This window comes from Mercurialis annua, linkage group LG2 (genome assembly GCF_937616625.2).
Source record: "Mercurialis annua linkage group LG2, ddMerAnnu1.2, whole genome shotgun sequence".
Classification (NCBI taxonomy): Eukaryota; Viridiplantae; Streptophyta; class Magnoliopsida; order Malpighiales; family Euphorbiaceae; genus Mercurialis; species Mercurialis annua.
In genome coordinates, this window is record NC_065571.1 from 41,395,895 (window position 1) to 41,467,983 (window position 72,089).

Genomic DNA, 72,089 nt, shown 5'->3' on the forward strand with positions numbered 1-72,089 from the left:
ATGGGTGGTATGGATTTTTCGCCTTATTTGATAAGTATATCAATTTGTTGATGTTTTGGATTTTAAATTATGTTTCTCCTTGAATAAAAATTTGGAAATTTTATATTAGGTGGTTTAGATGCCAATTATACCTTGGGGATATTAGAGGATTTGGTTATAATGAATTGCTATAAAGAATGTGGTTTTAACAAGTCGAATTCACTGTTTTTGAATTATTTTAAGTGGTTGGAAATGTTTCCATAGAATCGTTTTAAAGAGCTAAAACAAGTACTTTGGGTATTAAATTTTGTGGTAATCTATTCGATGACTATGAGTGTTTTACCTTAGCTATATGGCATGCTTAGGGTGATTTAATTAAATCACTTAGGGCTGGAAAATATTTTAGTAAATACAAGGATGTTAGTTTACCTTGGGTTATTTGGATAACAAGTTGTTGTTATGGCATTTAAGATAGCAATATTTTACAATGGTTTTAAAGGCTATCTAAATGTATACTTCAGATCTGAGTTCATTGTTTTAATGTGTTTTTGAATCATGTTTATCTACACTTAAAGTGTTTTATTTGATGAGTATGAACTCCGGGTGGAATTGTCAAGTGTTGACAATTTATTGACTTATTGTTGTTGTTTATGGTTTTGACTTGCTTTGGATTAAGCTTGTAGTGAGTTCTTTGTTTCAAATACATTGGTTTGGTTTTTAAGGATTTAACTTTGGATTTTACTCTGGTTGGGTCGGGTTAGACATGTGTCGCCCGGCATGTTGTGTCGAGCATATAGTTGATATATGGCTAACACATTACTCTGGGATTTCTTGAGTTTCGAAAGATGTTGTTTGAATTATATTACTCTGGATTGTTTTTAAAACGAGAACTCACGTAAGCTTAGCTAGCTATTATATTGGTTGGATGCAAGTACACTGGCTTTGAGATTACTGTGTTTTGAATGTTGATCTTTGGTGGTGTTAAGATGCTAGTCCTAAATGATGTCTAGTAATCTTAGAGTTAGGGGTTGTTCAGATTTTAACTTATATATTGTTTTAGACCCGTCGGCTGCTCGTGCTTTGGAGTCTACGCAGGGTTGGCTGTTTGCCAAGATTCACGTGGATAAGCAAGCAGTGAGTTTATATCGCTATTTACCGCTTTATTAAGTAAATTGTATTTTGTATATATGTATATATTGTATAAACAGATTTCGAACTGTTTTCGGCATTATGGATCTGAATTGGAACGGGCTACTCGATGGGCATCATCGAGACTGTGTGCGCACCGGTATGATCATATATGATAATTGAGGTAGGTTAGAGATACGTCTCACCTAGTGAGGGCGCCGGTGGAAGATACGTCTCCTGGGACTCATATGTTTTATTCGAGTGACAGTCGGGGATCGGTTATTGAGATACGTCTCACCGACACGACAATGGATTTAGTATATTGTGGTTTAGGGTTTCAATGCTTATCCATAATGATAAATTTCTTTACAAATGTTTTAAAAGTGTTTTAAAGGTTTTCACTTAATAAATGTAAATAGTTATATGAACTCATCTCAGTATATCTGACCCCGTTGTTTTCCCAATTTTTTTCCAGGGTTATGATTTTGAGCGAGTCAGCTGGTCTCCGATTCTTTATTTCCTCGGAGGTCTTATTTTTATTAAAGTTATTAAATTGATTTCATTCTTAGACCGCAGTAGTAATTAGAAGTCTTATTTGACTAATACTTGTCATACAATTATTCAATTGATTTATATATTATTTAACATTCTTATATTAACTTGGGTCAATATGTATTTATGCCATGTTGGAGACTCGCAGTTGTTCGAGCACTTAATATATAAATGTGATTATTATAAACTTCTAGAATTAGGCTGAAGTCTCGGTTTCCCCCGAGCATTGGTTTCTTGCAGGTTTATGTACTTATATGGTTATCCGCAAGGCTTGCTACGGGTTTTGGTACAACCATACCCATACCCTAGCGCCGGTCTCGATCCATGAAATTGGGTCGTGACAAAGTTGGTATCAGAGCTTTGGTTTCAAACCAAGGCCTTATGCATGTTAATTGTTATTTGTTTTTGGCATGATAAGTTAATGTCGTGTCTTAGGAACTACTGCGGAATTAGGATTCGTGTCTTGTCTTTTAAAACGTCATCAGTTGTTTTCAAACCTTCAGCCTACATCCTATAGGTGATGTCTGTCAGTCCTTAATTGGTATTGATGTTTTGATTGACAATTTATTTCCCTTGGATGTTAATTGCTGTGTTTTATCATGTTGAGATTATTTCACTTGAGTAATTATAATTTCTTTCGATTTCTCGGGAAATCATAGGTTGGATTTTTTTTTTCCTTTTTTTCTAAACTCATACTTGGGTATGGTGTTGTGTGATAAATTTGGCGACTATGCCTGATACACTTTAGAATATGTGGAATGGTTACGTTTATTTTACATAATGCGTTGAACTGCTTTTGCCTTGTTAATAAAGTACATCTTGGCTTTGGTCTCGATTGTGGATTTTAAATGTGATCGAATGTTGGGCGTTAGCCTTATTTTTCAATTAAAGAGATTTTGGGTTAAACCATAAAACGTGTTTTGATGGTCATGCATTGTTTGACCACATGTTGATTTAAAGATTTTCATTGGGAATATTTTTTTTTATCTGAATTGTGTTTCGACACAAAATCATAAGAGAAGTTTGATTTTAAATTCTTAAAGGTTTGATTTTTGGTTGAGTTACCAGTTAAAAAAAAAGAGATATTCTTGCGTTTTGATATATTATGTTTGGTCTGGTGTTAACAAGCGATGATTTTAAAATGATATTTTATGAGATGAACCATTGTTTTAAGAATTTAACGTTGAAGTTATTTTATCATGTTGTAGTATGCCTGCATTTTAAATTTTTGGGATTTACAGAATAGATGTTTGAAATCAAAGATTTCTCACTTGAGTTTTAAATTACCGTTTAGTGGTTGATTTAAATTGAGCTCCCAAGATTTGAAAGAATGGAAATTTTATTAAAATACTTTTCCGGATTTACAAATATTTTAAATACGTTTCATAAATGATTGTTTTGGGTTCGACTTGGGTCACCAAAATTTAGGAGTTGAGCTTGGTAGTCGTAATGACTCGGCTAGCTCGATGATTTTATGGTTTGGGATACTTGGGTATCCGTTTTAAAGAAATTGATAAATAGAGAGGCTTTTACAGATAGTGATTTTGTTTTAACAATGGGGCTCAACTAAATTCTTGGAAGTTCTCGTACTTGACTTTAAGATTTCAAAATAAAATTTTGAAGCGTACTATTAAAGGGTGATATAATTACATGGTGATTTGTAATGAGATTTCAAAAATATTGCGGCACCTTCTGAATTTGTTTTTAGGTATGCTTGGGAAAGTTTTTGCTTAATGGCAACACTTATGTGGTTTATGATTTGTAGCAATCATAATATTTTGGTTTTGACTTGCGTGGTATTATTCGCTTACATGTTGGATTAAGTAAATTGTTTTGTGTCATCGATTCGTGCGAAGTAGCACGTGGGATGATTATTTCATGCGGTTATAGTAAATACCTGATTTTAGTTTGATTCTGAGTCTAACTTTGTTCAAACCCCGTTTTGATATAGTATCAACTAGGGATAAATTGGGTTTGCTATTTTTTTCTTTTGGATCGAAATCTTTGGGTTTTGATATCGAGGTAGACGAGGAAAATATTTCCTTGTTTGGGTGATGATTTCTAATTATCCTAGAACGGATATTGGAAATTATGAACCAAGAAGATAGATCGGTATATTAATACACTGATGTTTCCATCAAGTCTGGTGATGCGATACGGGAGCTGACGGTAAATTTTATAAGAACATATTTTATGTGCTATTTTCTTTGGTTATATGCTCAGTCTAAGTTGAGGTTAGTTAGATTTTTTTTATAATAGAGTTGTAATGAAGTTATGAGGAGTTGTTGTTTAGCATCGAATGTTGCTAAGTGCAAGTAAGGAATTTTGAGAAATATTTTGAGGTCATCGAGTGCACATCTCACAGAGTGTAATGTCTAGCAAATGTTTATTGAGAAATGGATTTCAAAGATTGATTTGCTGAAATATTTGAAATATTTTCAACACGTAATTGTGCCCAGACATATCATGAATATGCATTTTGAATGTCACATATAGGTTTGCATTGAACACAGAGTATGTTCACTAAATGTAAGATAAATTAATAATTGATACATGCATAATAGTACATGCATCACGTGCATAGAGATTATTAGGGTTGGATGCAACTCTTTGGAGATGATAGATGTCATCACCCTGGCGCACAATTATGTAAAATGGATTTTATCGATAAAGTGTTTTGAGAAAGATGTTTTGAAACAAACTCGCGAGTTTCTTTGGGGTAAATGTATTTATAAAGTTGTGAAATTTTAAATGATTTTGAAACTGTTACCGAAAGATAGCTAGACAAATACTCTGTGATGATGGTGATGGATATTGGACGTTTATATTGTGAGATATTGATCTGTAGAATTAGAATCTCGTGGTTATGAGTAAAAATGATTTTCAGATTGCGCTCGAAATATAGTTGTGCTAAGTGCGGTATAGTGTATTTTAGAATAGAAAGCTTCATGATAATTAAGGATTTGTAGATTAAGAATGTTGGTTATGCTTCATGTGTGCTTATACACTATATATTTTTTTTAACGAAACTTTATTTTTCCAGATTTGAAACTGTCCAAAGAATTTTGGGTGTATTAATATAAGGAATGTTTATAAACAAGAAATTTACATTACTGATTTTATCTTTCTGAGGAAATGGAGAATTTTTGGTCAAAATTAATTCAAAAGGGATAGTAAATTTTTCGCTTGAGCGATTTCTTCAATTTTGTTTTTGTTTGAGAAAATTTAGAAGCGACTTAAAATTTTGGAATGCTTGAAACATCAATGTGTATTTTGAATACGGAAAATTCTGCCACAGTTGCCTTTTAAAGTACAAATTATTAAAAAGTGTATTAACAAGTTTGAATTAAAAAGAACTTAAATTTTTGTTAATTGAACTGTTTTATAGATTTACAAACTTATTTGAAAGTAAGGTGTAACTGCGAAATCAAAATACGAATGTTTTGAAAATGTTAATGTGTTTACAAAGCTGGAAGTTTTCCAATGGTCAGAGCATTTATGTTTTTGTATGTAAAGAGAGGAATAAGATGCTAACGTCTTTAAAAAAATGGAAAATATTAATTCAATGTTTTAGATTTGGAAAATTTTATTTCTTATAAGTTTGATTTTAAGCATAACCAATGAGCCGGTTAGTGTTGAATATGTTCTAAGTGATTTCTTGTTGAATATGAGGTTAGAGTTATATTGATGGAATATTTTTAGAAATTTTAGTTTGGTTTGGATATATGAGTTAGCTGGTTCGAGGATCGAGGAACGTGATTAGTAGGTTTAACAATAAGGGTGGTTAGTCGATACTTTTAATTGAGAATTTAATTGTTAAAAGTTTGGATGTCATTTTGTTCGATTGTGGAATTTTCGTTTTCCTTGTGTGGCCTAAGCTTGGTTTGTGAATCATGGTTGCGATGAATGTTGATGTTTAGTTACCATAGGTAATTACGGGCCGTATTCTTCTTATGGAATGATTAGAGAAGTCTTTGGGGACAAAATTGTTGGCTAAAAATTTGGAGATTTGGTTTCATGGGTTAAGTTTGTATACTCTGTGGAGTGTCAGTCTATCAGTTTCGTGATTCATGGTTTGCGAAGTTTGATGGTATCTTCGAGTTCGGTCCTAGTTGTTTGGACCGGGCGATTCTTGCTGTCTTTAGATTTTGGCTGATGTATTTGTGAGGGTGAATGTAATCGAGATGATTTATTGGATTGATTTATTCGATGTTAGACCAGATTTTATTGAGGGATATTCATAAGGGTTACTTGGTTTTGAGACCAATATAAGTCAAATAGTGCATGAGTGGTAATGAATGTTGAGTTTACTTCGGTCTCCAGATTTCAGTATTTTCGATACTAAGGCATTAGACTTGGGTAAAGTAAGAACGACGATTTGAGCCATAGGCTTGTTCCACACCTTATTAAGATTGTTTTAGAATTCGGTTACACTCGAGTTGTTTTCTGCTTCACCTGATTATATGATGTTTTATATCCTATGGTTATGGTATTTTGAGTTTTAAAAATATTGTTTGATCGAGTGAAATTTTGCGCATATGTGTGTCGTGACCAATTGAGTTGTTAATTTATATGAGTGGTGGTTTGAGTTATTATTTGAGGTGCAACTTGTCGAGTTGTGGTTACACAAGTGCGTAGATTGATGTTGAGATATGCCTATGGGTTCAATTCTTTTTCGGTTATAGTTGGGGAGTATACTTGGGAGACGGAGTCTGATATGCGGAACCGTTACCCTTTCCTCTTTCCTTGAGGTACGTTGGGTTTGTTATTGCTTTTAAGCTATGTTAGTACATTGGATTATATGATTGATTTGTTTGTACGTTTTGAGATTCGTACCTTGGGATTGTGTTATGTGTTTTACGTGGGATGTTTTGTGCGTTTATATGTGTTTTTGTGTTTAGTTTTATTGTTTTAAAATCGAGGACGATTTTGTTTTTAAGTTGGGTAGAATGTAACACCCCGTATTTTTCCGGCTTGTTCCGAAGAACTTTCCGACGTGATATGTTTAGTTTTGTGTGCCTTATGGTTCATACATCATGTTTGTGTATGTTTGTTACCTTGTTGCTTCAAGCCTTAGAGATAAGAGCTTCTTTTAACTCTTGTCTCGATCGAGACAAGGTTGTCTCGATCGAGACAAGAGTAGTTTTTGAGGCAGAGAGTTTCTTTTTACTCTTGTCTCGATCGAGACAAGTCTGTCTCGATCGAGACAAGGCTTTTTCAGCTTTTCTGCAGCTCGTCGTTTTTGCTATTTAAACCCCCTAAACTCGACCTAAACTGATTTTACTCTTTTTCTAAAACCCTAAAACGGCACATACTATCTGAATATCACCTCCTATTGATTCCTAAGCCTATTTTGATCATTGGTAAGTATTTTCCATCAATCTCTTATGGTTTAATCATAGTTTAATTGTTTCTAGTTGTTCTTATTCCTTTAGCTATCGTTTTGATTGATTGTAGGCTGATTTTGGTTATAAAATTTCTGGGTTTTCGTTATTGAACCGTTCTTAATCCGTTCCAAGAGGTTAGTGGTTCTAATCTATCGAATTTATGTGTAGAGATTGTTAGGTTATGATTTGATTATATACCTTGGGTGCTTTGGCTTGTGTTTTTTGTGTTGGTTTGAAGTTAAATCTGGAAATTTATTAAATCAATGTTAATTGATCTCTAAACGTTGTTTATACAATGGGTGGTATGGATTTTTCGCCTTATTTGATAAGTATATCAATTTGTTGATGTTTTGGATTTTAAATTATGTTTCTCCTTGAATAAAAATTTGGAAATTTTATATTAGGTGGTTTAGATGCCAATTATACCTTGGGGATATTAGAGGATTTGGTTATAATGAATTGCTATAAAGAATGTGGTTTTAACAAGTCGAATTCACTGTTTTTGAATTATTTTAAGTGGTTGGAAATGTTTCCATAGAATCGTTTTAAAGAGCTAAAACAAGTACTTTGGGTATTAAATTTTGTGGTAATCTATTCGATGACTATGAGTGTTTTACCTTAGCTATATGGCATGCTTAGGGTGATTTAATTAAATCACTTAGGGCTGGAAAATATTTTAGTAAATACAAGGATGTTAGTTTACCTTGGGTTATTTGGATAACAAGTTGTTGTTATGGCATTTAAGATAGCAATATTTTACAATGGTTTTAAAGGCTATCTAAATGTATACTTCAGATCTGAGTTCATTGTTTTAATGTGTTTTTGAATCATGTTTATCTACACTTAAAGTGTTTTATTTGATGAGTATGAACTCCGGGTGGAATTGTCAAGTGTTGACAATTTATTGACTTATTGTTGTTGTTTATGGTTTTGACTTGCTTTGGATTAAGCTTATAGTGAGTTCTTTGTTTCAAATACATTGGTTTGGTTTTTAAGGATTTAACTTTGGATTTTACTCTGGTTGGGTCGGGTTAGACATGTGTCGCCCGGCATGTTGTGTCGAGCATATAGTTGATATATGGCTAACACATTACTCTGGGATTTCTTGAGTTTCGAAAGATGTTGTTTGAATTATATTACTCTGGATTGTTTTTAAAACGAGAACTCACGTAAGCTTAGCTAGCTATTATATTGGTTGGATGCAAGTACACTGGCTTTGAGATTACTGTGTTTTGAATGTTGATCTTTGGTGGTGTTAAGATGCTAGTCCTAAATGATGTCTAGTAATCTTAGAGTTAGGGGTTGTTCAGATTTTAACTTATATATTGTTTTAGACCCGTCGGCTGCTCGTGCTTTGGAGTCTACGCAGGGTTGGCTGTTTGCCAAGATTCACGTGGATAAGCAAGCAGTGAGTTTATATCGCTATTTACCGCTTTATTAAGTAAATTGTATTTTGTATATATGTATATATTGTATAAACAGATTTCGAACTGTTTTCGGCATTATGGATCTGAATTGGAACGGGCTACTCGATGGGCATCATCGAGACTGTGTGCGCACCGGTATGATCATATATGATAATTGAGGTAGGTTAGAGATACGTCTCACCTAGTGAGGGCGCCGGTGGAAGATACGTCTCCTGGGACTCATATGTTTTATTCGAGTGACAGTCGGGGATCGGTTATTGAGATACGTCTCACCGACACGACAATGGATTTAGTATATTGTGGTTTAGGGTTTCAATGCTTATCCATAATGATAAATTTCTTTACAAATGTTTTAAAAGTGTTTTAAAGGTTTTCACTTAATAAATGTAAATAGTTATATGAACTCATCTCAGTATATCTGACCCCGTTGTTTTCCCAATTTTTTTCCAGGGTTATGATTTCGAGCGAGTCAGCTGGTCTCCGATTCTTTATTTCCTCGGAGGTCTTATTTTTATTAAAGTTATTAAATTGATTTCATTCTTAGACCGCAGTAGTAATTAGAAGTCTTATTTGACTAATACTTGTCATACAATTATTCAATTGATTTATATATTATTTAACATTCTTATATTAACTTGGGTCAATATGTATTTATGCCATGTTGGAGACTCGCAGTTGTTCGAGCACTTAATATATAAATGTGATTATTATAAACTTCTAGAATTAGGCTGAAGTCTCGGTTTCCCCCGAGCATTGGTTTCTTGCAGGTTTATGTACTTATATGGTTATCCGCAAGGCTTGCTACGGGTTTTGGTACACCCATACCCATACCCTAGCGCCGGTCTCGATCCATGAAATTGGGTCGTGACAAGGGTACACGATATAAGCGCAGAAAACATAATATATACATATGTTTAAAACATCAGAGTTATATTTACAGAAAAACTGTTTGATACAAAATAAAACACAAACACCTATCTAATACAGCTCTAGAAGTAACGTATTATATCTTTACATACTTCCAGAAATATCAGACTTCTGGAACAAGGATAGAAGTCTGCTGCTTCAAAAACTTCTTTCACCTGAGAGGGAAAACTGTGAGGGGTCAATATACGAGAATATACTGAGTGAGTTAATATATTTACTAATAAGTATTCGTATAAAACATAAAACAATGCAATAGCGTTTAAATCGCGTGTAGCCAAGTACAGGATCCGATTGAAACCCTAATCCTCAAACATGTAAAACATATATAATCAAATCAAACTGATCCAAATGGTTCGGCCCCGGGATAACTCAACCGCGTCAGCCGCGACCAACCTCTTAATCCCAAGTTGTGGGTCCCGGGATAACTCAACCAAGTTCAACCCACTAGATACGGGTCTCGGGATAACTCAATCGAGTTTAACCTCGTATCTATATTTCATATATCCAACTTTCATATTCGTATTCATAATCAAGTTCATATTTGTAATAAATCGTAAATGGTGATCACGCAGTCCTATTGATGCCCAATAGGTAGCACGTTCCATCGGATCAATTTGGTGCTCAGAAACGTCAAGCTTCCCGATGTAATACCCCAAAATATCTAATTATCTAATTGGACCACGTGTTCGGTTTAGATTCGCCAGAGTGGCGAAATCGGAAAGATTTTGATAAAATTCAGATAAATAAATTTCAAGTAAGTTGGTTTCAAGAAATAAATTATGAGAAAATTTAAGGTTATATTTCGATTCTAAAATTAGAATTGAAATTAGAAGGAAAAATGTTAAGAAAAGTCCAAAATAAAGTACAAGGACCAAAGTGGTAATTTAGCCACCTTGTGTCGAAAATAGAAATATTGGATTTTGACGGTAAAGTGCTAATATCGAGCTTTGTATTATTTATCGGATATAAATAATACGTATAAGTCGTAATAAAAGAGTTTAACGATATAGGGGTAATTGATTCTAGGGGTCACTGTACTTTTCAAGAATTACAAAATGGTGACCGAACTTCAAAACGTCACAAAATGGTTACTAAACTTGTAAATATGTGATTTTTAGAGGTTTTTAAGTGTTTTACGGTCAAATTATACATATGTAGTAATCAAAATTTGATTATTTATGACAAACAATACCTTATATTTTATATACACATACAATCAACAAAAAATCGACTCGAAATATTTTTCTTCAGTGACCAAAAATCCTTCTATCATAACATAACCAAATAGTATAGTAACTAAAATGTTACATTTTGAAGTTCAGTCACCATTTTGCAATTTTTGAAAAGTATAGTGACCTTCAAAATCAATTACCCACGATATAGCTATGGATTAAATCGTAGGACAGAAAAGTTTGAAAGATAAATTGTAACAAGGAAACCATTTGAATGAAGGAAGCTGAGAGAAGGGTCGAGAGAAACAGTAAGAAATCCACTGATCGATCGTTTCGCCGCCGTTTCTCCGTTCGACGTCCGATTCGCGTGATTTTTGCGGCAATCTCTTCAGAATCGAGAGCTCTATCGATCTTAAGCTTCGTTTCAAGGTAAATCTTCAAAAATTTTGGTTAAAAATCAATAATACGGGGCTGTTTTGAGGTTTATGGTGTATTTGATGATTTTAGTTTGATTTTGGCATTTTTGAAGAAACGAGAGTGCGGGTTTTGTTGAAAACGATGTTGTATACGTGTGTAGTAGGTCGGGGTGCGGTGGAACGGCCCGGAAACGACGTTTCCGGGGCCGTGCATAGCTCGGCTATGCGCCCGCATAGCCAAGCAAGGCTATGCGAGCGCATAGCCAAGCTATGCGCCCGCATAGCCCAGTCTATGCGCGCGCATAGCCGAGCCGTGCACCGCTCGCACGACGGTTTCCGTAAAGGACTGAAATGGACTTTTAGCCAAGGGGCTAAAATGGACTTTTAGCCGAGGGACCAAAGTGGGCTTTTAGCCAAAAGGAAACGAGATTTTGATATTTTGAATATTAAACCCTAATATTCAATTAAAGGTCCCGATAACTTAAAAAAATGAAATTTAGCTCGATGTTTTACATGTGCTATGTTTATGAAAAACGTTAAGGGAATTAGGTAATTTTCGAATACAAGGAATAGTATTCGATAAGTCGTGGATACGACTAAGAATTTCTGATTACTAAGAATGAAACCAATACTTATATTATGAAAGTATTATACTTATAAACATATGAATTACGTCTAACTATTAAACGTTAATTAATATGTATCAGACGTACAATCAGGCAGTGAGGGCACTAGAGGTGTACTAGTACGGGCATATTACCACATCGATCTTGTTGTAGAGTGGATAGCGGTCACTGTGAGTTGCACTTTACTTTCGTGTATTATAATTAATGTTATTTTATATAGATATATATATACTGTTTACACGCATCGCAATATATATATAATTGATTGAAATGTTATATGTTTATTTAATTTCTATATATTAGAACTAGTATGCGATCCGAAGAAACTAGCTACCTATTGGGTGTCAATAGGCTGTGTGATCACCAGTATCGAGTCAGTCTAGTATATTTGCATTTGAGAAATGACTTGACACAGCTGGGAGCTGTTGATGATTATAAAATTTACGTGGCTGGGCCACCAGCGAGTTAGACTCGCGATTGATATATATACGATTGGGTTTTTGATACAAGTGAGTACTCGGCTACGGTGTAGTCTGGAGTCCCCGTATCTAGTGGCTGGGCCACCAGCGAGTTAGACTCGCGATTGATATTTATGATTGGGTTGAATGATAATGATTATTCGAGAAATGTGACGCATGCTAGGATATTAGTTTCGTACGGATCAAATACATGTTTATATGTTTTATATTATTGTTTCTTGAAATGCGATGCTATGTTTTTATGATAATACCGTTAGTAAATGCACACTCACTCAGTATTTCCCCAAATACTGACCCCTCACCTTTGATGTCTTTCAGGTGCTTAGTTTGTGGACCTAGCTAGAGACCAATTTTGAAGTCCAGAAGTCAGCTGCATATGTTAGTTTCTGACTTCTGTGAATGCTGCAGTCAGTGTTTTAAAAACCGGACCGGACCGGCCGGTCGGACCGGTTGAACCGCGAACCGGCCAGTGGTCCGGTCTGAAACTGCCAAAAACCGGATCTTTTGGTTGGACCGGTTGAACCGGTAAAAAACCGGATGTTGAACCGGATCGGACCGGATTGAACCGGTAAAAAACCGGTGAATTAGAAATTTTTTTAAATTTATCAAACCGGTTGAACCGGTCATTAAACTGGTTCAACCGGTTGAACCGGAAACCGGTGGCCTCACCGGTTCGGCCACCGGTTCGGATTTTAAAACACTGGCTGCAGTAGTGGTCCTTTGTCGATGTATAGTAGCCTAGACAGCAGTTCATTTTGATTGTATATATTAATTGCTGTCATTGTTTTATATGCATTTTGATAGGCTACGTGTTTGGTATATGATCCACGGCCCCAGATGCCGGTGTGATGTTTTGAGACACTAACTGATGTATATAGTACCGCGAGGCCAGTTCGTATAGGGTACGGTAACTAGAGCCCGCGAGGTTAACAGAACAGTTAGTGTAAATGTTTATATATGTTTTATATTTGCTTCTGTTGTGTTATGCTGTTTGTTTATATTATTTGCGAAAAATTATTTTTGATTTTAGGCTTGCTACGGGTTCCGGAGCTACCACTCCCGTTCCCTAGCGCCGGTTGCGGCTCAATATTTTGGGTCGTGACAATGTTGGTATCAGAGCAGTTGGTCCAATTACCACTGCAAGTTTATTTCAATGTTTGTTTGAGAGCAGTTTGGTCCAGTTACCACTGCTAGATTTGTCTGATTGTCTGTTTGACTGAAAATATTTTGTCAGTAAGTATACCTAGGAACTACTGCAGCAATGAGTCGGACCCTAGTTGTCTGCATTTGATTGATATGTGTATTGTTAATAAGCTTTATAACGCGCGCGAACCAGGATTATTAAGTTAGTAAGTGAATAGTATCTGTTTATACGGACGATTAAGGCAACTAAGTATTTGTTACTTACGCTAAGAGATAGAAAGTGGTTATATGTTTGCAAATACGAACGATTGAGGTAATTAAGTGATTATTACTGGCGCTGAGGTTATTAAATGGTTATCTGCTTGCGAATTACGTGCGGCTGGATTAAATGCTAGATGTTTACAGCATTCTATAAATTGATGATTGGAATTTGCGTGTGAAATGGGCTCAGATGGTCGCTTACGTTTGAAATTGTTTCTTTTCAGCATGTCTGGGCAAAACGGAGCTCAGTCGCATGCTGTGGAAGAACGGGAGGAAGCGCCTCCTATATTTCAAAACGGGTTTCATAATGAAGTGGGCGAACCATCTGGGGTCCATCAGAATGGATTCCATGCAAATAATGGAGCATCGCCAGAAATATATCAAAATGGCTATATGTCTGTGTCGGAGATAGGTAGTTCTTCTAGAAGCAGAGTTAGAGTGCATTCACCGGAAATAGAGTACAGCGAAGAAGAGGAAGAGGAACCAGAGGAAGATCCGGAAGAGGATCCTGAAGAAGATCCTGAGGAAGACCCTGAGGAGGATCCAGAAGAAGAATTAGAAGAAGAAGAGTTAGATTAATTAGATGTTGAAGAGTACAGATGTGACTATTTCTGGTCTGGTGTGCGGAGATACCGCAATTTGAGGGAAGATGCAGACGTAGCCAACGGTCAGGCGCAGATAGCCCTAAATCAGGTTAGGAGGCAGATGCGTTCTTTTTCTAGAGGGATGTTAACTGTAGGAGCGTACTCTACTGATTTTCTGTGGATGGCTGAAGGAGTCCCTAATCTGAACGAAGACAATAGGACCATTTATCGTAGGTATGTCAGGGGTTTAGGACCTCAGTTTGATGAGCTGTATGAGTACGTGGACGAACATTTTAGTACGCTTACTACAATGGCCCGTAGGATTGAAACAGAGCATGAGTGGGCGGGTGATCCGGTACGACCCTATTACTTTAGACGTGAGTATCACCCAGATTACGTCAGTACGTCCTCCAGAATCACAACAAACCCCTATTTCGTACAAAGAGGTGGAAGAAACTCTGGTAGAACAGTTAGGGGCCGACATACAGGCGTAGTTATTAGGGAACCTAACGTTCCGCATCAGGCACCTCCAGGTATTAGTAATTTACGTACTTTAAGTAATTGTGCTTATGTGTTTGCATTATTGTGTTTATATAATTGCTGCATTGCATAATAGAATATCGGTAATAGGTTATGCCTATAGGATAAAGCCTTGGAAAGCGAGAACCTATAGGAAGCGTTGTAGTTAGACACGCGCCTAATAAAAGAACAGATAAACATAACTCACAAAAATAATAATATATTATATACTACATAATACATTTGTAGTGAACGTAATTCCTATATTACGTTCTAGAAGCTGTAAAGGGAAACATGGATTATTACAAAGAGAAATCGATGTGGAACATCGACACCTGTATTTGTATCTGACGTGGTACAGAGTATTGCAGAAGTGGATATGGTGATTACAGCAGTAGAAAATTTTGAATTTAATTGAGTTGTCGGAGATAATATAGAGAGAAGAATTGTGACAGAAGAACAGTTTGTAAATGACAGAAAAATGACAGCAATACAAAAATTTGACAGCAGTACAAAAATTTGAAATAAACCCAATAAGTATAAAGAAAGCTGTTAATAGTCGCAGAGCGTATAATCTAGAGTAAGACTTACGATTTTATGAAGATTTTAAAAGTTTTTATGATTTTTCAATACAATTGTGCTCAGGCATCGCATGTGATATTGCATAATCACGATAGGAATGCATAAGAAACTGATTTTCAAAATGTAGATCATGCATCATGTCTTTATAATGACAAAGAAAATGCAATTTCGAGCAACTCCTTGGTGATGAGAGGTGTCATCACTCTGAGCAACAATTGTACTAATGATTTTAAATGATTTATGAAAAGTAGTTTAGAAAGAGCTGCGCAGCCAAAAGAAGTTTTAAAATCGTTTTGTTCAGTAAGTAAACTCGGATGTAAAGCCCTGCGACAAATAGTAAAAGATTCTTAATAACTAAAAAAATGTAAAAGAAACTCCAATAACAGAATAAAGCCGTATTAATAATTATTTGCAACGAAGCTAGTGAAGCTAAAGAAGAATGGGAATAAGGAATTATCGCCGGAAAGCATACGCGGATAAGCTGCGATGCACTGGCAATATTTAAGGATATAGTATTTATCCTTATGCAAAAGTAAAGGGTGAAACGACAGGGAGTCGTACTAGACGAAAGAAACGTAACAAGAACATGAGGACGATATATGATTATTCTTAAGTGGAAATAGATGAAGTGGCAATCCGAAGTCATAATTGGAGGAGAGAGATTAACAGTAAGAAGAAAGGGAAGAAATATGAAACGACGAAGCAGACGATTTTGCAAAACGTGAAGGTTTAAGGTTTGATAGATTAAGAGAGATGATGATGCTATATGACTGATATTAAGTAAAGTTACTAATATCAGCATGAAGAATTATAAGTTGCGTTAACAAAAAGGGAGAAAGGTTAAGTGTAAAATTCTAACATAAGGAAAAGACACACGTATAGGCGTACGTATCAGTAAATGTAAGAATGGTGAAAGATATGAAAGAAAGTATAATGAGGAAACTCATATACCCTCAAAATTTTACAAGATGATTAGAGATATGAAAAGTTTTAGAGATATGCGAGAAGGATTATCGAAAGAGAGCAGCAATACCAGAGCTGTTATAGGTAGAAGAAAGGCGTAATGAATACAGTAAGCAAAGAATAAAGTGATACTTCATTGTTATTGGATAGATAGGAGTGAACTGTATCTAAGGAGCCACGATGACATACGAACGAGAGGTGGTGTTAGTATAAAGAAATTAAGTTATTAAGGATCAATTGAGTATGTTAAGGATGAAAGTTAAAGATGAAGTTAGTTAAAGATTAAAGATAAGGAAGAAATTCAATGAAGGTTAATTAATGAGAAAGATTCTCAAAACAGCTAAGCGTTAAAGAAACATATAAGATTCTTATGAGGAATTATGATATAAAGGAAAGACAGTTTTGACTGATAAGTCAATAGAAGATTCGAGACGAACCTCAAAGGAGCAACTAAAGAGAAGAGAACAGAATAAGAATATGAGTTGTACTAAAAGGCAACTGTACAAGTCATACGACCAAAAGTAACATGAAATGAAACATTTAAGACAATGGTAAGGGATGAAGAATCATGACCGACAGAACGACGTGAAGTTCATAATAGATTAGAAGAGCAAAGGAAAGAGAAATGGAAGATAGTGATAAATGTATCAAGTTTAGCTACGTTAAGAGAAAGTGAAAGTACTTAAAATAATGCAAGTTGAGAAAGATTAATTAATGCGAAATGAGGTGTCAGATAATGATAGAAAGGAGTAAGAAATGACAAGAACCAGTAAGAAAGGACGATGATTATTACAGACGATAATAAAGATCATAACTGCAGGTTGTGATTGCGAGACAAGATATTCATAGTAATATGAACAAAGTAAGTATGTCAGTAAGGATGAAAATGGCGCGTCGTGACCATTTACGTAAAAAGAAGACTAGTAGCAACATATAGCTACTAAGAATGGAATGAGGAAATGAGAAAACATTAGATTATGATTAGTGCCAACTAGGTAGCAATGATGCAAGGACTACAATATCAAGAATACGTCCAAGGATCATACTGTTTTGGAAAAGATAATAGATAAGACGAAGATACCAGTAAGAGAATTTTCAACGATGTGATAGCAAACAGCTATACAAGACAGGATGCTATAAGAAGAAAGCTGAAAATTAAAGTACAAGAAAAGATACAACTAATATGTGTTAATGGACGCTAAGGAGGCAATAAGGATAAGTTAAGATCCCAACAAGACTTATGAAAATTCGAGGACGAATTTTTATAAGGGGGGAAGAATGTAATACCCCAAAATATCTAATTATCTAATTGGACCACGTGTTCGGTTTAGATTCGCCAGAGTGGCGAAATCGGAAAGATTTTGATAAAATTCAGATAAATAAATTTCAAGTAAGTTGGTTTCAAGAAATAAATTATGAGAAAATTTAAGGTTATATTTCGATTCTAAAATTAGAATTGAAATTAGAAGGAAAAATGTTAAGAAAAGTCCAAAATAAAGTACAGGGACCAAAGTGGTAATTTAGCCACCTTGTGTCGAAAATAGAAATATTGGATTTTGACGGAAAAGTGCTAATATCGAGCTTTGTATTATTTATCGGATATAAATAATACGTATAAGTCGTAATAAAAGAGTTTAACGATTTAGCTATAGACTAAATCGTAGGGCGGAAAAGTTTGAAAGATAAATTGTAACAAGGAAAGAAAGAAAGGACCAAAACAGACTTTTAGCCATTCAATATAAGAGGAAACCATTTGAATGAAGGAAGCTGAGAGAAGGGTCGAGAGAAACAGTAAGAAATCCACCGATCGATCGTTTCGCCGCCATTTCTCCGTTCGACGTCCGATTCGCGTGATTTTCGCGGCAATCTCTTCAGAATCGAGAGCTCTATCGATCTTAAGCTTCGTTTCAAGGTAAATCTTCGAAAATTTTGGTTAAAAATCAATAATACGGGGCTGTTTTGAGGTTTATGGTGTATTTGATGATTTTAGTTTGATTTTGGCATTTTTGAAGAAACGAGAGTGCGGGTTTTGTTGAAAACGATGTTGTATACGTGTGTAGTAGGTCGGGGTGCGACGGAACGGCCCGGAAACGACGTTTCCGGGGCCGTGCATAGCGGCAGCTATGCGCCCGCATAGCTGAGGCTATGCGCCCGCATAGCCAGGCTATGCGCCCGCATAGCAAGGCTATGCGCCCGCATAGCAAGGCTATGCGCCCGCATAGCCCAGTCTATGCGCGCGCATAGCCAAGCCGTGCACCGCTCGCACGACGGTTTCCGTAAAGGACTGAAATGGACTTTTAGCCAAGGGGCTAAAATGGACTTTTAGCCGAGGGACCAAAGTGGGCTTTTAGCCAAAAGGAAACGAGATTTTGATATTTTGAATATTAAACCCTAATATTCAATTAAAGGTCCCGATAACTTAAAAAAATGAAATTTAGCTCGATGTTTTACATGCGCTATGCTTATGAAAAACGTTAAGGGAATTAGGTAATTTTCGAATACAAGGAATAGTATTCGATAAGTCGTGGATACGACTAAGAATTTCTGATTACTAAGAATGAAACCAATACTTATATTATGAAAGTATTATACTTATAAACATATGAATTACGTCTAACTATTAAACGTTAATTAATATGTATCAGACGTACAATCAGGCAGTGAGGGCACTAGAGGTGTACTAGTACGGGCATATTACCACATCGATCTTGTTGTAGAGTGGATAGCGGTCACTGTGAGTTGCACTTTACTTTTGTGTATTATAATTAATGTTATTTTATATAGATATATATATACTGTTTACACGCATCGCAATATATATAATTGATTGAAATGTTATATGTTTATTTAATTTCTATATATTAGAACTAGTATGCGATCCGAAGAAACTAGCTACCCATTGGGTGTCAATAGGCTGTGTGATCACCAGTATCGAGTCAGTCTAGTATATTTGCATTTGAGAAATGACTTGACACAGCTGGGAGCTGTTGATGATTATAAAATTTACGTGGCTGGGCCACCAGCGAGTTAGACTCGCGATTGATATATATACGATTGGGTTTTTGATACGAGTGAGTACTCGGCTACGGTGTAGTCTGGTGTCCCCGTATCTAGTGGCTGGGCCACCAGCGAGTTAGACTCGCGATTGATATTTATGATTGGGTTGAATGATAATGATTATTCGAGAAATGTGACGCATGCTAGGATATTAGTTTCGTACGGATCAAATACATGTTTATATGTTTTATATTATTGTTTCTTGAAATGCGATGCTATGTTTTTATGATAATACCGTTAGTAAATGCACACTCACTCAGTATTTCCCCAAATACTGACCCCTCACCTTTGATTTCTTTCAGGTGCTTAGTTTGTGGACCTAGCTAGAGACCAATTTTGAAGTCCAAAAGTCAGCTGCATATGTTAGTTTCTGACTTCTGTGAATGCTGCAGTAGTGGTCCTTTGTCGATAGTATAGTAGCCTAGACAGCAGTTCATTTTGATTGTATATATTAACTGCTGTCATTGTTTTATATGCATTTTGATAGGCTACGTGTTTGGTATATGATCCACGGCCCCAGATGCCGGTGTGATGTTTTGAGACACTAACTGATGTATATAGTACCGCGAGGCCAGTTCGTACAGGGTACGGTAACTAGAGCCCGAGAGGTTAACAGAATAATTAGTGTAAATGTTTATATATGTTTTATATTTGCTTCTGTTGTGTTACGCTGTTTGTTTATATTATTTGCGAAAAATTATTTGTGATTTTAGGCTTGCTACGGGTTCTGGAGCTACCACTCCCGTTCCCTAGCGCCGGTTGCGGCTCAATATTTTGGGTCGTGACACCCGAGCTCCTGGTCCAGGTGCTTCTTGCCTCGCCGTCTAAAACGATTTCAAAACATTTGACTCACATCATAATCCTAATCTAGGATTGATACTAGACTCGAGACACGACACGCTAAACTTTTCGACTATCGTGCTTTTCACGTGTTTAATCCCGATAAACGGTTTTTTTAACTCGATTAATCTCGCTAGGTCAAATAACTCAAATTAATCGATAACTGATCTATTCCGATAACACTACGCAAAAACGGGGCGAGATTCAAACATAAAACGATCGGCGAAACGCTGTGCGAGCGCACGTCTCACTGTGTGTTCGCACAGTGGATTGTGCGACGCATAACCGAAGGTTTTCACCCTGGCTCTATTTTCGACTTGCTTTCGCTAAATTTCTCGCATACCCAATACTTAATTAACGTTCAGGAACGTTTATAACACAAAATCCAAACTCAAAACGCTACGAATAGATCCTAAATCGATAAAACGATACAACCGCTCGAAACCCTAACTTTAACTCGATATATCATCAAATCCATCCATTCAAACGATAAAACGTCATGCTTACCATGATTCGCCACTGAAATACGATCGATTCGAGCTATAGAACGTCGAAAAAGGTAATGAACACTCAAACCATGATTCTAAGAAACCAGACCAACTAATATGAACCCAAAGCACATCGAAAAGTTCATCATAACAAGCCAATGCAAGCACAAAGATTGGATTGAAGATTAATTACCTTGATGTTGTTTTGAGTTAATCTGAAATGGAAAAATAAAAAGATAGCTTGAGCAAACAATTATAAACAGATATGAAATCATAAAGTAATTATAATAGCAGAGTTTCTAACAAGGGCCTTGCTTGAATTACCTGAAGAGATGAGTGAAACAGAATTCCTAGAAAAACCCTTTGATTGCTTTAGAAAGGAACAAATGAAAATGATGATTAGTTGGTTATACATAAAATAGACTATAGGCTAATATTTGTTTAATTCTTTTACAATACAAGAAAAAAGAATGCCTTAATACGGTATTTAATCCAAAAATACCATTTTATTCCACCATATTTGTAAATTTTTTGGCCAAATAACTAGAAAATGCCAAACTTTTAATGAAAGTTTTATAAAAGTCCAAACTTTTCAATTTTATCCAATTTGTTCAGAAACACATGATTTTATCTCAATTATGTCAAACTGCACAATTTTGCTTATGTGGCCCTGATGTGTGGCGATGCCACGTAGGCGCCACATGAGCAAAATCACGGAGTTGGACATTATTGAAACGAAATCATTCGTTTCAGGAAAAATTGGAAAAAATTGAAAGGTTTGCACTTTTGTGAAATCTTCTTCAAAGATTTGGCATTTTTTGGTCATTTAGCCTTTTTTTTAACTTTTCATTTTTTTTATTTAACCCTTTAATTTTTACCTTTTTAAACGATCTCACTTCTTTTTATCTAGACCGACAAAACATATTATTCAAACCAGTGTTTAAAAACCGGACCGGGTGATCGAATTGATTAAACCAGGAAAAAGTCAGTGGTGTGGTCTAAAACTGTAAAAGTCAAAATTTACTGTTGACTCGGATCAGATCAGATCGAACTGAATCAAACCAAAAAAAATCCAAAAATTGTATTAATGAACCGGGTTAGACCGAATCAAATCAAATAAAAAACCGGAAATTGAACTAGTGAACGTAATTTTTTGAAATTTATTAAACCAGTCATTGAATCGGTTGAACCAAAAACGGGTGGCCTCACCGGTTTGGTCACCTGTTCGGTTCTAAACACTGATTCAAACGCTTTGAAACGCGTGAATGATAATTAACATGCATAATTATCTGTTAAATTATACTATTTTATTTTACTTAATACCCGAACTATTTGTTTTTCCATTTCATATTTAAATTTTTAACTTTTTTTATTCTTTTAACCTCATGAAAATGCAATTATTTAATCTTCAAAAATATTATGTCTAACATGGACGTTTCGAAACATGTAAAATAAATTTGTGTGTCCTAACAGCATCATAAAAAAGCCATGCACTCCTTATGCAATCCTAACTCTAGCCACAAAACGTCGATCACTGACAACCCTACCCTTCGCCTTAGCCACCAAATGCGGATCAACTGCAACCCTACCTATCGTCCTCAGCTCCAACCTGAATATTTCCATCATTCACGTCATGCCTCAATTGTTTATTTCGAGAATTATCCGGATCATTGGTTTTATTCAGACCTTCAACATGCTTTCGAGAGGTTTGGAGTACAAAGGAAGGTGATTATCACAAGAAGGAAGGACAAGAATAATAGGTGATTTGGATATAACAACCAGCCAATTGTTGAAGCTGTTAAACGAATGAATACAATCACAATTGGCTATCACAAGATTAGGGCATATGTTTCAAAATACCCTAAACCCTTTTATCCTATGAAATTTGATGATTTATCGAGACCACATAATTATGCCTCAAATTTTTAAAACGAAACACACCACTCAAAATAGAAAAACAAATACACATATGTCACAAAAACTCTTGCTCGCAACCTCGGTGGCTTAACACAAACCTCGGTAATCTAAGTAATCCGAAAGAAATTAACACGTACAAATTACGTAGGGTAATTGAACCACTATTTTGAACTTTCCTATAAAGCTCTGAAACGCAAACAAGATAACTTTTAGCAATATCTTAAAGAATCACAAGTTCAATTTTAAAGGAGTTTGGCCTTGAATACTTCACGAAAGTTTTACTATTTCAAACAAATTTATAATTTTTTTCTATTTTTTAATAACACACCCTCTATTTCTAGATATAAGTTGTTTTAAAACATCTAACATATTGCTAAATGTATCACGTTTGAATAGTTAATCCTTTTTTCTCCTAAAGTAACCTCATTCACTTTAAAAAAATAACTCTTCTCCTTTGCCTTTATCACAACTCACGAGAATAAGTAAAAAAAACAACAAATTAATTGATCTCCTTCATCTTTACTTTTCACCGGCTCAATATCTTTTGCTGGGTACAAAGTATTGAGCCATATGTATTTCTACAGAAAAGGCTTTTTCTGTTTCTCTATTTGACAACCAAAAGGTAAAACTAATTTTCATTAAAGACTAAGAATCCAACCAGAGGGACAATTTTGCTTCTGCGCCGGCGCCAGCCCAGGACGCTGACCCATTTGCCCTTAAAAAAATATAAAAAGGTTAAAAAAAAGAATTATATCGAAAAATTCGGATACGCTCGTTTCGAATTGTTGATATTCATTTTCCAACGGATCACAATAGTTATTCGTCATTCTAATCAATGCATTCGATTAACATTCAGAGAATATATTTTTTTAGTTAAAGGGTAAAATGATAATTTTGGGGCGGCGAATAATAAAACCCTAAAAAAATATGAAAATAAAAAGGAAAAGCAATTATAGAAGGTCAAAACAGTCATTACATCCAAAACATGAAATGCAAAACGAGCAGCCTGCAGAGAAAACCCTAGCCCAATCACCACTATAAATACTCCCAACACGTTACTAGGTTTATCACACCCTTTGCTCAGCAGGCTGCTTAGGGTTTTCATCGCTCTCTTATCAGGTAACATTTCTTCACTTCAATCTTCATAGTTTAATCAAATTTCAATCTTTAAATCACATTAGATTCATTTCCTAACTACACTTCGCAGATTTATTTCAGATCTATTGTCAAAACCATGGGTAAAGAAAAGATTCACATCAGCATCGTGGTCATCGGCCATGTCGATTCCGGCAAGTCGACCACCACCGGACATCTGATCTACAAGCTTGGAGGTATCGACAAGCGTGTGATCGAAAGATTCGAGAAGGAAGCAGCTGAAATGAACAAGAGGTCGTTCAAATACGCATGGGTGCTCGACAAGCTTAAAGCCGAGCGTGAGCGTGGTATTACCATCGATATCGCCTTGTGGAAATTCGAGACCACCAAATACTACTGCACTGTCATTGATGCTCCTGGACATCGTGACTTTATTAAGAACATGATTACAGGTACCTCGCAGGCTGACTGTGCTGTTTTGATCATTGATTCGACCACTGGTGGGTTCGAAGCTGGTATTTCTAAGGATGGGCAGACTCGTGAGCATGCTCTTCTTGCTTTTACCCTTGGTGTCAAGCAAATGATCTGCTGCTGCAACAAGGTAATATTCTATCTGCGGTTAGTCTGGAGACAACATTGATACTTTTTTCCGCTATATAGTTAGTTAAACTTGTTATATTTTGTACATAAACTGCGAATGATATTATATGGTACATAGATAATTATGGTTAGTAATCAATTAAAACATCATATAATAAATTTATTTGTCATTATACATATCACATATATAACATAAAATTTACTCTGCTCATGTGTTGTCTCAGTTTTTAGAAATTGCTGTGTTGGTGTTGCAATGTTGTATCGTATCCTGTCTGGGCCTCATAGCATTGTTTTCGCTTGTTGTGCTGTTTTGTTGAAGAGTGTCAATCTTGTATTGTACCCTTTGGAACTATTCGCTCATATTGTGATGCAGTATTGATGACCTGTCCTAATTTGTATCTGATAACTGGTTTATTTATTTAAATTTAATTCTTAATAAAGGTCACCCTCATTGCTCATTTTTTTTTCATATTGAAAAAGTAATAAGAATGAGGGGTGTTAAGCTTTTTATCATCCTGGCGTCGAGCTATTTTTCCGCTGAATGCTAAGTGGTACATGTGTATGGCATTCATGGACAATGTCTGGTAAGCAATGTTGGTTGTTTACTTTATTTGGAATGGTTACTCTCCTCATCTTTGAGAGATGGTCTGCTGGTCCAAAAGTTCCTTTCAATGGAACTAATGCCGTGTGTATCTGATTTTAAATAATTTTGTTAATTGTGTTTCTTCATTCTTATTGAGCCCAGGGACATAGTTGATGTTGTAAAATTAATTTCATTTGCCAATCTAAATGCATGATCTTAGACTTCCTGATTCTCGCACTTGTTGATATGTCTGTTCTCTCTTTTAAATTTATTCACATTAAATATTTTGGTTCAAATGAGAGCCACTCATTTAGCTTGTTATTTATGTGCTATTTTAAAAAAAATTCATTCGACTGCTAGCCTAATTTGTGCCGTTTTTCTGCTTTGCCTACAGATGGATGCTACTACTCCTAAGTACTCTAAGGGTAGGTATGAGGAAATTGTCAAGGAGGTTTCCTCATACCTCAAGAAGGTTGGATACAACCCCGACAAAATTCCATTTGTCCCCATTTCTGGATTTGAAGGTGACAATATGATTGAGAGGTCAACTAACCTTGATTGGTACAAGGGTCCAACCCTACTTGATGCTCTTGACATGATCAATGAGCCAAAGAGGCCCTCAGACAAGCCTCTCCGTCTCCCACTTCAGGATGTTTACAAGATTGGTGGTATTGGAACTGTGCCTGTGGGTCGTGTTGAGACTGGTGTCATCAAGCCTGGTGTGGTTGTCACTTTTGGTCCCACTGGATTGACAACTGAAGTCAAGTCAGTTGAGATGCATCACGAGTCTCTACTTGAGGCCCTCCCCGGTGACAATGTCGGTTTCAATGTTAAGAATGTGGCCGTCAAGGATCTTAAGAGAGGTTTCGTTGCATCAAACTCCAAGGATGACCCTGCCAAGGAGGCTGCCAACTTCACATCTCAGGTCATTATCATGAACCACCCTGGTCAGATCGGAAACGGATATGCTCCAGTTTTGGATTGCCACACCTCCCACATTGCTGTCAAGTTCTCTGAGATTTTGACCAAGATCGATCGCCGTTCGGGTAAGGAGATTGAGAAGGAGCCTAAGTTTTTGAAGAATGGAGATGCTGGTATGGTTAAGATGATTCCCACCAAGCCCATGGTTGTGGAGACCTTCGCTGAGTACCCACCATTGGGTCGTTTTGCTGTTAGGGATATGCGACAGACTGTTGCAGTTGGTGTTATCAAGAGTGTTGAGAAGAAGGATCCAAGTGGTGCCAAGGTCACCAAGTCTGCAGCCAAGAAGAAGTGAGACCTTTGTCTATCTTTTATAATGTTCAGTTATTAGCTTTACTTGTTTATGTATACATTCTCTAGTTGCTGCCCATGTCTGGTTTTGTGGGTTTTTGTTGGTATGTTTTTTTAAAACATGCTTTAAGACGGTTTTTGATTAGGTTCTCGTATATTTGAGGTTTACTTTGTTTTCCTGTCCGTCTCGTTTCTTATAGATCTATCATTCAACTCCTTTTCACAATATTCTGTTTTCAGTTTACTGGTCTCTTTACTGCTTTAAAATTAGGGACCTTAAGGCCTTGCTGCTAAAGAAAAATTACGGGGTCATTGGTATTGTCATGGATTTCGGTTATCTGATATATGACCCGGTTATTTTAAGCTTATTGGTTATTTTCACTATATTTCATTTTCTATTATTATATTTAATTAATGAAATCTTTTTCAGTTTTTGACTTGTAAACTTCATTTTTTGTTTTATTTTAATTCACAATATAATTTTTCTTTATTGTCATGAATGTCTTTTTTACTACCTCGTGATTTATTGTTCCTCCTGAGAAGATGATGAGCCCCATCCTTTTCACATTCACCGTCGATTTTCTCTCCTCTTTCGTTCAGTTTTGGGAAAAACTGATCTACAAAAATAAAATGAAACTGTAATTGCACAAAATTCAACAAAATTCATTATTCATGTAAGAAAGAAAAAGTTGGAAATGATAATTTCGATTGAATAACAAAATTAAGAGAACGATGGACATTTGAGGAAAACTAGAAGAAAATTACAGAATAAGAAAAAACTATTTAGATTTGTATAAAATAATTAGATTTTAACATAATAAAAATAAATTTTAAAGTGAAAGCATAAAGGCTTAAAAACTAAGAGTATTCATTTAACTTTTTGAGTGTGAAATATGTTTTGCAAATAATTTTAAAAAGGATTAATTTGAAATTAATATATGAAATTTATCCTAATTTACAATTATAACATGAACTTTAAAATCTGGCAATAAAAACACCAACTTTCATTTTTTGGTAAATTGGTACACAGAACTAGAAAAACACTAACATATACATTGTAATATACAACCACTTGTTGTATAATTGGTTGGTGTACTAATTTGCCAAAGAAAAAAAATGAAAGTTGGTGTGGTAATTGTCAAATTGCAAAGTTCGTATTGTAATTGCAAATTAAGATAAAGTTTATGTATTAATTTGCAATTAACCCTTCAAAAATAATATTTTTTATATAAATTTTGAAAAATTAGATGCGTCTCAATCTGAAAAAATATATTAACTTTCATTCCCACCATAAAATTGAATAATGGTGTCTTTAAACAACTTTTTTTATAGAAAAAACGTTAATTTTAAGCAGTTACGAATGTAAAAATTTAAATACTATATAAAATTATTATCAATTGTATATTATTTGCATATCTCCTTACATAATTAAATATTCTATTATAATAAAAATTTATTGTAACTTCATAATAAAAGACCAATTATCCTTGATAAAAAAAAACAATAATTAAATCAAAAATAAAAAAGAACGATAACTAATAAAATAAATGTTCAAAAAATAAAATTGCTATAGTTAAGACAATCTTATTTTTATTGTTGAAAGGTCTTGATGTATTTTTTTATTATTCATTTATTCTTAATTTATTTTTATCTTTTTTACTTTAATGGATTAAAATTCATTGACTAAACATAAATCAAATTTAATTTCTTAGCAAATAAAACTATTATAATACCTACACAATTTCATCTTTTTCCTTGAAGAACTTAAACATTTATATTGACCTAAGTCCATATTCATCAAAAACATAAGGCAGAGTTGTCAAAAAGAATTGATCTCCTGCATAATAATGGTGTATAACATAATACCTACAACGGTGGCCACCGCCGGTCGAGCACCCAATTATGGGTACTGCAACTAGACAGTGGATATAGAGAACTCACAACAGAAGTTGTGCTCAAACATCTTGAAAAACTAAGATAAATTTTCCAAAGAAAACTATTCATTTGCCTCCCTTCTTAGCAGCAGACTTGGTCACCTTAGCTCCACTTGGATCCTTCTTCTCAACACTCTTAATAACACCAACAGCAACAGTCTGCCGCATGTCCCTAACAGCAAAACGACCCAATGGAGGGTACTCCGCGAAAGACTCCACAACCATAGGCTTGGTGGCAATCATCTTAACGAACCCGGCATCACCATTCTTCAAAAACTTGGGCTCTTTCTCAAGCTCCTTACCAGAACGACGATCAATCTTGGTCAAAATCTCAGCAAACTTGACTGCAATATGGGAGGTGTGGCAATCCAAAACTGGAGCATATCCGTTTCCGATCTGCCCAGGGTGGTTCATGATAATGACTTGGGATGTGAAGTTGGCAGCTTCCCTGGCAGGATCATCCTTGGAGTTTGATGCAACAAATCCTCTCTTAAGATCCTTGACAGCCACATTCTTAACATTGAAACCGACATTGTCACCGGGGAGAGCTTCTTGAAGAGATTCATGATGCATCTCGACTGACTTGACTTCAGTTGTCAATCCAGTGGGACCAAAAGTAACAACCATACCAGGCTTGAGGATACCAGTCTCCACACGACCCACTGGCACAGTTCCAATACCACCAATCTTGTAAACGTCTTGAAGTGGGAGTCGAAGAGGTTTGTCTGTGGGCCTCTTTGGTTCATTGATCATGTCGAGAGCATCAAGTAGAGTTGGGCCCTTGTACCAATCAAGGTTGGTTGATCTCTCAATCATGTTGTCACCTTCAAAACCAGAAATGGGAACAAATGGGATCTTATCGGGGTTGTATCCAACCTTCTTGAGGTATGAAGAAACTTCCTTCACAATTTCATCATACCTACCCTTAGAGTACTTGGGAGTAGTAGCATCCATCTGAAGAAGAAAAGGCAGAAAAAAGCACACATATTAGGCCAACAATCCGACGAACATATAATAATAATAATAATTTCTTAGTGGAAATTACAATGTCAGATGGAGTAATTCAAAATATTTGGCACATAAATAACGAGCATAAAGATTAGCTCCTCCAGTTGTGCAATATAATATTAAATGGGAATAAATTTATAGAAAAAGAACAGTCGTATCGCCGAATGCGAGAAGGAGGAAGCCTGGCAACACGCAATAAGATTGGCAAAGAAACTCGTTTTACAATGTCAGTTCTGTCCTTATGCGCAATACGAATGCAGAAACACATTTTACAGTATAATTGAAAATCAGATCTAAATGACATAAAGAAACTGAATTTATGTACAATATGATACCATTCGCAGTGTATGTACAGAAAATAACATATTTAACCAGCTGTATCGCGATAAATATGTATCAATGTTGTCTTTCAACCAACCGCAGATAGATTATTACCTTGTTGCAGCAGCAGATCATTTGTTTGACACCAAGGGTGAAAGCGAGAAGAGCATGCTCACGAGTCTGACCATCCTTAGAAATACCCGCTTCAAACCCACCAGTAGTCGAATCAATGATCAAAACCGCACAGTCCGCCTGCGAGGTTCCAGTAATCATGTTCTTGATAAAATCACGATGTCCAGGAGCATCAATGACAGTGCAGTAGTACTTAGTGGTCTCGAATTTCCACAAGGCGATATCAATTGTGATACCACGCTCGCGCTCAGCTTTAAGCTTGTCGAGCACCCAGGCGTATTTGAATGATCTTTTGTTCATTTCAGCTGCTTCCTTTTCGAACCTTTCGATCACACGCTTGTCGATACCTCCAAGCTTGTAGATCAGATGTCCGGTGGTGGTCGACTTGCCAGAATCGACATGTCCGATGACCACTATGTTGATGTGAACCTTTTCTTTACCCATGGTTTTCTAAATAATATCTGAAACAAATCTATATAATTCAGTTAACAATTGAAAATAAATCCAATTCGAAGACAGAAACTTAATTAAGTAATAATCTTAAAATGCAAGCATAAACATTGGATTGAAGAGTACTTACCTAAGAACCTTGCTGCTGCTTTGAGTTAATCTGAAATGCAAAACAAAAAGATTTCTCAAGCACATAGTTATAAACAGATATAAAATCATAAATTAATTATAAATAACAATTCAATTGAAGAATTTCTAACAAGGGCCTTACTTGAATTACCTGAAGATACGAGTGAAACAGAAACCCTAGAGAAACCCTTTCTGAAAGAAATAAATGAAAAGGATGATTAGTTGGTTATACATAAAATAGTTTGCTTCAAAATAATTTTAGTAAAAAAAAAAAAAGCTTGCAACTTGGTGCTTCTCCAAAATGTAGTAGTTGATATTTTTTGAAGAAATTAGATTTGGATATAGGATCACTCTAAGTGCGCACAAAAAATTAAAAAAGTCATTTTTAAATAAACCGTATAATTTCAAGGGATTATTTTAAACCTAATTACTTAAAAACCTCTCATCTTATAACTTTTTTGTGTTTATATCCTGACTTAGGTTTTTTTTTTTTGACAATCAAATAATCTTTCATTAATAATAAAGAGCAGTTACAGGTGAATAGAAAGGGTATAACCGTTTCTAATGATCTGACATGGAACAAGATATAAACCTTGATTCGCAGATCGCCTTATAAAATAAAATTAAAATTACATAACTGATCTAACACAATAAGATCAAATCCTTTTCTGTCTAACAGAAGACTCACAAATTCTTCATAAAAAAACAACAGATCTTTCATATAGAAAGAACAACAAAACTTTCAAAAAAAAAGACAATCGCGATAAATAGTTATAAAAAAAACTAATATAACCTATTATGATTTCATCTTCAATCTTGAAAGGTCTTGATCCATCTCTGATTTTTTATTTGTATATAAATTGAAATTGATGCGCCTCGTTGATAGATTTACCAATTAAAATGAAAAAGATGAAAAGGAGTCGGTCATTTATTTTAGGCTTAATTACTTAAAAACCACCGACCTTGAACTTTTTTTTCGTTTATACCCTGACCTAGGAAAAAATTCATTTATACCCTAACGTATGTGTTTATGTTTCACATCTACCCCGAAGCACTAAATTAACCTTTTTTCATTTAAATTTTTTTTTAAAATAGTCCTTCATTTAGAAAAAAATTCATTTTTAATTAAACTCTAATTAGCTTAGGTTAAAAATGAAGAACTATTTTAATTTTTTTTTAAATAAAAAGAGATTAATTTAGTGTTTCGGGGTAGAGGTGAAACATAAATACATACGTCAGGGTATAAATGAATTTTTTCCTATGTCAGGGTATAAACAAAAAAAAATTCAAGGTGAGTGGTTTTTAAATAATTAAGCCTTTATTTTATTCTAAAGCAATAAAAAAGAAATGGCTACTGCCAACGGCAAAAATAAACCATTGACGGCAGCCGAAGTAAAAAATAAAAGGAGAAACGCTTGACGGCTAGGGTTTTCTATTTGAGAGAGAGGGGAAAGGATTGTATTCTATTTTGACTTAGGTTAAAATTCAATTGTACCCTATTTTGAATTTTCATATTTCACCTCTATCGAATGTACTAAATTGATCTCTTTTCATTTGTAAAAAAAGCTAAATAATAAATATTTAATTTATATTAATAATCAATAATTTTTTTAAATTAAAACCGTAAAAAAATTAAAAACTTATAAAAAACAAAATTTATTTACATAAAAAAAAAATCGGGTCCCTCTTCGAAGGAGGAGCACGCCTTTCATGGAACGAAATAGCAAATTTTTTTTTTGCGTTTAAAGGTCTTAATTACTTAAAAAACTCACGTCATAACTTTTTTACGTTTATATCTTAACGTAGGAAAAATTTCAATTGTACCCTATTTTGGGTTTTCATGTTTCAGCTTTACCCGAACAAGAGTACAATTGGCGATTTAAATAGTTTAAGGATAATAACAAAACTAAATAGAAAGGTTACATCATTTATTATTTTATTTGAAAAAATACAAACAAGTTATTCAACTTTAAAAATATTCAAATAAATTCTAATAATTGATTGTTTTTAGCTATTTAATAAAAAAATTCAAAAAAATATTTCCGACGTACCACTGTACTCCTCCAATTTTACGAACCCACTACTGAATTTATTTTTAACTTTTTTTCTCGATTTTCATGCTCCTCCTTTGAGGAGGAAACCAAATATTTTTAAGTATAAATAGATTTTGTTTTATGTAAACATTTTTTTATTTGATTTAAAAAAATTATTGATAATTAATATAAATTAAATAATTATTATTAGTTGAAATTTTTAAAGAAAAAGCTGTTTTTATATAATTAATAACATTAACGTCTAATTAAAATATAAGCTAAATATGAAGGGCTATTTTAACCCTTTTTCACATGCATGAAAAGAGATCAATTTAGTACTTCGGATAGAGGTGACACGTGAAAATCCAAAATAGGGTACAATTAAACTTTTTTCTAAATCAGAATATAAATGCAAAAAAACTACAAGATATAGTTTTTATAAGGAATTAGGCCTAAATAAAAGTAGATGAATTTAAATTGGAATAAAAAAAATAGTAAGTTGCGAATAATTTTAATGTTAAAAAGATCAAATTATAAAATAAAGAATCAATTCAACCCTTAAATTTGTATCTTAGAGTGAAATAAGTTGGCAAGTCGGAAATGGTTCTATGATCAACTGTTTGAAGGATCCATGGCTCCCGACTAATTATCCATTCATGGTTAATCCCAGGTCAGATGTATTGTTTAATATTTCTCAAGTAAGTCAGCTTATACTACCCAATCCGCCCCATTGAAATTTTCCCTTACTCTCCCACTTATTTCAAGACTCTGATGTTCAAGTTATTATGTCTCTTCCTTTAAGTATTGACCCATCTCTGAATGATAAATTAATATGGTCCTTTACTAAAAATGTTCGTTATTCGGTCAAATCAAGGTACCATATAGCCTCTCAACTATTGTTATCTACTAGTGTGAATGGTCATAGTTCTACCACTAATCTCTCATCTACTGCTGAAAATTTCTTGTCACGTGTTTGGGGTCTTAAAGTCCCGCCGAAAATTCGTATCTTTATGTGGAAATTATTGTTAAACAAAATTCCAGTGGGTATGAATCTTCAAGTGCGATGTCCTTCAATCCCTTCGACTTGTCGTATCTGTGGTCTATTTGAAGAATCAGTTGAACATCTTTTTTATTCATGTTTTTTGGCAAAAAGTATATGGTTCCATTCTGAGTTAATGTTGCGTTCAGATTGCTTTGGTCAAATCCCATTTAATGTCTGGTGGGTAAAAGTTTTTGACGGCCTTACCACTCCTTTTCAACGTAATTTGATGGCAGTAATTTGTTGGAGAATATGGATTGCAAGAAATGATAAGTGTTTTAACAATTCCGAATGGACAGTCTCAGAAGTGAATTCCAGAGCATTGGCACAATTACATGAATTTTCATCTGCTCATGTGTTGAATAATCAATCTTCGGCTATAGTTAACAGATCAACTCGGCAGGTTCAGCGGTGGAGGCCTCCACCGCCGGGAATGATCAAAATAAATTTTGATGCGGCCTTAAGTATTAGTAACCGTATTGCAGCTGTTGGTTTGGTTTGTTCAAATTCTTCAGGGTACATCACTTATTCTTGCTCTCATCGTTTTCCAGGAATTGTATCTCCTGAAATTGCGGAGGCACTGGGGATGCGGCATGTCATTATGATTGCTTCTCAACTTGGTCTAAAGAATATTATTATTGAAGGTGATTGCTTAAATGTGATCTCTGCATCTCAAGGCAAGAAGGATATTCCGTCAACAATAGATGTCATAATCTTTGATACCGTTCGCTTATCATCGTCGTTTATATCTTGCGACTTTGCATATGTTAAGCGAATGTCTAATTGGATGGCCCATGAAGTGGCTAAAAAGTCCTTAAAGCCTCCTTTTTAGGAGTAATTATTGTAATCTTTATTATCTCGTTGTGACAAACAATCATTATGTACTTCTATTTTCCGATATTAATACAACTGCTACTTTGCCAAAAAAAAAAAAAAATAGAAAGGTTACACCATTTATTATTTTTATTTAAAAAAATACAAACAAGTTATTCAACTTTAAAAATATTCACATAAGTTCTAATAATTGATTGTTTTTAGATATTTAATAAAAAAATTAAATTATTTTTAAAAAATATTTCTGACGTACCACTGTACTCCTCCGATTTTACGAACCCAATGCTGAATTTATTTTAAACTTTTTTTCCCGATTTTCATGCTCCTCCTTTGAGGAGGAAACCAATTTTTTTAAGTATAAATAGATTTTGTTTTATGTAAATTTCATTTTTTTACAGTTTTTGATTTAAAAAAATTATTATTAATTAATATAAATTAAATAATTATTATTAGTTGAAATTTTTAAAGAAAAAGTTGTTTTTATAAATAACATTAACGTCTAATTAAAAATATAAGCTAAATATGAAGGCTTATTTTAACCCTTTTTTACATGCATGAGAAGAGATCAATTTAGTACTTCGGATAGAGGTGACACATGAAAATCCAAATAGGGTACAATTGAATTTTTTCCTAAATCAGAATATAAATGCAAAAAAACTACAAGATAGAGTTTTTATAAGTAATTAGACCTAAATAAAAGTAGATGAATTTAAATTGGAACAAAAAAGTAGTACGTTCCGAAGAATTTTAATGTTAAAAAGATCAAAATATAAAATAAAGAGTCAATTCAACCCTTAAATTTATATCTCGGAGTGAAATAAATATATTTTAATTTTTTTTGATTAATTAGAATCCCAAAATAGTATTTTTGAAGTTTTTTTTTAAATAAGCCATTTTAAGTCATTTTTAACTTATCAGACAATTAGATCCCAAACTCTCTTAATTTAAATAAAGTAATTTCAAAATTGTATACCTCAAACATAGACTTGTTTAACCTCCACTATAAATTTAGAGGCTTAATTGACTAATGTGATCTATTCCACGTCAAAATATAAATTTAAGAATCTAATTGATAAAAAAAATTAAATATATTTATTTAATTTTGAAATACAAGTTTTGGGGATCGGATTGTTCCTTTTTCTTAAAATATATAATAGGACAAAAAGGATATTAACGCCACCGGATCAAGAACGAGGCTTCAATTTCAGGGTGGTATAAAGTAAATTAGGTTTGAGTTTATTTATTTATCAGCTCTGAAGTAAAACTGAACAAAGAAGAGAAAATTATTGCAAGTGTGTGGGAAATGTACAGTTGTGCGAGTGCAACAGAAACCTTGAGATGGATAAACGCAATCATCGAATTCATAAAACCTTACAATTCAATCATAAATGCTCACGTCGTCAATTTCTTCACCCACAAACTATGGGAATCCGTTGATCAGCGATGGATTCATTGTCTCCGTCACGAGCCTCTTCAACATCTTCTCCTTATTCCCTCCGCTGTCTCTCAGGTATAAACCCTAACTATTGTTTTTGCAATTTAATTAGAGCGAGCTTACTAATTACATAATTGAAGTTGCAAGTGTGTTTCGAAAAATTGAACTGCTTCATGAAATGAACACCAATTTTGTTTGTTTTTGATATTATTTGTTTTAGGAGCATTGGCCTCATTCTCTCAGAGAATTTGTTGCGGATTTGAGGTCTCTTGCATTTCCTCGAGATCAGGTGGACTTGGAAAAGGTATATTTTCTTGATCGTTTTGGTTTTGTTGTTATTTATTCTATTGCTGTCTTCTTGTTACAATATAGGTTTGCAGTGTTTTCTTTTTGTTGGTTTCTTACTCAATTCTTTGTTGCAGGTGTTTCCTGGATTGAACTTCACATCGCTTAATACTGTACTTTCGCAGGGCATGAATGTGAAGAAAAAACATGAGGTAATTCCTTGTTAAAATTGGAGAATGTCATTGGTTTTCTTCTATTTTTTGGTAAATACATAATACTATAATAATTGATTTCTTATTTCAGTCTTATGAAGTCCTTTCTCAGTTTAATAAGGGAAATGATTTGGTGTGAGCAGGTAGAAGTTCTTTCTGCTGTTGTTAGTTTTATTACAAACAGTGTGGGAGCTCAAACAATTGTTGATGTTGGTGCTGGTCAGGTCTGCTCTCCTTTAATCTTCTGCGTTTAATTCTTAAATGCAATGTGCTTATTATGAAACTATCAATCTTTTATTGTCTTTTCTCCTCTTTTCTAGTTTTTCAATTGTTGGTCACAATTCCTTAACCCTTAATTCTTATCATAATTTGAATCAATCAACATCTTATAGCAAAGTGTGTATCAACATCATATAGCAAATCGCATAGCAATGTGATAACGGAATTTTTTTAGGTAAATCTAGTTTACCATGTAAGATTATGATTTCTTTATTAAATATGTGACATGTGACATTATTAAATAAAAATAATAAATCATTAAAATCATTTAATAAAAATTATAAAATCACCAATTGGTGTGCTATTTATTAACTCATTACTTTTATTTGATGGGTTTTAAACTCTGTAGGTTATTGAACTTTCACTTAGTTATAAAATGGAACTATATTTTATTTTGTCTCTTTTTGGTTACATTTTGTTTCACCGGGAGGTCACTTGTTGGAAAGTGACGCTAATTTGCTGACATACTCAACGTCAATTATCTTCAATGTCATCTAAATATCTAATACATTAGACAGTGATCCTGACAGCCGTAAAATTTGTATAACAAAATCAATGGATATGTGAGTTCTGAGGGAGCTGTATCACATTCATGGTAGAAAACTTTTAGATTTACTAATTTTGCATCTTTCTTGGCTAGGGTCTATCATATAACATGGGACATCACAAAATTTAGCTTGCTAATTGTAAACGTGCTTTCCTGTTTTTAATCTGTTATTTTAATTGTTCCTTTACTTGTCATTGGCATGCCAATTTATTGGGAGGTTTTGATATGGTCACTATGTGTCTAGTCATACTCAGTATTTAAACTAGTTCACATTTCGGGGGAGGATAGTTTGACGTTTAAGGGAGATATCTCGACTAGACTCCGCTGGAGGGTTTGTAAAAGTTATTCCTCCAAAATGTGAGGTCACTTGTGGAGAAGATGAGGGTAAACATATGATATGAAGCAAAAGCTAAAGAAAACAGTTGCAGACGCATAATTTGGCTTCATCTGTTACTATTTTACAAAGGCTGAGTAGGTTACTTAATAGCTCCATTTTGTTTCATGATTCAAGAGATGAGGATAATATGGTCGATACTAGGATTTTAAGAAATGTATGAGACTAGGTTTAAACTTCAAAGGTGAGGGGTGTCTTCACCTTATTGTTATTTCCCAGGCTATGTAAGATTTGATGTCTTTATATTTCTGTGTCGGTGGAATTTATGTGAAAAATTTGTTTCATCTGTATACTTGCCCAAATTCTTCATATGTGATTGAATTATTATTAAATTTTCAGGGTTACCTTGCACAAGTACTTTCCTTCCAGTACGATCATTCTGTAGTTGCCATTGATGCTTCTTCTCATCATGGAAGGGTAACAGAGATGCGCGCAGAACGGATAAAGAAACATTATGCAGCTCAGATGCGTAAATATGAGTATGGAATTCGATATGTATACACACACACACACACACACATATATATATATATATATAAAATATTGTTGTTTATGTTCCTTTGCATGTATGTTTTAATTTATAACCAAGAAATAATCTTTATGTTGGCCATTCTGAGAAGTTCAAGCATTATATAATAGATTTTCTGGGAAGTTTTTTTTTGTGTGTATAGATTTGCTATAGAACATTTATGGTGTGTAATTTAACTTCTATGACTAAATTTTAAACATTCTAAAATTTGGAAGAATGTTTACTATGAAATTTGAGTTTTCCACCAGAATATAATGTGGTGGTTCTTTGGGTCCATCAAGAACAGTTATTGTGGTGGCTAGTGAAGCACTTTGGTGCTGTTTTCTTGTGTGTGTTATAGCACTGGGATTAAGATTTCCGCATTGTAGTCCACCAAGTGATTGGCATAAACACATTGTTTCTTCAACCAATTCTTTATTTGTGCAAGGGGAAAGTCTTTCACAACATCAAGACCAAGTCTGGGACTTGGCCTTCAAGTCTTGGCTGCCTATAAATTTAACAAATGAAAAGCTTTCTAAGATAGATCATGCAAGAAAAAAATGCACAAATACTCTATAATTGAGCTTGTGAGCGTTATTTAAAATTAAGAGTTGGGTCTAGTGGGCCAAAGGGCAAATTTTGATTGGCATTGTAATTTCCTGTTTTCTTAGTGGATATTTTTTTAACATTCACCTTTAGATGTAGGAAACCAAACCATTTAATATCATGTTGCTCTTGGGTTATTTTCCTGTTTCCTTTAGCCATCTTTATTTTGTTTTCTTACCAGCATATAAATTCTAACATATCTCATTGTCACTGTCACATTCAGGAATATTCTCTTATTTACTTAAACTGGATCAGATTAATATCTTATATTTCCTTCCTTCTTTCTTTTCCCTCCTTCTTTGTTAGTTCAGGAAACAGGGTTCTGAATATACCTAAAACAATTACATGCCGTATTATGTCAAATGACATTTTAAAAGCTTTGACTGGCGCACCAGTTAATGTGAATGAAATCAAGCAGCAAGAATTGAGTTGGCAAGGTGCGGAAAGTAATGCTTCATTTGTACTTGCTGGATTACATGCTTGTGGTGATCTTTCAGTGAACATGGTGATGTGAGTGCCAATTTTACCATTTATCTTTTCCACATTGGAGCTCACTCCGAAATATCTCTGCAAAGTGGACTAAACTTTATTCTTACACTTAGTCTGGATTCTTTTGCCTTTTGGTTCTCTCAATTTGTTTTGATGAAATATTTAGTAAATCCGCCTCTTGTAGAGAGATCATTTAGAAATTTGTGCACAATGATAGTTGGTGTATGCCAAGTTTATTAGTTTGTCTTCTCATTTAAATCTTAGATAATTTATTAATTTAGTGAAGCTAAATATTCATCTTCGTTTCTGTATCGCGGTGTTTGCCTTTGTTCTATTGTTTTTATAAGATTTTTTACACCACATGTTTGTTGAGTCAGGACCTTTTTGGAGTGTAAAGAAATCAAAGCAATTGTTAGCATTGGATGCTGCTACAACTTGTTATCAGAAGAATGCTCGGACGCTGTTTATTCTCACTGTGGTTTTCCAATGAGTCTTGGTGTTAAGTCTGCAGGCATATCACTCGGGAAGAATTTACGCGATCTTGCTTGTCAGGTGCATACGTATGTTGTTTTTCTTTTATTTATTATTTACTTTTCCATAGCAACACTATTATGGAGGAATGTAAAAAAAGTATGATCTATTTATAGAATTTTTTGGCTGCTCAATAGAATTTTTTGGCTTGTTTGGTGATCAACTGATTGCACCAGAGCAGTTAAAGCTGAATAAAGAGTTCTACATAGGTATTTGTGAAAATGGCTGCTAGGATGAACCAACTTCATAGCTCTTGGTCTACCTCATTTTCTTAAACAATAAGGACCATTATTTGTATCCTGGCGTTTAAAATTGATCTAGAAAAGGAAAAATTAAAATGTTGATTGTTGTAGAATACCACAAATGATTGTGTGTTTTAGTCATTGAGTTAAACTTTAAATTCTTTTTTGAAATGTGTTACGGCACTTTTTGTTGGCTTAACATAGCTACTACTAGTGAGGTATAATCTCTAAACATGTTGGTTTTAACTGGGTGAAAGATGCTTATAGTTGCTTCTAGACAAGGATGAAACTGTTAGGGTTGTTTGTTTACACTCCTAAGTTAAGAGGTTGATGGGTGCAGAGTAAGTTGACCCTTGTAAAAGTGCTTAATGTTGGGTAATTTACACTAACCATCCTTGAACTATCTTCTCTCTTCCAGAATTTCCCTAAAATTTAATTCGTATCCCAATTGTCACTAAACTTTTATTTAATAACTCGATTTCCCTTTCCATGAATTTTTTCCAATTCCATTAATTTCTATCAAGTTATCTGACTTGATAGTCCATTTGGTGACATGTCAGCCAACTTGAATCCTATTGAACCATAGAAAATCTTAAAATCTAATAAAATCTCAAAAACATTCTCACTGCTGTCAGTTTGTCTATGGATTCAATATAAATTTTGAGATTCTAACGAGTTCAATAGGATTCCACCTAGGTGACATGTCACCAAACAACTGGGTGGAAGATGCTTATAGTTACTTTTAGACAAGGATGAAATTGTTAGGGTTATTTGTTTAGACTCCTAAGTTAAAGAGTTGATGCTTGCACAGAGTAAGTTGCCCCTTGTAAAAGTGCTTAAAATTGGGGCAATTCATACTAACCATCCTTGAACTATGTTTTCTTCCACAGACGTCCTTAAACTTTAATTCGTATCCCAATTGTCCTTGAACTTTTAATTAATGACTCGATTGTCCTTGTCGTGATTTTTTTCCAATTCCGTTGATTTCTAATGATTTGGCTTTATAGTCCATAAGTTAACATGTCTGCCGGCTTGAATCCTATTGAACCATAGAAAGTCTCAAAATTTCTGTTAAATTATCAAAATTCTAAAAAAACTTCTCATTATTGGGAGTTTTTTTATGAATTCAATCGAATTATTGAGATTTTAGTGAGTTCAATAGGATTCCACTTGTCTGAATTGTCACCAAACAACCGGGTGGAAGATGCTTATAGTTGCTTTTAGACAAGGGTGAAACTGCTAGGGTGGTTTGTTTAGACTCCTAAGTTAAGGGGTTGATGCGTGTACAAAGTAAGTTGCCCCTTGTAAAAGTGCTTAAAATTGGGCAATTTACACTAGCCGTCCTTGAACTATCTTCCCGAAAATATCCCTAAACTTTAATTCATCTCCTAATTGTCCTTAAACTTTTACTCCCTCTCTTCCATTTATGAAGTTTCTTTGTCATTTTCCATTGCACATTTTTAGCATAATCTCTCTTTTTTTACCCTTGTTTTATTTGGGTAAAAGAAAAACAAGTATAATTTATGTCTTAATATATGTGTGAAATGATAAAGGACTTCCTAAATAGGACAAAGGGAGTGATCACTAACTCGATTGTTTTTTTCGTGAATTTTTTCCTATTTCGTTAATTTTTGATGATGTGTTATCTGATTTTATAGTCCATTTGGTGACATGTGTGTCAGCTTGAACCATAGAAAATCTCAAAACATTTATTGAAATCTCAAAAAGACTTTTATTGTTGGGAGTTTTTCTATGGATTAAATAGAATTTTTGAGATTTTCACGAGTTCAATAGGATTCCACCTGGCTGACATGTCACCAAATAAACTATCAAGTTAGGTGACACAAATCAAAAATTAACGGACCTAGAAAAAATTTACGGCAAGGATAATCAAGTTATTGAATAAAAGTTTAGGGCCAATTGGGATACGAATTAAAGTTTAAGGACGGTTAGAAGATGGTTCAAGGATCATTAGTGTAAATTACCCTTAAAGTTGGGCACGTTGCATCCTTTTATGAAAAAATAAACTAACTTAACTATTTTTCAAGTCCTTGAATTTGATAAGTAACCTTTCAGCAACCTTGTAATTATTTAAACAGTTTCATGTCATAAACCCCAAATTTGTATATTTTATGGCAAGGGGTTGCTCTCCAACTTGTTGATTGATATGTTGGCTGTGAAGCTAGGGCAAAGGAGTTCTTTTTCCTTGCTAATTTTGGAAGTCTTATATGAATTGTCTGGTTTTAATTGAATTAGAAAGCTGAAGTTAGTACAGTGCATGATGTTTGGCGTTCAATAGACCATCTATTAATTTTTTTATTAAAAGAACATATTTTTATTTGAAATTTATCATTCACTTCTTTTATTCTTCATGAAATTACTTCTTCCGCATTTGATTTAACTCAGAAGTTAAAGATATTATATTTATGCACCAATGTTCTCGTTATTGGTAATTTCAAACGAGTGGATAATTAAAAGCACAGCTGTAAAATGACATGTTGAATGGATGTTCTGTTATTCAATTGGTCCATGTAATGGAGTGGCTCTTGATAGTTAGACAATTTGGAATTTTCTTCCGTCTTCCATTTGCTATTATTGTCATGGAAAAGAGCTATAAGTTCGTATCTTCACAACCAAATCCTATCAAAAATCCACGGAATCCATGGAAGCTTACTGCCTAGAACTTTGCTGGAGCAATGTTAGGCATGCTAATGGTTTCTTGTTGTGATGGGCCAACCTAATGTTGAAAGGACAATGATTATGTGTGATTTGGGATGACACACTCCTTAGACAAAAAGAATCTGTAGGAATATAAGTAGTGTGAATTTGAATGGCTATGGCTTACATTAACCAGATAGACCTCTAATATTTCAAGTTTTCTTGATATTCATGTATTCAGAGAAGTTGTCCGAAATGGATGGTATCTATATACAGAACTAAAGACGCAAATAGTTGCATAAGAAAATTGTTTCTGGTACTGAAGTACCATGTCCTTATCAGTCTTGTATATTATTTAATTTTATCATCTAACACACTACTATCTTTTGATTTGTTTAGAGTGCGGACAGATGGCGGAGTCTTGATGAGGATGCTGGTCTTCAAAATTTGGAGTTGCATGCTTTTCGAGCTGCTTTTCAGATGGTAAGCAATCTTAATTTATTTACTTTAAATGATTCTGTTTTGGCTTGATTAACGAATTCTCAAATGTTCTTGTTAGAACAGTTTTTCGATGCATTGAAAATATCCTCTCTTTTTTCTGTTCTCATGTTTATGCTATTTATCTTTTTACTAACTTCTACACTTGAGTTCCTTCTCTCTGCTATTGAAGGGAAGGTTAAAGGAGGAATTTTAGGGTAAAAAGGGCAGTAAGGAAAGTGCACCAATTGGGGAGGTGAAGATTAAGGAAGAGAAGAGAAGTTGGAGGGAAAATATTCTTGTTCATCTTGGCAAAATGAAAGTGAGAGAAAACTTGGCAGAAACCGTAAATAATGGCTGGTTGTTTTTTTTTTCCTTCATCTTTCAACATAATAGAACCCAATAACCAGTTAATTACCTTGACAATTACTCATCGTTCCCTATAACAATAGTGGATCTCCTGATGGTCTTCTTTAAATCCATTACAAATGCATCTCTGTGAAAACAGTTTCAAGGATCATAAAATGGTAGCAGTGACAATAAAACTGCACTAAGATTTAATCTCTCTTGCTTCTGTAGATTTCTAGTAAAAACATGTGCCTTTTGTGTCTCACTTTTTTTGTCGTGGACTCATTATATACTTGCACTTAATACTTTTATTGTTGAGAAACGTAGTGATGTCATATACATATTATCTTAAGATTGCATGTCTTTTCCTTTACAACTGTTCTCCACTTAAAAATCTCATTAGACTATGAGTTGGTTGAAAATGAGAAGTCATTTGCTGCCATGCATTTTGCGTTCTCCGTGAATCCTGTCGAAACTTCAACCCAACCTTGTGATGCTTCGATTAATTGTTTTATGCAAGGGAGGCCATATTTGAAACACTTCAAAAAATAGTTGGCTTGAGTTGTGGACGATCATTAGAAAGTGACTAAAACCCATTAACCATTTATGATAATTTATGCAATTCTGCAGGTCTGTTATCCAAAGCGAATAGTGGAAATTTAATAAATAGTACTTAATTTGGAATAAAATGCGTATTATTTTCTTGTGCCTGTAAATATAAAATTTCAATAGTGAACTCTTAAACTAATATTTTATGTATTAAATGTCTTTCTTTTTATTTATCATTTGATTAATTTTACTTTTTTGGATTTGTTTGTATAAAAAGATTCATTAAAAGGCAGGATATATTAATTTCAAAAGTTTACGTTCCCTTTTATCTTGTCTTGTTATATTTTACACCAAATATTAGAGAGGATACCTTTTTTTTTTAACTTTTCTAATCTATTTGTGTCTTTAAAACCTAAATGTACCCTCAATGTTCACTACTAATCAATTGTTTATGAAATTAATGGTTTGCCAGTATTAAATATCATTGATAGGCATTGCATTGGTCTAATTTAGTAAACAAAGAGATCTAATAGGTGTGTTCTGGTGTAAAGTCTTGTCATTGCACAATTAATAGGGGCATAGAAGGCATAAAACGTCGGAAATCATTCTTAGTTTTTTTTGCTAATTTAGTTTTGTTTGAGATATGGAGAAGAAAAACTATCAGAATATGATTTGTAGGACAAATATATGTACTGTGGGGATCACATTTGACAGATTTATATGAGAGGGAGCATGGAAATCTTCCTAAGTAGAGGGTATTTTTTTTCTAGTTCAGATTGAAGTTCCCAAAAACACATAGCTGTTAGACTTGGACACGGTTACCATTAGAATTATGACAAAAGAAGAAATTTTCCTTCCAAACTGATCCATGATAAATTTGATTATTTACTAAAAAAATTAAAGAAACTATTGAAAGAATGGTGAGGATGACAGGACCTTGAAGCTTCATTTGTCTTCTTTGGAAGTTTCGTTCTGTTAAAGACTATTCTTTTGACATTCATCAATTATTTATAACCTCTGTTTCTTTGAAGGTTCTTCAAAAATATTACCCAGATGTCCTAAAAGAAAGTCCTTCAATTGGGCGTCAAGGAAAGACCATGCGTCGTCAACGACAGAGAAGGGCTATGCATTCAGCTTTGCATCATGGACAAAATAAACTTTCAACTTCTCCTCAGAGTTCTAATATGGAACAAATATGCTTCTCTCCACAGCCTGCAGTCTCTAAATCTGGTAAACACGTGAATTCTTGAATCTATTTAGGTCTGTGCATTTCTGTAATCCTTTTGTTAGAAGGAGATTCGAAGATTAAAAAGACCAACAAGTAAATTTGCAAAATAAAAACCAATTGTTTTTTTCCCTTTTTTTATAAAGGAAATCAATAAATTCCTGATATTCTTCTACGGGCTGTTTAAAGTTGTCAACAACCCTCTGATCCTTGCGAAGTAGGGGTTGGTTCTTTGTAACTGGTGAATAAAGCTGCATTAATATTTTATATAGACCAATAACGTCAAGTATAGAACTGTTTCTTCAAAATAAGGTAAGCTTCTATAGAGTTTTTTTGTTTATTTATTTTTTTATGCTATGTTGTGGTCAAAACTCAAAAGTATTTTGGTAGCTACTTTTGTATGAGCTGAATCATACCCACCCCTTGTTAATTACAAGGCTTGCCACAAAATTCTTCTATTTTTTTTTATCTTTTTATCACCAATTCATTATTAATAATTTGAAAAATTGGAAGTTTCAGAAAGAAGTTGTTCAATGCCCTTAATAGTAATTCTTAGGTTAAGCGAATGAAAAACATGTAGCCCCTCAGATTAATCATAATATTTGTTGATTTATTGACAAACTTAGGGATTATTATGCCCGTCTTTAACCTTGAGAATAATATGAAAGGACTTAATTGTACGTCTTCTAAAGTGAAAGGTTTAAAGCATTTATTTGCACTTTGAACTTTTTTGTGGCCAAAATAGGGGCAAATCAACTTATATGGTGCTGTTCGGTGTCCTTGATTGACTGCAGTAGAATGTACTCCCTCAATTTCTAATTCATTGTTATCGTGAAAAACTATTTATTTAATCAATTACTTGCAGTAATGTTATAGCAAACATAGTGTGGTAACAATTTAATTTAACTTACAAGTCAAAACAATACTTATTGGCACTTTTCTGTGTAAAATTTGAACCTAGAGGCTTATGAAAATGCAAACAGTCAGTTATAATGTAAAGCTAGTTTGTTTAGCAACCTTGTCGAACTTCCTAACCTGTGAAATCCAAAGTCCAAACCAAAAACTTAACTTTTTTCTTTATGAAGTCAATTGGTTGGTTTCCAGTTTGTTGTACACTTAGTAGGCAGAACAGATTATTTTCATTCTCAGTTCGACATACAAAATATTGAGAAATTGACCAGACTGATATACTGTTTTTACTTTTACTATATTTCTTATTTTAAAAACATAGAACCTTTATTTCAAGATTGCAAGACCCAATAAACCAAGCCATGGGCCTTTTTGCAAGACCAGATGCGAAAGTTGAGAAGCTTTTCTATGTTTTTTTTCTTTCTCTTGCATGTGTTTTAGCTTAGCACCTATAAATATTAGCTAGCTGAAATTACACTGACTGTTGGTTTTGTTGTTAGCCACTTAAGCAGAAATATTAAACCCGAAGTTTTGGTTTTTGCTGTTGCTGGTTGGTTTTATGTGAGAATATTCCTTAGCCAAGAAAGACAATTGAGATTATGTTTGTTAGGTAGAAGCCGACCCATGCACACCCTTGAGGAGTTTTTCTCCATGTGTTGAGTTGAAAGTATATCTTATGCAACTAAAAATGTTAATATGAAACTGAGAAAAGTAACTTTCTATACATTCCAGCCGCTTAAACTAATGGGAAATGGTGACAACTTATTCTCCAATGTGTTTTGCAGATAACATTTCAGCTTCGGTGTTGGGAATAGATGCCTCATTGCATAAGGGGATTATTAGATGCAAAAAAGACGAATCTGATGAAAAATATTTACAATTTGAGAAATTTAGTACGTCTGGACTTTCACGCCTTGGCCTCAAACCTTTGCAGGAGATACATCTTCATGAAATATGGAAGGAAGTTGAACCATTTGCTGTATGTTACTTCCACCTTGCTCTTATGGTTCTCAATTTTTGCTGATTAGATTTTATAAATTTTGGTTTCACTTGAGTAAAAGATAGAAAAACCCCAATTCTTTATAATGGGATCGCTTTACAATGACTATCATAATTCTTTTTATTTGTTTTTTCTTCTTCTTTTAATATGTGAAAATTATTATGGTCAGTGGAATACGTTTGCCACAATTATTAGGAAAATTATCTTAACTCCCTCGAATTTTCACAAATTTACTTGTTGAACAATATAAATTCTAGTCCTCACATTGTATTTTAATTCCTCATTTTTAGACTAACTTAACATTTTAATTTGTCACATTAAAAAGAAGATTTTAGTTCCTCATTTGTAAACCTTTTAGAGACTTAGAATAGTTACTATTTTACGACTGATGAAAATTATTTCACGAACTCTTGTTTTTCAGATTATTAAGAGAGGTTTTCTTTTATACTTCTCTCCCTTTGTTATTTTACCTTTTTCATTAAAAATTTAATAGGAGTTTTCTGAATTCGCGACATGCTTTCCCAGTTCCTTTCTCATTACTTTGTTTCACAATCAAATTATATGTAGTATTTTTTTTTTGAGCTGGAGTCTTTATTTGGTTTAGTTATGAAAACAACATCAATATCATACTCGATGTTTCCTTTTTTTTTTTTTGTTCAATTCAGCTATTTATATTAGCATGTTATGTCTAATTCGCTAAATGTAAACAGGAGCTTATTGGATGTTTTTGGTCTCTTCGAGCTGCTTTTGGTCCCATACTTGAGACTCTTATTCTGCTCGATAGATTATTGTTCCTCCAGGAGCAAGGCAGTTCAATTGAAGCAAAGATGTTTCCCATATTTAATCCCATATTATCTCCTAGAAATTTAGCCATAATTGCTAAAAGAAAATGATCAAAATGGTAGGTTTTAACAAAACTATCTTCGTCTTTAGTACTCAGGTTCTTCTCCTATCACTATTGAATAGAACATGGTAAGACGTATGTTCTTAACATTTTTTGTTGACTGGTAAACTTCATGCTCACTGATGTAGGTGCCAATGATACAGTACTGCTACCGAAATCATTATGGTTGATTTGTACATTTCTTTTTGTGATGAATCTATCGACTTGAAATCATTGGTTACTGATTTGTATTTCGCACGTTCTTGTATGGCTGGACACTTAATGTCGATAAGCTTGTTTTGACTACCACTTTTGTTGTTTGTAGCTATGAAGACAACAATTGAATTATCACGATATAATTTGAGCGGTCTATTTATATAGATAGAAGGGTTAATTCCTAAAAAAATCACGAACTTTATACGAAGTTTCATTTTAATTATGACCTTTAAAAGTTGTCATTTAAAGGCACGAACTTTCATATTGTTTCAAATTCATCATTTCAGTGTAATCTACACCGTTCATTGTACAATGTACGGTGTAGATCGTGAGCATAACCCACTCAAGTTCATTTGAACTTGAGAGAATCTCAATCCTTATTAACTAAATTCTTCACTAAATCATTAATGAAAGACCCAAATTATTAATTAACATCAAATCTTATTATCTTTTAGTTAGAATATCTAGGATTAGGAATTGTTTGTTGGATAAAATACACCGAATTTTATTTTGGTGATAGATTTGAAATAAAATGAAAGTTCGTGCCTTTAAATTACAATTTTTAAAGGTCATGATTAAAATGAAATTTCGTGTAAAGTTCGTGATTTTTTTAGGAATTAACCCTAGATAGAACCTATGTTTCTAAGTTTCAAAATAAAACTCTTAATCCATACACCTTGCAGAGTAGTATTTAAGTCATACAAATTTAACTTCCAAAGCAGATTTAATGGTCAAAGTTTTTTTGCGTTTTTTTCATGAAACAGCTCCATCTGACTATAAAAATGCAACTAGAAGTTGATTTCCGTGAATCAACACTGCCAGCAAAATCTGAACTCTGAGTAGCCAATTATTTCTTAGTTGTCTGAGAATCTATACAAGAGCGTGTAGTCTAAAATTCCTTTAAATTATCTCAATATCTTCTTTTCGGCTTTACAATGCTCAGTGCATGTCTTACTTTGATATCTCCTGACATCCCAACAATAAATTCCATATCAGGTATTTGCATATCTGTGAATACATTTAGATATACTGGATAAGGTTGACAAATAAAGCATAAGGATTGTTTTTCATATGTTCTTGTTCCATATGTTCTTGTTCAAAATTACTTTTAGATGTTCAAACTTAACTTGTCACCTATACAATAAGAGCTACACAAGGTGAACAATCTCTCACATTTCTCATAATGTATTTTAATCGCTATAATGTAAAATGTATCATTAGATTCTTCATATCAAAGTTTTTAGAGAGAAATTGTTTCTGATAGAAATGATAGAAATGTTTTCCCTGCCGTTTCATTCAAACTGGGCAACTATATATACAGCTTACAGAGAGGAACCTTAGGCTATAATTATGCTAATCTTAAGGCTACAAATATGCTTATAATATCACAAGGATATATAATCATTAAACTAGAATATACAGATGCTATAAATAAAAGATTATTTACATATTCTAATACACCCCGGTAGTCGAAACGGGAGGTTGTCGAACGTTGAGACTATCACGAAAATCATCAAACAGTTGCAGCGGAAGTCCCTTAGTAAAGATGTCAGCAATTTGATAGCGTGAAGGGACATGTAGAACACGTACTTGTCCACGAGCAACTTTTTCTCGTACGAAATGTATATCCATCTCAATGTGCTTAGTGCGTTGATGCTGAACTGGATTGCCAGAAAGGTATATCGTACTAATATTGTCACAATAGACCAAAGTTGCCTTTGTAACTGGACAATGTAGCTCCAGAAGTAAGTTTCGAAGCCAACAAGATTCTGATACAACATTAGCCACCCCGCGGTATTCGGCCTCAGCGCTAGACCGAGAAAGTGTAGGTTGACGTTTCGCAGACCATGAAATCAGATTATCACCAAGATATACACAATAGCCAGAAGTTGATCGTCGGGTGTCTGGACAACCACCCCAATCGGCATCAGTGTAAGAGATTAGCTTGTTTGTGGTTGAAGGGAAGAGATGGAGTCCAAAATCTATAGTGCCTTTAATGTATCGAATAATTCGCTTTAGAGCTGACATGTGCTGAGTTCTTGGGTCATGCATGAATAAACAGATTTGTTGAACGGCATAGGAGATGTCAGGTCTTGTAAAAGTCAAGTATTGCAAAGCTCCAGCAAGACTTCGATATGTAGTTGGATCATGATATTGATTACCAGAAGATTGACTGAGTTTGGCTTTGGTGTCAACTGGTGTAGGAGAGGGTTTGCAGGATGACATACCCGCTCTTTCAATAATTTGCTCCGCATATGTAGTCTGCGAGAGAAAAAGACCATCTGAATGTCGGGTAACAGAGATGCCCAAAAAATAGCTTAGAGGTCCCAAGTCCGACATTGCAAATTCTGAACTGAGTTTGGACATTATAGACTGTCGAAGAGCAACTGAAGAAGCAGCAAGAATAATGTCATCGACATATAGAAGAATATAAGCCATATCGTTGCCTTGACGATAGATAAAAAGAGAATGATCTGAAACACTATGAGAAAAACCCATTGTAGCCACATAATCAGCAAAACGCTTGTACCAAGCACGAGGAGCTTGTTTAAGCCCATATAGAGACTTCTTTAATAAGCAAACATAATCCGGATTTTTATGATCACGAAATCCGAGAGGCTGATGCATATAAACTGTTTCGTCGAGATTGCCATGTAAGAATGCGTTTTTAACATCTAATTGATGTAGGCACCATTTTTTAGAGAGAGCAATGCTAAGCACCGTACGAATAGTTGCTGGTTTCACCACCGGACTAAAGGTTTCACCACAATCCACACCAGCTTGCTGGTTAGTACCATTACCGACAAGGCGGGCTTTATACCTCTGGAAGGATCCGTCCGATTTCTTCTTGTGCCTGAAAATCCACAAACTTCGAATGACATTAGCATTAGATGGACGGGGCACCAAGTCCCACGTCTTATTTGCAATAAGAGCATTATATTCATCTTGCATGGCCAATTTCCAATTGTGATCATTTAAAGCATTAATAGGATTTGAGGGCAAAGGAGAAATGGAGTGTTCAGTAGAAGCAGTAAGATTAAATAGTTGTCGAGGTTTAAAAATCCCATGTTTAGCCCTTGTGGTCATTTGAGGAGAATGAGGCGGCACAACGAGAGGGCTGGTTTGGGTAGTTTGTGGCGGTAATGAATCTGGGCTATGGACCTGATCTATGGAAGGAGAAAGAGTGGGTTGTGGCAAGGAAAGAAGTGGCAGCAGAATAGCATCGTTGAGGCCTGAACTAGTATTTTGCTGAACTGATGGTTGTTGTGCCGGAATTGACGAAACAGGAGCAGTGGAGGAGTTGAGTGGTTGGGCTTGCGGTGTAGAAGGAGTTTGGGCTATGGGTTGAGGTTGAGAGATAATTTCAGGATTAAAGCCTGTATCTAAAAATTCATAAGTAGAAACATTAGGAGTGTGCATCTTAAAAGGAAAAGTGTGTTCGTCAAAAATAACATGTCTTGAAATAATAATTTTACGACTCGACAAATTATAACACTTATAACCTCTATGGTTTGATGGATATCCCATAAAAACACATGGTGTGGATCTAGCTTGCAATTTATTTCTAGAAGTGGATGGTAGTAATGGATAACATAGACACCCAAAAACCCGAAGATGAGAGTAACAGGGATCGCGTTGATATAGAAGTTTTGTGGGAGATTGAAAAGCAAGCTTTTTGTTAGGGAGTATATTAAGGAGATAAGTGGCCATTTGTAGTGCATGATGCCAAAAGGAAGGCGGTAATGAGGCATGGGTAAGAAGAGTGCGAATGATGTTATTTATTGTACGAATTTTTCTTTCTGCCTTGCCGTTTTGAGAAGATGTGTGAGGGCAAGAGAATCGAAAACTCATTCCATTTAATTTGCAAAAGTTATGAAAATGACCATTATCGTATTCTCGTCCATTATCACATTGGAAACATTTTATTTTTCTTTCAAATTGTGTTGTAATATAAGAGTGAAAAGATAAAAAAATGGAGTGCACTTGAGATTTATTTGCAATTGGAAAAGTCCATAAAAAATCCGTAAAATTATCAAGAAATAAAACGTAATAACGATGGCCACCCGAACTAAGAATAGGAGATGACCAAAGATCACTGTGCACAATATCAAAAGGTAATGTGGTGTATGAAGTAGATTCATAAAAAGGTAATTTAACTTGTTTTCCAAGAGGACATGAATGACAAAAAAAATTATCCCGAAATTTATTACAAACAATAAAATTGTTTTGACGAAGAGAGCTTAAAATAGGTGTTCCCGGATGTCCTAAACGACTATGCCATAAATCAGGTGATAAAGCGGCAAAAGTAGATGGTGTAGAGGTTCCAATGTGATGATTTGTGGTAATTGGATACAGATCACCCAAGCTATTACATCTCATTAGAGGCATTCCTGTCTGAAAATCCTTCACAGAAAAACCAAAAGGGTCAAATTCAACGGAAACATTATTATCAGCAGTAAATTTCCTCACAGAAACAAGATTTTTAATTAACTTAGGAGCATGCAACACATTAGTTAAGTTCAAAGGAGGATGAGGGTAGGGTAATAAAGCATTTCCGCAACCAACAATGGGAATGGTGTGTCCACTACCAACAGTAATATTACGATTGTTTCTCATATTAGAATAAGACGTGAGATTACCTCCATTTGCGGTCATGTGTGATGTGGCACCGGTGTCCATAAACCAGTGAGCATCGGGAGGGGAAATAGACAGAGTGTGCATGGCCTCTTGAATATCTGTTGGAGCATAAGAAGGAGGTGGTATAGCTGCGGCAACATGAGCCTGCTGAGGCCTAGGACCCAATAATCCGGTTTGCTGCTGTCTATAAGGAGATGGTTGCCTTGGCCAGCCAGTAGTTGGGTATGGGCAGGGTGGCGTTCCCCAAGATTGCCACTGAGTCCATGGAGGTGGATTTCCCCACTGTTGCAAATGTTGTTGTTGGATGTGCATGGGACTGAACGGTTGTTGTTGCGTGGGACTGAACGGTTGTTGTTGCATGTGTGCACCTCGACTGCCATTCTGGCCACCACGTCCCCCTTTCCATCTTCCACCGCGACCACCACTTTTGCCTCCGCGGTTAGTGGATTCACGGCTATTGTGGCGGTGGTTGCGATGATGAGAATGGTTAATATGGGAAGAGGCTCCCGAATTATCCCCATTTGTCATTAATAAAGCAGAATTATCACTAGAAGCTGAAAACTTTTTCGCCCGTGCCGTTTCTTCCAAAACAAGCATAGATCGGGCTTTGTAAAACGGGGGAAGAGTATCACCATGACGGATCTGAGAACCAACAGTAGAATAGGCATCAGTTAAACCAGAAATGAGTTGTAGTACCAACCTGTCGTTCGAGACGGGAGAGCCGACGTTGGATAGTTGATCAGCAAGGGACTTCAGATGTTGACAGTAGAGGGAAGCATCTGTGAAATCCTCCATTTGCACCTTAGAAAACTCTTGTTCTAAGTAAAGAGCTCTAGAGTTCTTATTATCAGAGAATATATCCTTCAATCTATTCCATGCTATTTCGGCCGTTGAATCTGGTTCTATAATTGTGTGAAGAAGATCACTAGAAATTGTACTGTAAATCCATTGCAGGACGACAGCATCCACTCGCTTCCATAACTCGGGATTGGCAGCCCTAACCGAAGATGAGGCGGCCTTTTCATTTTCCGTTGTTGGAGGAATAATGTGATCGAGAACCTGATAAGCCGTTGCGTGAATTTTGAATAATTCTACCCATGTAGTGTAATGACCCTTTTCAATTTCAAGGGTAATTTTAATAAAACTGTTGATATTAGAGACAGCAAGGGAAGGATGAGAAAGAGAAGTTTTAGGATCAAAAGACATGGTGTAGAATAAGAAAGGCAAAAAAGGAGGAAGAGCTTTGTAGGGAGGATGAAGATAGCAGAGATGGCTGCTAGGATTATGATAGAACAAAGAAAAAAAATGACCTAAGCTCTTGATACCATGATAGAAATGATAGAAATGTTTTCCCTGCCGTTTCATTCAAACTGGGCAACTATATATACAGCTTACAGAGAGGAACCTTAGGCTATAATTATGCTAATCTTAAGGCTACAAATATGCTTATAATATCACAAGGATATATAATCATTAAACTAGAATATACAGATGCTATAAATAAAAGATTATTTACATATTCTAATAGTTTCTCCTCATATATCATATCCATATTGTTGGGTAGAGGCAGTGTGCAGGAGATTTCTTTGGCATGGATCAGACACTAGTAAAAATGGGGCTTTGGTCTGCTGGTCCAGTGTTTGTGACAGCACAGTTAATGGGGGATTATGTGTAAAAGCCATTAAGAACTGGAATATAGCTGCTTTGTCAACAAGTGTGGGGTTTAGTCACTCTTAAACCTACTTTGTGGGCTAAATGGGTATCTACTAATAAGCTGAGGAAATTTATTTTTTGGGGTATTACTAAGCCCTATGACAGTTCCTGGAGTTAGAGGAACCTTCTAAAGATAAGACATACCATAAAACATATGTTTGAATACAAATTAGGTAATAGGGGAAGTTTTTCTTTTTGGTATGATCCCTGGTTGGTGGGGAAAGTGTAACTGAAAGGTTTCCTAGTATTAAGGTTTCTGATGCTGATATCTGCAAATCAGCTCATGTTAAAGATGTTTGGAGACATAATCGATGGGTGTTACCAGACCCAATTGATGAAGCCACTATGGAAGGTTGGAACTATATTAGAAGGAATCACAACATCAGTGATATGGATGACAAGATTAGTTGGAAAGCCCAAGCTAATGGTTAATTCACTATTAATGCATTAGCAAGATGCTGAATCCAGTAGGGAGCAGAGCTTCCTGGTGTAACATTGTCTGGTTTGCTGGGAATATCCCTAGGCATTCTTTTTGCTACTTGGTTGGCTCTAAGAAACAGACTGAACACTAAAGACAAGTTAGTTTGCTGGAAAGTAATCCCCAACAATGTGTGCAGCCTTTGCAATCAAGCTCCTGAGGATGTCAACCATTTGTTCTTTAGTTGCAAAATCTCATCAGAAATCTGGTCCAATGTTTTGAGAGAAGCCGGGTTTAACAGACAACCCCTTCCCTGAAGAAGAGAAGTTAGTTACTTCTCTAGAAAATGTTGTGGTAGATCTGTGATAGCTAAAACTAGAAGACTTTTCTTCTGTGCTGCAGTGTATCAGATTTGGCATGCCAGGAATGAGCTAATCTTCAATCAAAAAGCTGTTGTCTGTGACCAGATAGTCAGGAAGATTGTTTCTGATGTAAACAGTAGATATAGAAACAGATAATTGGCCCTAGTGGCTGCTGCTGTTTGATTTGTAATCTTGTTTTAGCTAAGTATCAGCTTGTATAGTTCCTGTTTCTAGCTAGTTTTTTGGCTTATAGCAATAAAATTGCTTCTTTGGTGACTGACCAAAAAAAATATATTCATATTGTTGCTTATAAGTAAAACATCATTCACATATAGGATTAAGAAACAAATATTACTCTCACTAACCTTATGAATATACAATCATCCACAACGTTCTCGTTAAAACTGAATGAAGTCATAAGAGCATCCTTCATGCAATACTATATTTTATGCTAATTTTAGCATTCAAATATAGCAAAATGTTGGATTTAATATAAAATATTATCTTCAATGCGAAATGTTGAAAAGAGATAGTATAATTAACTACTATGCCAGTGAGGTCTAGTTCAAGTTGCTAAGGTCCTCCAAGTGCATTCTTGAGGTCTTAGTTTTGAATCTCAGCACATCCAAGTTAAGGTTATTTTGACATAACATATATCTAACAACTAATATAGATTACATCTATCTCTCGATAAAACAACTACTATGATAATTATCCATTAATTTAACCTATTTTTTCCATATTATATGAGAATTTTCAAACACACATAACTTTTTCTTCTTCTTTGATAATAACAATAAATACTTTGTTAAATGACCTCATAATCCAAAAAGGCTAAATATTTAGCAAAATTTTTCATTATGTCCAGACTTTTAAACGTCTTGACAATGTCCAAAATCGTATTATACCATTCAAAAATCTTCCAACTCGAAAAAGGAGTATGCTGATGCTGATCCGTCGTTAATGTGGGCTGCCACCAATTTGTCATGCATGACAAACAATACAAATGAGCCCTTAAATGTTTTTTCTAAGAATTTTTACCCCTCAAATTCTAAATCGATTCAACCCAATCCTTAATCTTATTTAAAATTAAATAGCTATAATTTTTATTTATTATTTTAAAAATCAAATAAAAAATTATAAAAACTTTTAATGGTGCTAAACTAATAATATTTACATAAACAATAAAAAAATATTATAATTCTATTTTTCACTTATTTTTTTAAAAGATAAGCTCGACGATTAAGTAAGAATAAGGGTTAAAGTACAATTTAGCCCTTTGAGCTAAAATGGAATTTTAGCCAATAATAATTAGAAATAATTAGGAATTGATCGAAAAAGAATTTTTGAGGGATTTTGAAAAGTTAAGCACGACGGAAGTTTAAATTAACCGTTTTGAGCTAAAGTAAGCCTTTAACCACTTTGAGCCTAAATGCACTTTTGCCAACAACTTAGTGGAGAAGGGATCATCATCTTCATCATTTGTTAAGATAGCAAAAGACTTCATATCTCCCATTTTTGAGAAGCAAAGGCCGAACCTTTCCCCATGAAGCCAACTCCATGAATTCTTCTCCAAATTTGATGATTTTTGAAGCAAAATGATCCTAAGGCTAGGGTAAGCAAGGTAAGGCCATCAAATGAAAGTTTATATGACTGATTTTGGTAAATTAAAGATGAGAAATCCTAGGGTATATGGAGTAGTTGGGGATTTTGTGTTCTTAGTTGTGTAAGGTGAAATCAAGCTTCCTTAGATGCTTTTGATGATGGAATTGAGAGCTAGACTTTTGGCAAAGAGACAACTACCAAGATGAGGTCAATTTCTACATGATTGATTCATGATGTTTGATGTTAAATGATTGGATTGTGTTGTGTAGCTTGATTATTAATTGAATTTGTGATATAAAAGTGAGGTTATGGTTCGGCCATACAAGAAGATTGATGATAGAAGATAATTTGATGATCATATGTGTTGGTTTTAAGTTGCTAGAGCTAAATATAACTTGAAACTGGATTGTTTATGTTGAGTGAAAATTGGATGCAAAACGTATGTTAGGTACGGCTTAGGTATGGATTGCATATTCAGATAAATTTCATGATGCTTAGCCATGAATTATAAGTGATAATGATGTGTATAGAGGCCGGATTGTGTTGAGGTTAGAGTTCAGCATCGATAGGTTAGTCTCGACTCGTAATAGGTTACAATACGAGTCGACGCAAACTAGTTTGACGTTTTGCAGAAAATTATTCTACAAAACAGCCATATTGCGAGGGAAATATCTTGAGATATATAACTCCGAATCAAGTTTTTTTTTGTCACAGAAACTTAAGAATGTTAGCTATAAATTTTTAAGTTTGAGTTTTCCATGAATCAAACTCTAAACCGCTCATTTAGAGCAGAACATTATGGTGCTCATAAGAGTTCTGCAGTTTTAAAACAGCCCAAGGTCGTAACTTCCGGGCTAGTTTTCGACACCTTCGGGTGCTAATCACAGTTCGAGACCTGGACCAAAGTCGCAGACAACGTTCCAAACCTTAGGAATGTTAATTTTGTTTAGGGGTCGGACTATTTTAGATAAGCGTTTTTGATAGCCAAAGAAGGCTAGAAAACAACTTTTAGACGAAAAATCGTAATTAGAATTGTTTTTGATTTGCGATGTTATCGTGATTGCGTAGAACCGGCGAGGCGAATACCGACGGGGCATGAAACTTAAAGATCGAGATCGAGATAGCGATTAACCGTTTAAAATACATGGATAGCAAGTGGTGAGTCCACTTTAATTACTCGTCGATATTCATAATGCCTAGTATTTTAATATATAAAAGGCCATTTGAATATATTTTATGATTGAATTATATTATTGAATCGTATATGGATTATATGTTTGAAAAGAAATAGTATATATATCTTTGAAAAATATAGTACGATATATGCTTTAAAACTGATTGTTTATGTTATTTTGGATAATAACATAATTAAATAAGTAAAGAATAATTGCTTAAAATACCGGAGAAGGATAAAAGCAATACGATACGAAAGTGAGTATCGACAATAAACGAGATTGAATATCGATAATATACGAATAAAGAAACATAGTACATTCCAATATGTACTATCAAATAAAATCGATACCCTATATGTGCGTATGTTTAAATGTATGTCCTATATTGTATTGTGCATGTCGTAGTTCATAAAGGATCAAGAAAACAAAATATAAAATACAGAATCGACTAACAAACATTATGAACATAAGATACAAATGATAATACATCGACTATTCATAATGTACACACAATATCGAATAAGAAATGGAGCCATAATGGAACTCCTTTAAATCGACTAATGTGAGTTTAACTCGGTGAATTATCTCGAGACTTCATCAGGAAATGATTAATGCTAGTTAACTCGGTGAACTATCTTGGGACTTCATTAATCGAGATAGAAGGTTAACTCGGTGAACTATCTCGACAACTGTCAGAGATCGTGATCAGAAATCGAAATGAGAATCGTAATCGAAAATCGAGATGAGAACAAATCGAAATGAAAAAAAGAAAGACATCAAACTATAACAAAAAGTAAATGATGTTAAGTACGTATATAACATAAACTTATAGTTTATGGAATGTACATAAAATATGAAAGTGAGTAAGAACATTCAAAGTATGTTTGAAAAGTATTTTCTACATAAAGAGGTTTTCAAACGTTTTCATCCTTTATGTAACTTGTAATTTAGTGAAATCACTCAGTTTTATATTGACCCCGTTGTCCCTCCCATTTTACAGAAAAGTAAGGCATGAATTGAAGAACGAAACTTCCGAAGTTTTAATTCTTGGAAGGTAGCTGTACGAGGCATGAAAGGAAACTTTCATTCTAGCGGCCCGCTTACACTTTAATAAGCAAAAAAATTATATGTGTTTTCAGGCTTGCTACGGGTTTCAGAGCTACCACTCCCATTCCTTAGCGCCGGTCGCTGCTCATGAATTTGGGTCGTGACACTTATCTTTGTTAACTCTTCTAACTCTTGTTTCTATAATACCAGCAATAGAAATTTTCTTATTCACAAGAAGATTCTTGACTTCTGCTTGTTTCAGGGTGTCATTAAGAACCCTGATATTCCAGGTTAGTAACTTCATCTGCCTCTATCCAGAGGCTTAATAAGCCTCTTGGTAGGACCTCTTTCAATTAGGTTTTTAAACATACCTGCAGATTTCTCTACACCTCTGTTTTGACGAGCTCTAGCTTCTTACTCAACATTCTTAGACAACTTCTTTTAATTTTTGATAGTAACCAATTAAAACCCATCTTTTTGTAGTCCTGTTTTAGGAGCAGGGTTGCTGCTGGGAACACTCCCCTTCTCCTTATTTTCAGCTTCTATCACAAATAGTAGCCTCATTATTACTCTCAACTTAATTGCTCTTACGAGTAGCCTCAACCTTTTCATTTATATTAATTGCTTCTTTATCATTAGCTTTAGCCATCCAAATTTGTTGCTTCACAAAATTTCTGTAACCCAATTCTTTATAGACTTCAGAAAGAATGGGCTTCCATTCATATTCCATAAGCTGAGCATGATGCGACCCATCTTCATTTTCAATCACCACAGTATCAGAAACAATTCCGTTCAGTTTCATATCGATAAGAACTCTGGCATATGAGACTTTGGTTCTCTCTCTGGTGCATCTATCCGCAATTAGAGGCCTTCTTAGTGTACTGGCAATAACACAAAGGGAGTTAGGGTTCCAAAATTCTCAAGGCAACAAAGGAAGTTTGACCCAAACTGGGACTGAAGCTATCTCTATAATATCAAATGTCATACCCCTTTTCCATTCATGTAGTATGAAATGGTGTTTATCAAACGTTATAGGTTCATCAGTCATAGCCTTCATCTTCCCTTCTTCTGAATCAAAGATAAACGCATATAGGTTTGTTTTTATCTGATGAAAATCAATCAACCCTATTTTTCCCATCTATTCTTGATGAAGTTCTAAAGTTTGAAAAACTTAGGTATTAATCCGTAGACACTCCCCAGAATAGCATGTTTCCATCTCTCTTCTTCTTTCTGGGTATCCTTTTTAAAAACCTTCGCAATTTGCAATCCTCCACTCACTAATGGAGGTATATATTTCAATGACTTTTCTGGGTCTTCGTTCTGATTCATCTTAACCAGATCTACCCATTTCCTATTACCAGTACTAGCATCCTTAACATGAGCTTCTCCCGGGAGGACTGTTGATTCCGCCCTCAGAGTTTCATTCAAATCTGCTGGTTCAATAATAGAAATCTCAACCACTTGATTTCCCTTCTTTATTCCTTATTCACTAACCAAATAACTTGGACTTGATTTCTTGGTCTCGTCTTTAATGCCTTTAACCTGTTGAGAATTAGGTTTCTTCCCCCTGCTTCTTCGCCATGGAAAGGCATACAATAACACAACAATGCTATCTTGCGCCGAGAGATATGAGAGAGAAAACTGTTTAATTTTTAAAATATCGTGATATCCAGTATGCTAAATATTTTTCACTTATTACTGTTAAAGAAATATTAAAAATATTTAATTTTATTTACTATAATAATCACTTCAAATAAAAAAAATAAAATTATTAATATTTTAAAGGGTTAATTGCATTAAAAATCACGATCTTTACACGAAATTACCTTTAAAAGTTGCCATATAAAATCATGATCTTTCATTTTTTTTTCAAATCTATCATTTTAGTGTATTTTTTTACTAAGTTCTTCATTAAACCATTAATTAAAGACCAAAATTATAAATCGACACGAAATATTATTATCTTTTGGCTAGAGTATGTAGTATTAGTAATTTTTCGTCAGAAAAATACACCGAATTTTACTTTGGTGATAGATTTGAAAACAAATAAAAGGTTGTGCCTTTAAATGCCAACTTTTAAAGGTTGTGATTAAAATGAAATTTTGTGTAAAGGTCGTGATTTTTTATGGAATTAACCCTATTTTAAATTTAGACAATTTAAATGTCGCCTCTACTATTTGTCGCCATTGTCCCATTGTTTTACTGTTCCGTATTAACAAGAAATCCAAATCAAACAGATACTCCTTAAAAAATTTGAACAAATATAATTAAATAAAAAACTCAAAATTTGCAATAAACGAATCTCAAATTACTATTAAAATCTCAAATTTTAAAAATAATAATATATTTAAAATCAAAAACAATATTAAAATAAATACAATTTAGAGATTAAAAATAAGCATAATAAACCCACACATCTCAAATAATATAAACAACATTTTAAAATTTATATCAAAGTACCTCAAAATCGTAAAAAAATCTCAATAGTTGGATACGACAGTCAGAAACGGCATTATATTGTCTCTGACAAAGTTCTGTTCGTATATGATAGAGTTCCATTAGTGGCCATAGTTTGTTTTGTGGTCGACATTTGGTTCGTGGCCAGAATCATGGTGTCTATCGGCGGATGGAGTTCCATTTGCGGCTACCGCAATTTTTAGCAGTTGAAGTTCGTGGCGGCTAAAGTTTGTGACAGCTTGTGGTGGTTGGCAGCTCTGGTTGCAAGAAGGAAGATTTTGTGGATAGCGATTGGATCTAGAATATGAAAATTGGTTATGAATAGTAAATAAAAAAACTTAGGGTTTGAGTGTTAACAAAAAGAAGATGGAGGAAAGAGAAAAGAAAAGAAATAAGACAATATAATATATGGTTAGCAGGCTCAAAAACCACCTTTTTTTTTAAATGGCACCCTCACCTTGTAAAATTGTCAATTGCACCTTATTTCATATTTTTACCTTTCAATAGCACCCTAAAGCATCAAATTAAACTCTTTTCACTTGGTTAATATTCAAAAAACATCCTTCATATTTATAAAATATTTTAAATATTATTTAATGTTACAAATTATAGGGTTAATTTCATAAAAATTCACCAACTTTACGCGTTTTCATTTTAATCACGCCGTTTAAAAATCGTCATTTTCAAACACGAATTATCAATTTTTCTCAAATCCATACAATGTTCAAAAATCCGGTGAAAATTGATGAGCTGGCAACCGGATAGTGACATGCCATAACGAATCAGATGGTGACACGTCAGTAATTTTTGCTTGATTTTTGAACGGTGTATGAATTTGAGAAAAATTGGTAGTTGGTGTATGAAAATTACGATTTTTAAATGGTGTGATTAAAATGAGAAAACGTGTAAAGTTGGTGAATTTTTATGACATTGCCCCTAAATTATATAAAAAGACTATCATCTTCCTAAAATCAAAAAAGAAAATTACTAATCAAATAAAATACTCCCGACCCCGTCGCCGCTTTCGCCAGACTCGCGTCGGACCCGCTGCCGGAACTTGTCTTCCATGGAAGACGTGTCAGTTCATCTCTCATGGGAGACAAACAGATCTGTTCGTCTTCCCCATGGAGGACGAGCGACGACGGGTCGATGGCGGCTCGAGCGATGTGAGTAGCGGGCTAGGGAAAATGGCGGCTCGAATAAGGTGGGTTGGATACATTTTGATTTTTTTTAATTAGTGGAGAAGAGGCATTATTTGAATATATTTTAAGTTAAAGAACTTATTTAAATTTGTCCATATAGAAAAAATATAATATAGCCCCTAATTTTAGTTGTTTTAAATATTTTCATCCTTATAATAATGAAATTGCCCAACTTTTCCAATTCAAGGTGCTATTGAAACGGAAAAATCCAAAATAGAGTGCAATTGACGGTTTTACAAGATGAGGGTGCTATTGAAAACAAATTCAAAAGTGGATAGTTTTTAGCCTATTATCCATATAATTTGTGGTTAAATATTAATTTTTTTTTCATTTTTTAACCGAGATAGATACAGGTTAATAAAACTGAGTTACATAGCTCACAAACAATTAGCGAAAGAAACGGTTACATAAATTTAATTTCATCCTGTGAGCCAAATCATCAGCTACTGTATTAAAATGCTTGCTAATATAACTGAATGAACACTGATTGAAGGATCGGGAAAGATGCCAAATATCTTTACAACCACCCATCAAGTAGCAATAACACGAAATTTGGAGTTGATGGAGCAGTACACTTGGTGGGCGTCACCTTCAAAAACAATTCAATTCCAACCAAACAGTTTTGCCCAATTCATAGATTCACGTAGCACCAAGAATATAAGAATACCTGGATTCCAAATAAACCAAAATCTAGCTGAAATCAACTAAGCATTATATTTGAATAATCTCGGGCCACAACATCGATGACTCCAAAATGATTACCATTATGAGTAGCATCATAATTTATTTTTACCAAATTTAGATCTAAAGGAGTACAACTAGCAATAGTAGAAGGAAAACAGAAAGCATTAAGAAGAGATGCACTAGAAGGAACATTTTGAGGAATTTGAGATGTGTGAAATTTAGAACACACTCTTATGCAATTATTGATGACTTCTGTAACTACAAGCTGTTTTGATTCAAAAACCATGGCATCGCACGAGTTTCATATATGCCATAACATGTAATAGAGAATGTCAATGGATGAATCAGAAGGATCCAATTGACGCTAAACATTATTAATAAATATCTAACTCTCATAGAAAGACTAAAAATGAAGCCAGGAAGAGTGAAACTAACCAAATGTGTTGGGCATGCCAACAATGAAACAAAGGTGAAGAAGAGTCTTTGCTTGTCCATAAAACAACAAACTAAATTAGTCTTAAGTCGATAGTTCAACCCTTAAGCAGTGGGGATGCCATTATGGATAGCTTACCAAATTAATATTTTTAGCTTATTAGCAATATTCAATCTTCAAAGAGACTGCCAATGCTCTTGGTGAAGGCTGCAACAAGAAAATGGTAGAATGTCTGTTCGGAATGAATGTCCATGTGACAACATGGTTTTACAGTATACATACCATCATTAGTATTGGGTCTACATAGGTGTATCAAGTGAAGAACATATGACATCGAAGTTAAAAAGATAGTTTTTGCATCCTCCTCCATGAATGTTTGAAGAATAAGGTCAACTTTCCAATTTCATAAATTTGGATCAATAAGTTTAGAAACAAAAGTGGGTTGAGATCCAATAGGAATACCATGTTTGAGAAAGAGGATACATGGATATGAAGAAGAAATCTAAGAATATGAGAGACAACGTAATGAGTACTTATCTGTACTTTCCATCATAACCCCGTTTTCAGCAATTTCAAACGAACAAGGATACTTTTCCAAACAAAAAAGGGTCTCGTTCGAAAGACGCATCTAAGAAATTAGAATTGTAAAAATATTTCTACTTCTAGAGGTGAAATAAAGACGAATCAGGGATCTAAAGAATCCCTCAAGCTTGTTTAGTAAAAAAATCATGAGTGCAAGCCTTAAACTCTTTAAACCAGAAGGGCGCAACGGACGGCGCGATGGGGCCGGCGCCCCTCGCCTTGCGCCCTAGGAAAACTTGTGGGGCGCGATGGGTTAGACGCACCTCGCGTCGCGCCCTGCTGTCAAATTTCTCGTGGGGTCTATATATAGACCCTTTATCTCGACCTAAAATAGCCCCCACTCAATTTCAAAACCTTATAACGTCTATTCTCTATGTTTTTCTCATTTTGCCTCCATCTCTCTCTCTCTTGTTTGGATCTCGGGAAGAAATTGTTCATTCTGTTCATGGTTTAATCAATAGTTTATCATTTCATACGATTCTTGATTCGTTGGTTCCTCGTATTTCAGTATTGTAGGTGTTGTGACTCGTCCCAAATCTGAAAATCTATTTTCTTTAGATTCAAGTGGTAATTTTCCTTGATTTCCTTCCGTTGATTCGTGCCAAATTTTGTAGTTTTAGCGTTAATCAATACCTCGGGTTGTTGCAATACTATGGTTGTTGTCTTTTAAAGTTTTGATATGATATTTATATGTTTTAGATTGTTTTAGCATGTTTGCGATTGGATATATATAGGGTGCTATGAATCGTTGTGAAATTAAAGTTTGATCTTGGTTCGAATGTTCATGTTGATGATTCTATCGCTGTTTTGAATTGGTTTGTGGCTGTAAATGCATGTTTGATGTAACGTGTTTGGATCTATGCTATAACAATTGGTATGTTGTGTAATCAAATGTCAGATTTATTTCTAGTGCGTGCTAGTTTGGTTCAGATGATTAAATCGCTTAGTTGTTGCCTATAAATGTTATATGGATGATTGTAATGATTTTAGCATGTTGATATTGTTTAAGGTTGTTGGCAATCAATTCATGATAATTGTATACAAGTTATGCTATGTTATGCCATGGTTATTTGATGGATTGGTTGTTTTGTTCATATGTGAGTTTATGGGTTTAAATGTGTATACAATCTTGTTTGGATTCATTTGAGTGATTTGGCACGATTGTGTCTATATTGGGTGGTTTGACCAAATTGTGGCTAATTGTTATAGCATGTTGTTATAAGTGGTTTGTTGGTTGGTTAAAGTATATTGAGTTCTTATTTTCAAATGATTATTGGTTTTGTTTAAAGGCTTTCCAGATTTTTTTAAACTTGATTCTACTTTGACATCTTTGGGTTGGGTTAGACTTGGATCGCCCGACATGGAAGTTAAGTTTGTAGTTCTGTAACTCGGCTAACTCAATACTTTGGGACTTTCACTTGGTTTTTAATGGTTTGAACTAAGTTATATAAGTATTCTGGATTATTTTTTCAAACACGAACTCGATCTGGCTTAACTAGATATTAGATTATGGTATGTATGATTGTTATGCTTTGCCTTGTACTTTAGTTTGTGGTTTGAGATACTAGTCCTATATGGTGTCTAGTATTTTTAAAGTTAGGGGTTGAGTTGATTTTAACCTATGCCTTGTTTTTAGACCCGTCGTCTGTTCGTGCTTCGGAGTCAAAGCATGTCTAGTTTGCTTACCAAACTTTTCACTTGGATTTGTAAGCAGTGAGTTTATGTTAATATTTACCGCTTTATTAAGTAAATTGTGATTTTATTATATAAGTGTTTTCAAACTAGTTTTCGATTTATTATGGATTTAGATTGAAACGAGCTACTCGATGGGTATCATCTAGACTGTGTGCACCGGTAAATACTTCCGGTCAGAAGATAATCGTCTAGTCTACTTTGGAAATGACGAGGATTTTTTTCCGTCTACCTCAGTGTTGATTCGTCACACCTACTTTGAATTTCATTTCAATATTATTTCCATAATGCTATATATATAATTCGTTAACATACTAAGAGAGATAGAGGGAGTAGACCCAAACGCAACTATGCAATTTTCTTTGTTACTTAATTAATCTATCTATTGAAAAACAAAAGTTACCTTATATATCTAAAACAAAGAATAAGCTATGTCAGTCGGTGTAAAACGTATTTCTAACCCATATAAATAACAACTCTTATTTTAAAACCAACCACAATATCACCTAAGTGTGATGAGACAAGCGGGATCATACTGCGTGCTGTTTTAACCGTATAAATCAAGTAATACAACATATTTACCACTTATTCCTAATTCTATTAATTGAAAAAGGATAATATGATTGAAATTAAATTTCATAAATTAGTTATAATTGATAAAATAAAAATATTTAAAGATTTAAATTTTATAAGTTATTAGATTTTTTAAATGATATTACCAGCAAAATGAGGGGGAGACTTTTGTTTAAAAAAAAAAAAACTAAAGCCCCATGTGGAAAATGACCTCTAGTTTTGGCTGATTGTGGTACCAAATCTATCTACTAATAAACATACTTGCTATTTATTTTCCAAAATGCAAGGACCCAATTACCCTCCCATTTAGGTTTATACATGTCACTAATTTGGCAAAGATTGGTCTACTCATGTCACTTGACACCTATACAATAAAAAATAGCATTTTCAATTAAATTATTTATATATTATATAATGTAAAGAAATCAATTACTCAGTTTTATTTTTATGTTAGTACTTAAAACAAAATATTAATACAAAATTATATTCCTCTTGGACGATAATTTTTTTATTTTGTTTAACAACAAATGCCAACATTTGATTTCTTTTCAAAGTTTGATCAAATTCACTATTATTCTATTATATTGATGAACTTTTTAAGTTTACTTCGTCAAAAAAATTAACTATTAAAATAGAGTTCAATTTGACCTCTGAAAATATTTTCTTTTAAAATATATAAAAAAGGATTCTAGTTTATAAAATAGTTATAGTTATTTATTAAATCATAATATATTTATGACTATTTTATTCTCTAAAAATTAAGTTAATGTGTTTTTTTAACTCTAATTTTTTTAGTGCAAAAAATATTTTCCATAAAATAACCCTAACCCTTGCACGGAATTATCATAATTCCAAAACTATCTAGTTGACTTAACGAACCTCTTTTTCTCTTCCTTTATATATACATATTGGCTTATTCTTTGTTTCATATTTTGTTAAAATTGTGTTTCTCTTTTCTTTGATTGCTTGTGATATCTCAAAATGAGCAACATAAGCATGGTAGAGGCAAAGTTGCCACCAGGCTTTAGATTTCACCCTCGAGATGAAGAACTTGTTTGTGATTACTTGCTCAAGAAAATTACTCATTCCGATTCGCTTCTCTTCATTGAAGTCGATCTCAACAAATCTGAACCTTGGGATATTCCTGGTTTGTTTTTCTTCTTTGATCACTATCTTTTTCGAGTATACGTTTGCGTGATAGATTCTGTCCGTTATTGTACTTTATTCGTATTTATGTTTGATTATCGTATTTTGATTCATTTTGATGATTAGATTTTTATTCTAATGACTATGGAAGATTTCAATGAAATGAAATTCATACATAATCGCTAGTGAAGGCTAGCCACTTTGTATACTTTTGAAGTTTCAGCTTCGAATTTCAGTGTAGTCAGTTTAGGTTGATATAACCTTATATCTATCTAATACTAACAAAAAGCTCCTATTTCTGGAAAAAAAAAATAGTCAAAATAAAATAAATCAAAGTTTAATGATCACAATAAAATAAATTAAAAGTTTAATGATTTTCGCGATCAATTACCCTTGTATTAGTAAACTAAACTTGTTGAAACTTCTTTTATGACTTTTAGATATTAGATAACTAAATTTTTAAAAAAAAGTTAATTAAATTATACTAAAATATCAATAGAGTATAAATCTTTAAATATTAGAAAAATAATAATTTTGACTTAATGCGTCGAAGAGAAATCTATCTTAATAGTTGAAGCGGGATGATTCTTAGATTTGTATTTTTTAGAAAGTAATAGTATTTTTCTCTTATATCTATTGTGTTTTTTATTTTAAAATTGTTATGTTTTTCATAAGGTACTATTATTATTATTATTTCAACACTAAACTAATTTGTCTGTAAAAATTATTTGCACTTTTTTAGTCATTTTAATTGAGCAACATTCTTTTTTTAATTTTATTTTCTAGAGAGTTGATGATAGTCTTTTTCTCTATTCTTTGGCTAAGGTTGAGGTGATAGCAACTTAGAAGAGGTCTACAAATAGGTATAAGTAACTACAAAAATGTAATTTTGTGGTTGGCAATCATTTACATGCTAACTATCAAACTTCAATAACTTCAACATCTTCTAAAATTTGCTAATGTTGGCACATTCTAGTCAAAATTAATTATCTTTGTCACATATTAAAAAGTAAAAATAATTACTAGATTAAATATATATAGAAATACCAATGAATTATTATAAACGTCCACAGTAAACTGGGTTGAATCCCTCACACATGCGCTAATAGTTAAACTTTACTTTAAAAATAAGTAGATATTTTAATATTTTTCCTGCTTTAACTTAATAGTTAATATTTTTCTTATAAATTGATATATTTATCTTAAATAAACTATATTTTTTAATATTTATTTTTATATAAACTGTTTATCAATTTGAGATAGAAAAAAATTATAATTTTAGACTTTACTAATTCAATTCTCACCTTTGTGCTGAAGTCATGAATAAATTCTAATTTAGCCATTATCAAACTATTTAATAAAAAGGAAGTTCAAATATTGGAAACTTTGAAATTTCGAAGATAGTGATAATATATCTCTAAGAAAAGTTTAAAAATTAATCTAGGATTTGTGGCTTTGACATTTAAGAAACATAAATTTCTTTCATATCAAAACAGTACATTGCGTTTCATGTATTAACTATTGAATAAAGAATCAACGCGTCTTCTGAACTTGTGACACGGGGTCAACTAACTTAATTTATATTTTTTTGAGCAACTAATCACAAAACTCTTCATTTTAGGGGTCAAATAACCCCATAATTTATATTTTTATTTTAAAAAATAGATTTAGAATAATTATATCTCAACAATTAGGGAAATATCTAATTATCTTTTTGCATCCATCGCCTCCGATTTATATTTTACACATTTTAAAAATATAATTATGGGTTATTTGACCCAAAATTGAAGAGTTTTGGGGTTAATTGCTCAAAAAAATATAAATTAAATTAGATGACCTCGTGTTACAAGTTTAGGGGGCGCGTTGACCCTTTATTCATAACCATTTACCACCAAATCAGTTGAAAAAATATATTAATTTTTTATATTATAATATTAAAATGAAGAGAAGTTTCAATGATGGGAGTACTTATTAATACTTTCAGATTTTTTTTTATGAATATTTTCAGATTATTATAAATGACTTATAAAAGCATATATTTTACTAATTTTTAGTAAATGATTTAAATAAATTTCAAAATATGTATAGCTTTTAGTATCCTTTATTCCTTGTTAGTTCTTTTTATCTCAAAAAATAAATTTTTTATTAATAATAATGAAAATGACATGAACGGTTTTTCAACACATTGAGTAAATTATTCTAAAAAAGATAATAAGAGCTGTAAAAATATAATCATCGAATAGAGTTAAACTAACCTGCGAGAGTCACCCAAATATATTTACAAAACATATAGTATATAAAGTCAAAATAACTAGATCTAAATATTAAATCTAGTTAAAAGATAATAATAGATCTAAATAATTGCAAAAGAAAAGTAATAAATCTAAAATTTAAGAAACAATAATCAAGTTGAAAAATTTTAATTTATAAATTAGCTTTTCAAATAGACGATCTTTTAAAAATTTCACATTTTTTTTTTGAGAATAATGAAAATTTCATTAATAGAGAAATAAAAATACAACTTGATCATATATTGAATAAATCAATACATTCAAGCAGTACAATAAGAGAATATCAGTAAAATAACAGAAAATCATATCTAATTTCTTCAATCGCATTGACGGAGCTCTTTGGATATGTAAGTCGGCGATCCGCCCGCTCCACTCGAAGATTATTTTAAACCACAAATCGACTCTTTGGTCTTTGAATGAGTACAATTGAGAGAATATTAAAAATAAAATTTCTACTGATAGCACTTCAGATCTACACTCCATAGATAATTCCATCAAGGAAATAGCAAAACCCATAAAGGGTAAGAACCAGAACTCCACAAAGAAAGACAAAACATCCATAAAGGAAGAAATAAAAATACCAACAGATCTCAGATCTGTGATTATTGACGCAAAATAAACTAAATACGAGATTTGAACAGAAAACGAGAAGGTATGGAGGTGATTTTGAACCAAAAAATGGCCAAAATCACCTTCCTTTTGTTGCGGCTAGGATTTTTAAAAAGAAAGAGAGAGTTTAGAGAGATGAGAGAGAAGGAAGAGTTTTTCCATTAGCTGGAATAAAAATTGACAACAATAAACTTACTTATATAATAAAATCATTTATTTCAAGAAATTTATAAGAAAATTTGAGTGTGAGGAGGTGATTTTTGAGCAAAAATTGACCAAAAACCACCTCTCCAAAATTTTAGTAAATCTTTTAAATAAAATTCAAATATATGTATAACTTTTTAATTGTCAGTGTACTTGTTTTTAGACTTACTAATTTTTTTTTAAATATATTAAAATTTCAAAAATTAGTCCTAAGCATTAGGATTTAATTGCAAAATTATAAACAAATAGGAGTTCATAAGAAGTCATCCTTTTCTTATTTTATTTTGACCCAGATGATGATAATAAAGTTTTGTAAAAAAAAAACGATAACAAAGTAATCCTCATCAACCAATGAGGACTATCTTAAATTGTGTATGTATTAGACAATATTTTATTAAATTGTGAGTTCAGTTTTTCTTATAAAATTTAAAAGTTCACGCTCTTTCATATACAAAAAAATATATAAATTTTTAAAATTAGTATATAAACATAACTTATAAATACAAAGATTGACAAATCACTCCATATTTTAGGTGAAATATTTTTCAACCACCTACTTTTTGAGTGCCAATGAAAATTTCAAATTGCATATGTTAATTAAATAAAAAATTAAAAAATTAGTTAGGTCAACAAAATATATGATATGAAAACGTTAAAACATATCATATTCAAAGCTTTTGGAAAGAAATTGACACTCTTGGCATTGTCCTATTAACCAAAGTTGTGAAAACGAAACAGATAAATTTGATTTATGGCCACCACACGCATGTATCGGATCAAATTAAAATTATTAATTAGATTAAACTATATTTGAATTATATATATATATATATATATATATATATATATGTTACTCTTTTTCTTTACTTCAAAATCCATTAACCAAACCCTTCTTACAATTAAGTGAAGTATTGAAATCATTAAATCATTAAATTATTCTATTTTTAGTTTTATATAATTACATTTTTATTTACTTTACTTGACTTAACTAAGTTATTACTAGAATTAGTTGAAAATTTATATTTTATATTTTAACAAAAATCTACAAGATTGAGTCAGCGAATTTTTTAGTTAATATCAATTTGATTTTTATCTTAATCTTTTTGTGATAGCTAATCACTTCAAATAATTATAGTTCTGTTTTTTTTAAATAAATAATAAATTAAAAGAACACAATTAGTCATAAAATTGATAGATAATACTACTATATGAAAGGTCTATTTTATTGAAATCCATTTAATTGTTATTAAAATATACTATTTTATATTAATATTTTCATTTAAAAATATATGAACAGTATATCTTTACTATTAGATTTTGAATATTTTTTATATAAAATTAGATATATTAAGATAGCGATGTTGTACATCAACTCATATAAAATAATAAAAAATTAAATAATATGTGTTTATCTATCTAAAGAAAAACAAAACAGCCAAACGTAAAATTAAAATAAAATATTGACAATATAATAAATCGATTAATTTAACTGTTGAGAATTTTTAAGTATCATATATACTCTTATTAAAACTTTCTTCTTCACCCTGGTCAATTTTACAGATATTTCAATACTATGACGACAATTTTA

The 72,089-nt window shown here is 33.5% G+C and overlaps 5 protein-coding genes across 11 annotated transcripts in view; 4 read left to right on the plus strand and 1 right to left on the minus strand.

The window, feature by feature from the left end:
* Positions 1-23,460: 23,460 nt before the first annotated feature.
* On the plus strand, positions 23,461-26,223 carry LOC126667393 (elongation factor 1-alpha). 2 transcript variants are annotated; one of them, XM_050360352.2, is made up of 3 exons: positions 23,461-23,566; positions 23,655-24,143; positions 25,120-26,223. In XM_050360352.2, the coding sequence occupies exons 2-3, from the start codon at positions 23,682-23,684 to the stop codon at positions 25,999-26,001; spliced, it is 1,344 nt and encodes a 447-aa protein (XP_050216309.1). In that variant the 5' UTR covers positions 23,461-23,566; positions 23,655-23,681; the 3' UTR covers positions 26,002-26,223. The 2 variants fall into 2 exon arrangements, with proteins under 2 accessions (XP_050216309.1, XP_050216310.1); XM_050360353.2 differs by having other exon boundaries at positions 23,466-23,566; positions 23,666-24,143.
* A 1,590-nt stretch (positions 26,224-27,813) lies between these two features.
* Positions 27,814-30,275, minus strand: LOC126669485 (elongation factor 1-alpha). 4 transcript variants are annotated; one of them, XM_050362964.2, is made up of 4 exons: positions 30,123-30,275; positions 29,973-30,002; positions 29,375-29,853; positions 27,814-28,885 (listed from the first exon to the last, which is right to left on the minus strand). In XM_050362964.2, exons 3-4 carry the CDS (start codon positions 29,834-29,836, stop codon positions 27,998-28,000), a joined length of 1,350 nt encoding a protein of 449 aa, XP_050218921.1. In that variant the 5' UTR covers positions 29,837-29,853; positions 29,973-30,002; positions 30,123-30,275; the 3' UTR covers positions 27,814-27,997. The 4 variants fall into 4 exon arrangements, with proteins under 4 accessions (XP_050218921.1, XP_050218923.1, XP_050218924.1 ...); XM_050362966.2 differs by having other exon boundaries at positions 29,375-29,864; XM_050362967.2 differs by having other exon boundaries at positions 29,375-29,864; positions 30,114-30,268.
* Positions 30,276-32,612: 2,337 nt separating this feature from the next.
* On the plus strand, positions 32,613-33,875 carry LOC126668508 (uncharacterized). The gene is made up of 2 exons (XM_050361700.1): positions 32,613-32,674; positions 32,807-33,875. The coding sequence occupies exons 1-2, from the start codon at positions 32,613-32,615 to the stop codon at positions 33,873-33,875; spliced, it is 1,131 nt and encodes a 376-aa protein (XP_050217657.1).
* Positions 33,876-35,066: 1,191 nt separating this feature from the next.
* LOC126669700 (uncharacterized) lies at positions 35,067-47,708 on the plus strand. Of its 3 annotated transcripts, XM_050363237.2 has the most exons (11): positions 35,068-35,387; positions 35,533-35,616; positions 35,735-35,809; positions 35,953-36,033; positions 37,369-37,508; positions 38,450-38,653; positions 39,010-39,184; positions 42,463-42,546; positions 44,469-44,667; positions 46,357-46,550; positions 47,282-47,708. In XM_050363237.2, exons 1-11 carry the CDS (start codon positions 35,181-35,183, stop codon positions 47,462-47,464), a joined length of 1,626 nt encoding a protein of 541 aa, XP_050219194.1. In that variant the 5' UTR covers positions 35,068-35,180; the 3' UTR covers positions 47,465-47,708. The 3 variants fall into 3 exon arrangements, with proteins under 3 accessions (XP_050219195.1, XP_050219194.1, XP_050219196.1); XM_050363238.2 differs by lacking the exon at positions 38,450-38,653 and having other exon boundaries at positions 35,067-35,387; XM_050363239.2 differs by lacking the exons at positions 35,068-35,387; positions 35,533-35,616 and having other exon boundaries at positions 35,740-35,809; positions 35,901-36,033.
* Positions 47,709-67,102: 19,394 nt separating this feature from the next.
* LOC126667136 (NAC domain-containing protein 21/22-like) overlaps positions 67,103-72,089 on the plus strand; it is a 12,407-nt gene continuing 7,420 nt past the window's right edge. The window contains exon 1 of the mRNA XM_050360101.2: positions 67,103-67,398. Within this exon, the coding sequence (XP_050216058.1) occupies positions 67,233-67,398 (166 nt within the window). The 5' untranslated portion in view covers positions 67,103-67,232. The remainder of the gene's footprint in view (positions 67,399-72,089) is intronic.

Coding starts and splice junctions, on each gene's coding strand:
- LOC126667393 (XM_050360352.2), top strand. CDS start 23,682: ATGGGTAAAGAAAAGATTCACATCAGCATCGTGGTCATCGGCCATGTC. Junction 24,144..25,119: donor TGATCTGCTGCTGCAACAAG/GTAATATTCTAT, acceptor CTTTGCCTACAG/ATGGATGCTACTACTCCTAA.
- LOC126669485 (XM_050362964.2), bottom strand. CDS start 29,836: ATGGGTAAAGAAAAGGTTCACATCAACATAGTGGTCATCGGACATGTC. Junction 28,886..29,374: donor TGATCTGCTGCTGCAACAAG/GTAATAATCTAT, acceptor TTTCTTCTTCAG/ATGGATGCTACTACTCCCAA.
- LOC126668508 (XM_050361700.1), top strand. CDS start 32,613: ATGATCAACTGTTTGAAGGATCCATGGCTCCCGACTAATTATCCATTC. Junction 32,675..32,806: donor CCATTCATGGTTAATCCCAG/GTCAGATGTATT, acceptor TCTTCCTTTAAG/TATTGACCCATCTCTGAATG.
- LOC126669700 (XM_050363237.2), top strand. CDS start 35,181: ATGTACAGTTGTGCGAGTGCAACAGAAACCTTGAGATGGATAAACGCA. Junction 42,547..44,468: donor TTCGAGCTGCTTTTCAGATG/GTAAGCAATCTT, acceptor GTTTCTTTGAAG/GTTCTTCAAAAATATTACCC. Junction 46,551..47,281: donor AGGAAGTTGAACCATTTGCT/GTATGTTACTTC, acceptor AAATGTAAACAG/GAGCTTATTGGATGTTTTTG.